Here is a 72,089-nt window from a genome sequence, read left to right on the forward strand (position 1 = left end):
ATGCAGCTCTCTGAGTGTTCAAGTTTCAGATGGCTTCAGTGTCGAATGGAAGAGGTGAAAGGTCAAAGACGACTGCAGAGAGAAGAAGAAGAGTGGGTGAGGGGTGTTCAGCTCCCCTTCTGAAGATGACCACTTTCTGGCATGGAGAAAGACTGATTTAATGCTGGAAAAGGTGAAACGTTCACTATTTCACTGGAGACTTTTTCCTGAGGACAAGAGGAAAATCCTGAGATGCAAAGCTGTGGCAAAATCTATCAAAAGCCCAAACTGAGAAGGGGCAGAGAAACAACAGAGCCTATATTCCTGTTTACACCAAGCCTTGAGTGACAGCTAGGCTGACGACATATGCAGAGCGACAGCCAAGAAGCTTTAACAGACTGATAATCTAAAAACAGAAGAACTGACCGAAACCCTTCCCTTACGGGGACCACAGGTGTGGCAACTTCAATGATCCCTCTAGAGACTGCTTCAAATTTAGTTATTATATTAACTTTATTCATTCTGATTATTCACTGGTCTCATAAGCAATTCTTTATATTCTCTGCTAAACTAACCCTCTTTGCTTTTCCAGTAGGTTCAAGTCCAGCCATATAAAAAAGAAAGAGAATACACTGAAAAAGACAAGTTGGTGCTCAACTCACTAAATAGTTCAATCTGAGGCTGGATTTGTTATAGTGAGGGCTATTAGAAACAACTATAGGGCTTAAAAGCTTGAGAAAAATTATTCTGTAGCAAAGAAAAAGATAGACGCAAAATGTCAAAGAATTATTATTATTGTTTGCAAAACAATGATACTGGTCACTCCATTTTGTTTTGATAATTTTTTAGAGATAGATTGGAGAAAAAATTACTCCAAAAGTTCAAAATTATGAAATCGCAAAAAATTCTGTCAGAACTGGGATAATGAGATGGAAATGTTGTTGGCCATGGATCCAAGATTATGCAGAGATCTCCAATTTATTTCTTAAAGCAGCTCATGAGCAAAAAACAAAAAAAGAATAGGAAAAATCAGAAAAACAAATGACAAAATGTATTTGAAAAATTACAATGGCAGGCCTATTATTCTAAAATACTTAGTCTATTAGAATTTGTAAAAAGAAAAAAAGGATTATAACAACGGTGTTAAACTAAACCTTATGATCATTGACACTTCTCAATAGTGTTTCACATAGCTGTGTTGACCTGATCAACCCTTGGCTAAAATTATAGGATGCCACATTTAGAGCACAACCTGCAAGAGTGTATGCTGGCCAGCGTGTGTGTGAGAGAGACTGAGTGTGAATGGAGTGAGAGATGATGTTTGAAGAAACATTAAGGCAAATCAATTATTTTGCCAATACAGCTGTATTTAAAATTTAATATGTGGGGCCACAGGGCAAATTCTGCCCAGTAAAATAATGACCATGGATGGATTTGGTTAAATATCCTGGTCAGGAACTGAAGTAACAATATGAAAAAACAAAGAATGAAAAGAGAAAAATAAAAAATATAAAAACAGTGCCACATTTGCGCAGCGCATAACATATCTGACTTCCTTTGCAGCTTAACATATCTGACTTTCTTTTCAGAATATCATGTTGGAGCTGATCTTTGTCAAAAGTATGAAATATTGTCTTGTAACTTTTGTCAAAGTGGGTTGAGTATTGTCCAAGATGCCTAATAAATAGTGGGTTGATAGTGGAACTCAAGACAAAGAGATAACTGAGTTGAATTGACTAATTATAAGAGTACATTGGAAATTTATTGTGAGAAAAATGCAAAAAGTTGCAAATAAGGATGAAAAGTCAAATTTATGAAAAACAAATGAGAATATATGGATTAAAGTCCTGCTGTTAATGAAGGCAGAAAGGACACCACTCAGCCCACATGACCTTTCTACAGGTAACATCGAGAAGGACAATGGGACAGATGAGCAGATGATTGAAATCACATGATGTTTTCACTAACAAAAATAATTAAGCTTTAATTTACAGATAGCAGCAGCTCAATTCCAGGAAGGATTCTGGGACAAGTCTGACAAAAAGAACCAGTAACTATGCTTTGTAATTTCAGAAGAAGTGATCAACAGTGTGACATTTGAGTCCATGCCTCTCAACTTAAAATAAACCAACTGACTTCAGCAACCCCCCACAACTGAACTGAGGGATCAAGGACATGCTGACACTGAGAGAAAGAGTCCATTGCAACGAACGACTCACTGGAGACACCCTGGTGAAAGATGTAATGATTGATGACAAGGTTAACAGAATGATCAAATCATGAATGGAAGAAAAGACAAACTTGACCAGAAACACAGTAATGAGAGGAACTGTGCAAAGAAAAGAGAATCAACAGAGATGAGTACAAGCTCAAACAATAGTCAACATCAACCAACTTTCCTATGATTGGATGTTCAGCCCTTGAATAGATTCAGTAGCAACTTAATAATAACCCCATCAAAACAAAAAATTATTGCGGAGAAAAATATATTACGCAACATAGAAAACAATGATAATGACTAATTAAGAAAACAAACTAAAATAATGTTAACAATTAATATAGCATAATGGGAATTAAGACAATTAATGAAGGAAAAAATTAGAACTAAAAATAACTTTAAAATACATTTTAAGGGGTACTCAGATGTAACTTGTCAATACAAGGGTATACTTAATTAGTTTAAGGCTACAGTTGAAATTAAAGCAAGTATTAACAAATATTAAATTTTAATTTTAATTGATAAGAATACAATTTGATTCAAAATGCAATTGATTAATTAAAATGATATCAAGTAGTGCTTGATAGAAAGGATAGAAAGTTTATAGACTTACAAGAACTTATTGAAATCCAATAACTAACAGGCCCTTGTGAACAATCTAAATGGCACCAGAGGGGGGTCAAGAATAGATATTTGGCATTTCACATGAAGGACAGATTGTTGAACCAATGAATACTTTTGAATATTCTCAGTCCAGATGCGCAATGGTTTTAAACCAGTGCGCAAAGGGGGGAGTAAGGAAAGGAATAGTAAGGAAAGGAATTAAAAATTAAAATGAATATAAAATTATAGGCATTTTAAATTAAAAGGCATTTTCGCAAAGTTTTGTGAAATTTGTGGCAAAAAGCAAAGTTAAGAAAAGAACAGCGACAAAAATAGGCCATATGTCAGTATACCATGTGGACATGATATAGATGGGTAAAAGCAATGAAATCAACAGAGGAGGGCAGGAACAGAAATTATATTTCTAACAGAAGTAATCCTTAGATTGGAAAACTATCAGAAATAAGGTCAGATTATATGTCAACTAAACAGAAGTATTGAAGATTAAAAATAAGTTGCATACGAACACAAGGAAGTTTTAATAATGATTAAGTTATAATGCTAATGGTTTAAAAGGTTGATAGAAAAACTTTTGGATTGTTAGATATAAAGAAAAAGAAATGTACATATAAGGAATATGTAAGATAGTGCAAAACGTTATTTGCTAGAGTTATTTTTCTAATTGTCTAATGAGTTTATTGAATGACTATTATGAGATAAATGTAACATTGCTCTGAAGCTTTCTTAGTTAGAGTGATTACATGAGACATAATTGGTTTATTCATGATAGTTTATTTAGAAATTAGTAGAAACGAAGAAAATGTATTCAGTTTAGTCTTGAACTGAGGAGCTACAGTGAGAATAGGAAGCAACACGCAAGATTAAAAAGGTCAAAATGGAATTTATTGTTTAAATTTGGTAATAAAATAGAAAGTAAGTGAAATGTATTGCAATTTATTAGATGGGTGTAAAGTGTTCTGTTCACTAAAATTGACTGACTAAAAGATGGATTCTTCGAATTTAAGAAATGATATTCTCTCATAAGAAGTGATAAAAATGAGAGAGTTATGTTTACCCAGCCATATTTTGAATTAATAGTCATATGGATCAAGTAGAACAAAAATGCATAATAAATCAATTAGACTACTATAATAAGCAGATATTTATTATAATGCTTTGTCTGCATTAGGAGAAAAACAATTATATGAAAAAAGTAGAATGACTCATGTTTGGTGATCAGTGTTGCACTTTCACTAAATAATATTGCGCAGGGGAAAAATTTAGCGATTACGATTGAGACAAGAAAAACTTAAGAGCAGAAGTTAAGGAAAACTTAATGAAAAGTTTTGAAAATTAAGGTTTGCTCAATTAGGGACATTAAAAGTGGGTTATTATTCTGTTGGGTACTTTGTATATTAAGATCACTAGTTGGAAAACCACGGTTAAACGAATGGAAATGCGGAAAAAAGATAATGAAAACTAATTTGAGAGGGAAACCAAATTGATATTTACAAACCCTGGATGTTGATTCCAGTAAATGAGGAATTGAGGACGAAGAAGATGATTGATGACCCAGACCCTAGAGGATATCTACACCGCAAGAAAACTTTCAATAGTATAAGAGTCTTTTATGTTTGACATACTCTACATAACTGTGTCAATAACAGGCAATGCTGAACCAAATGTATACACACACTTATAACACTGTCTTATTCTTTGGTTTAATTTTGATTAGGGAGAATTCGAGTTTTTTACTTTTTCCATTAAACAAAAAAGAAAGAACAACTAAAAGAAATAAAATGTATGGAAGAAGATGTTTGGCTCGAGTGCTCCTCCGGAGTGTGGTGGCTTGATCTAGTAATTGGAAAGGAGAATGGGTGACTCAGTTGGGTCACTAGGTAGCATAACTGAGGGAGCTGGATTTTGAAACTACACTCTGGAAAAAAGATAGTGAATGTGAGGCTTAATAAGCCTCAGAGGAGGGAATGTTGAAGATTTTATTATTTAGAAAACAAGTAATTTTGCTATATATTTGGACACAATTATTTCTTCTGTCTGTGACTTTGGATTTCCTCTGTGTATGTGAAAGACCTTGAATGGAATGTTGTTTGCTGCAGAAAATTCTATTCTGAGAAGTCACATGGTAAAAGACCTTTACCCAAAACTATCTATAGGGTGTGTTACCTTCTTTGGAAGAAGAAGTATGTATATAACTCTGAACCAAAATGTACTTGGGAGCGCGGACTGGAAGGCCAGACGGCCAGAGAGCGTTAGAGCGCCGTTCTATGGAACGGGACGGCGTTCGAAAAAATTAAGTCTAATTATTTCTGGCATCAAAGATCTCTGCGAAGTTATTTTTCAGAAAGATTGAAAACCACAACATGAGCAGGACCCACTGAGATATATTTTGAAGTCCCTTCCAGGTGTCTAAATATTCTGACAGGGGGATCAGCCTCTCGGGGCTGACCTCTGATGTTATAGTAGAGATATCGGTGACCTGAAGCATTTGATTGGCAGGAACTAACCGATTTAATTTTACTGCAGAACTCGTGAGAGGGAACACAATTCGCGGAGCCGCCATTTTTACGGGCGGACACTGCACCTTGCATTCGCTGGAAACCGATGCGTCCCGAAGCGCACGTAGCGGCGGGAAGCACACATCGATTTCCTGAGGGCTCCGTGAAGGAGCGAGCTGTTGTTGCTCGATCACGGAGGGGACCACCCTCAGAGGCCTGCGCAATGCATCAGGACCTCTTCGACGAAGCCTTCCTCGCCTGAATGACAGTCCTCAGATCTGCCTTCGGTTTGGAGGACTTCGATTGAGAGTGCTGCCCCTGGCCCCAGGCCTTTTTCGGGGGGGCACGAGAAGCAACACTCTCCTTCTGCTGCTGCAGGTGTGAGGAGCTGGCGGCTGGCTCATGGGACTGCCCCCTGGCAGCAGACCCATGAGACTTGGGACGACGGCGGGGGATAAGGTGTTTAAATGCAGCTGACTGTCGTTTCGATTCCTGGAACCTCTCGACGACATTATTGACTGCGTCGCCGAAGAGGCCAGTGGGCGAAATCGGGGCATCCAGGAGAAAAGCCCTGTCCTTATCACCGATACCCGACAGATTCAGCCACAGGTGTCTCTCCGTAGCTACCAATGCTGCCATAGAGCGGCCGAAGGCACGGGCCGTCTCTTTGGTAGCACGGAGAGACAAGTCAACCGCCCGACGCATTTCGCGAATGTCGTCGAAGGAGACCTCCCCGCTGTCGTCCACCTCTTTGAGGAGGTCGGCCTGGTATGCTTGCAAAAGCCCCATCGTATGCAAGCATGACCCAGCCCGACCCGCCGCCATATATACTTTCCAAACCAAAGCCGAAGTGGTATGGCAGGGCTTGGAGGGAAGCGCCGGAGCTCTGAGAGATGATGCAGCATCGGGCGAGAGATGATTCGCAAAACTCTCTTCGACCCGTGGCATCATCCCGTAGCCCCTCTCTCTCGACCCCATGATGGAAGAATATATGTGTACATCGGGGCTGGAAAGTCGAGAGGAGAAGGGCTTATTCCACGATCTCGACACCTCGGTGTGGAGATCGGAAAAAAACGGGAGACTCCGGCGCGAAGGCTGTGACCGGGCTTGCAGGAAGCGCTCATCGAGCTTACTTTTTTTAGTCGCTTCCTGCTTCTCAGGGGGCCAATCGATATTTAATTTGGCCACAGCCCGAGTCACAACCTCCAGCAACTCCTCAAAGGCAGGCGAATGTGGTGATGGAGTTTCACATCCCCCTGCCTCGATGTTAATAACATCTAAATCCTCAGATTCAGATAGTTCTAACATCAGGTCCTCTCTGCGGTCGGGAGAAGCCGCAGGGCGGGCTCCCGAACCGTGAGCGGGACCATGATAACTGGCTGATGAGTGTTGGGAAAGGGCCGAAGCCGTCTCAACACTATCCACCAGATCTCTCTGCGATCCCCATGAATGCAAGCGCCGCGATGCTTCGACAAACGCGGGACCTGATCCATGGGGAGCGCGAGCCTGGCCTGATTCATCGAACAGGCTCAGGCGGGAGCGGAGCGTTCTAAGGGGCAATGTTTCACAGTTTGCACAGGCAGCACCCTCGAGCGCTGCCCGTGCATGCTCCACTCCCAAACAAACAACACAGAGTGAGTGTGTGTCACCCTCGGTTAAATAGCGTGGGCAAGGGGGCGCACACTGTATAAACTGCTTTGCACTCTTCTCCATCACAAAATACCTTGTTTTTACCGAACAAACAACACCAAATAAGACAAACAGTTTCACATGTAACGCTTGCTGAAGGACAGAAAGCTACTGCTGCCGGGTTCCGGTGCCCTTTTTATAGTTCCGGTCACCGTCGCATACGACGTCACGGCTGACGTCATCACGCAGCACCAATCAGGATTGGACTAGTTCTATTCAGGCTTCAGACGCGTCATGCTAAGGGCATTCCCCGTAGTGTCGATTCTCGACGCAGCGGGAGTTCCCTCGGAAGGGAACTTGCTTTTCTATTGCATGTCCATATAGTCTTATGAGAGAAAGTGTTACATAATGTGTCAGGGCTTCCTATTTTGTTGGGCAGAACAGAACATTATATCTGTTTTTCAATCATTGCTGTTGTCAGAGCACAAGGTGCTTCATTTCACTGAGTGCATCACCTCAAATTGGAAGGGTTTTTTGACACGCAGAACTGAACAAGAGGGTAAACTGAATGTGAATCACTTGTATTGAAATTCAAAAAATGTGTTATAGACAAACTTAGGAAGGAATACAAAATATGAAAAATACTTAATTTTTCTACCCATTCACTCTTTTTCAGTACATATTGAAACTTTTTGACATCAACAAAGAATTCAGGCAATTCTCAATGTGAGGTACTCAATCTTAAAGTAATTAAAAGTTTTAGCCTCGCTGCATGTCTTCATTATGATGTCTTAGTTAAAGGATTAAAATAGCCTGTTTTCCAAGCTGTAAACTGGTTGATTTGGCATGGCTCTACTGTGTTCTCCCAAGATGACAAACACTATGGTCCCTCGTCCATCTCATAAGATATACACGCTTTGATAATGACAGATATGAAAACATCACGCTCATGTCTATTCCCTTTGTACATGACAGGAAGAACATGTGTTCTTTTAGGCGTTAAAAACATGTTTTATATTTGATCAGTATTCATAAAGAATTTTAAGGCTAAAAGTAGCTCCTAACTGGCGAATTTAGGAGCAACTCCTAAAAATAATGGGCGTGTCACTCCTAACTTTAAGACTCCTGATTTTTTTCACTAAGAGTAATTCACGAAGCATTTTAGCCCTAAAAGTAGCACCTAAGTCTGGGACAGCTTAAAAGAAGTTGACAGGACTCCTAACTAATTAAGACCTATTCACAAAGGATTGTAGCGCACACCACCGCCTCTCGCAGTCGTCCGGGGTCCGTGACACAAGCGGGAATGCTGCATTGATCTACAAACAAATCCTCTCCCATGTCTAAAGCTTAGTTTAACTTGATATCCCAGTGTCGAATTTCCCTTTTATTTTTTTATTTTATTTTTATTTTCAGCACCAACTGGGCCAGCAGCAGTAACTGATCCTGCGTCCAGTGGGCTTTCTTTTCCGTTTTGGCGAGTTCATAATCCACCGCCATTCAACTATTACATTACTTCAATAGGAGCAACATTTCCTTGCTTTAAGTAGTTTATTTAGGCTATGGAAGCTTGTTTCCGCCACATAATGAAAAATCAAAAAGGTAATTGCGACTTTTTATCTCACAATTGCGACTTTATTTCTCACAATTCTGACTTCACATCTCGCAGTTGTGAGATAAAAAGTCACAAATATTTGTATTTATTTTTATTCAGTGGCGGAAACAAGCTTCCATACTAATAGGATGTAAATTAACCAAGCAAGTGTTAATGCAAGTGTCGATTTTCATTATTAGGCAAGTGGCGAATTCATTAGGGTATTAGGCTACCTTAATTTAATTTAATTGACTTCACCACTTTTCTCTCTCTCGCCTTTTTAGAATTACACTTCACTGGGGCCTGCACAAACATGTCATTATATATGCATTTCAATGACATTACTATTATTATTTTGTGTAGGACACAGACAGATGTCGCAATTCCATGATTTGTTGCGTCTGTGTTATGTTCTGCATGATGGTCCTGTCATCTAACAACCAATCACCGTGATCATTGCGAGGAAACTCGTGCATGAGAATTGACGTCATCCATAGCAACGAAGACTCACTCTTAGTTTAGGAGTTGTAATTTTTCCTTACTAAGAGTAGGTCTGAAAGGCGTTGTGAATAACTTTTAAGAGAAAACTCCTAGCTAAAATATTTTAGTGTGATTTAGGAGTACTCCTAGTGGTAAAATAAAATCCTTTGTGAATATGGCCCCAGAGCATCAATTCTGTATGGCCTTCTTATTTTTTTTTATATTTACATATACAAATCTATATACAGACCCTTTTAACACAGCCTTAAATGTTATCGCAATGGTGAGGATATTCCATGTCTTCAGACAGTATAGTCACATAGACGATGCTTTTAGTTACAAGGTTTTGACTCATCAAAGACATCAGTAAGACCCTTGAAGACAGCTGCTGTGGCTTCAGTGTGAGGTTTCAACAAGGGATCCATCATCATTTTCCACCACCATTACCAGTATTAGAGGACAAAGCTATATGCAGCATTAAAAAGCTTCAATAGTGTTTAATGTAACCCCTAAAATACATGAGAAATGACAAGCAAGGCTCAGTGGTTTTGATTAAGATTCATTTTGTGGGGACTTTTATCTGCAATGTATCATTCAGTTAGAGGTTTAAATGATTTTGGCAGTGATAGAAGGTACATTTGGATGTAATTTAAATAGGAAATCAGACCTGAGACTTCTGCTTGGCCGGGTTTGTAGTCAACCGACTGTGAATGAAAATTTACACTGCGTCTAGTTTTTTATATACTGTTCAAAAGTTTTAGTGTTTTGAAAGAATTATCTTATGCTTACCTGCCTTTGAACTAAAATACAGCACAAACAATGATATAGTGAAATTTTATTTTAAACAAATGACCGTCTATAGTGTCACATGCATGATCCTTCAGAAATCAGTCAAATATGCTGATTTTCTGCTCAAGAAAGATTTCAGTGTTGAAAACTTTTGTGTTGCTTAAAAAAAGATTTTTTAATAAATTGAAAGTTCAAAATAAAAGCATTTATATGAAATAGAAAGCAGGCAACAAAACAATGTCATAGCAAACAACGCAACAGTAAACAGAAAGGAAACTCATACAGGTGCATTCAAGTGAATGCATTCTAGAACGGAACTGGTTGGAATAGAAAAAGTAAAATAGAGGTCTTTATTTAGATGTTGTCAACTTTTGTTTGCATTGTTAATGCCTTAATATTGCTCCCTTTGGAGCCGCCGGAGTTCAAAAAGATCACATTTCATAATATATCTACATTTGACGGCAGGTGATTAGTGAGGTTGGTTGCCTTATTGGTGCTTTTGAAACCAACGGAGCATAAAAGCCAAAAGGCTTGACATTTGATATGATGTTCATAAGTGCTCCTCCGCAATTAACTTGTATCATAGCTGCAGGTGGTTCGGAAATGTGCCTCTTAACATCCGTAACAATGATATCAGTTGACTTGTAATCAGTAATCAGGCCAAATTGTTCTACTAATCAATGCAATATGGAAGCATGAAGGAGTGTGATTGCGCATAAGGGTTTAAGCAGACTGGTTGGTGAGCTTGAAGTGCCTCCTGTTATCCTGCTCATTCACCCTGAGACAGCTGTTAACCCAACACTACTGTAGTGGGCGTGCGTTGTCTCATGTTGAATAGCGTTACATATCTTGACTGTGCTTTTCAGGACAGGAAAGTACATAAGAAACCTTGATTATGATGAATCATAGTATGCCACTTTGGTAAAAAAAAAGAATGAGTAAGATAGTGACATTGACAGGCAAAGAGAATGAGTGAAAGGATTCAATTACCGTTTATGCCACGACACTGCTGAATGTTTGATTCTGGTTGGTTGGTTGACAGTCACTGCTTCATAATGATTTAATAGTAATACATATATTCTTTTACATAGATTTTTATTTTTTTACCTAGCAATTAAGGATTGGGCTGTCATTAAGTAGGAATTTTTAATCCGTGACGCACGAAATTACTTCAACACACAAGTGCTTTTTAAGGTCAATAATCTGAAAAATGTCTTGAGATAAACATGTTTGTGTTGTTAATGGATTGTGCATCCATTACAATCCATTGATGAATCCTCAATTAATCTTTACAGGTCACACGCATGACTTGATTCTGATCAACCATGGCCAAATTTAGTTTTGTATATTGGCCACTAAGCTGTGTGTAGGGCACCAAGTGCTGAGGGTGCACCAAAAATCATAAAGGAATTATGCTTAGGGCACCAAAATGGCTAGCAGCGGCACTGATTGCGATCAAATTTTACCTCAGATGAAATTCTGGCAGTATCAGAAGATTTGACGCACAGTCCTGTAGTGTGACTTCTCCCACGATAACCATCAAATCAAATGATGTTTTATTAACAAAGTTCAGGAGTAGCACGCTAAGATAATTAACCTAATTAACACAGGACGAGCACATTCAGTTAATCAACTCAATTAAAAGCAGACTTACCTCTTTTCTATGACAGTTTTCCAGCATCCCTCCACTTCTAAATATTCCTATCCCAACCTGGGATGGGGGACGGTACTCTGAGTTCGGGCCAAATTCTGAGCTCGGAGCCCTCCCCTCGGTTAGCACGCCAAATATGTATAACCTTTACTCTATTTAATGAAATGAAAGTGTGAACTAGCAATACAAGCACAGAACGCAATTAGTGAGACAATAACCACTTTCCCCCCACACACATGTGCTTGAGCCACACACCTGGCTTAAAATGGTCTTGAAGTACTTTAGTATTCATTTAATGGTGAGCATAATATTTTGCTTTGTAAAACCCCAGTTAAATCAAGTTATATACTGTTGCTTTGTTCTTAGACTGGTTGGATTCTTCGCTGTAATGGACAGTTTCGGTAAGTACCATGCAAAAATCCAGATAATATACAGTGATCTGGTCACAGTGATCACAAAATAAACCCCTTCAGGGTGATACAAGACCTCTGCTTCACTTCAGCCCTGATCTCACTGAAGGGGTTTATTTTGCGATAATCACTAGCTGCCTGCACTTTATCTCTTAATTATAGAACATTATGAGATTTTCTTTCTTTGACTTCTGTTTAATATGCACTGCAGTTGACGGGCTGTACTGCGTTTCCAAGGCCACCACTTCCTGTTGTTCTCACCTTTGACAGTTACTGTGATCAGCGTGTCTGAACGCTGCCCTCAGGTCAGCTCCTCATCTGGGTATATTAATGGTCCTCTTGATGAGACGAGATGCTGAAGGAAAAAAGTGCCATTCGTCCTTGTGATTCTGCCAGGCCGCCATGCAATCACAGCATCTAGCCAAGCCGCACTGGCATTCGTCTGATGCCGCCAGGCTGGCGTTTTCACATGTGTCAGAGATTCAGTGATGAGCACAGAGGGCTGCGTCCCGAGCTTAGCCTTGGAACGTGGCCATATGCTGGTGACGCACAGCCAATTCATTAAAGACTGGCTGTGTGCCCTGCACTCAGTGCGCCGGGCGCACCTGTGTCACTCTGAAGAGGCCTGTGCCTTACTCAGTTGGACAGTCCGAACAAGAGGGATGGAGCCACACTCACAGTCACTTTACATTTGCTTTGCAGTTCACTTACACTGATTATCTGATAGGATTGCTTTGACTCTTCATGCCACTAGAGTTCCTTATAATGGAACCACTATTCTGCTGCATAAGCAATTCTCAAATGAGGATATGTTACCACTGACAATATGCTGGTAAAACCATGTCAGAAAACGTCAAATATTTGGGAATCCTTTAGAAGTTTATTACTAGTGGTGGTGGTGCTTCCTAAGGGTTAGCCATATCTACTGTAGTAACCAGAATATCATAGTGGTTTAGGGAACGCTCTTTTCACTTGGGTCAGTAAGCAACCAAGACCATAGAAAACACTAAGCAATGACTCACTCCTTAATGGATGAGGGCGAAAGATTTTCCCTGCAGATTTTTTAAAGTTGGTCACGGTAAACGTGATTTCACCAAGTACAACACGTTCCTGTATCAACCTCTTTCTTGATCCTGGAAAGCATTCCAATCAAACCAATCAGATTTGAGGGACTAGTTTACAGTTTATGTAAAGTTTAGGCTTACAGTACAACCAAGGTTAGGTGCTACTACATCAGTGTTATACACTTATAATTCCCCTCTGAGTTAGGGATAGGTTATAGGGTTAAGTTTAGGGGTAGGGATAGGGTTAGGACTATGTTATCGGATAGGAATGCTGTTCCAGGATCAACAAAATATGTTGGTCCAGGAACATGTCTTACTTGGCAAAATCATATTCACCAGTTGGTTACACCCATTCACTCTGTTAGACAACAGAAAGCTGCTTGGTTTAAAATGACTTCTGTGTGAGCAGTGCTTCATACATATCTACACTATTGACAAAAGACAGTTCAACAGTTCATTTATGATTCTCTGACCTAAGGCAGTGAATGCAGTCAAGCACCACTCACATTCCTTCAGAAAATGTACATCTATTTATTTTATTTTGTTGTGACGTTAAAGGAGCATTTTTCTAAGATATCACACATAGGAGTTCTGCTTACTCAGAAGTGTTCATCGAGCAGAAATAACATTCATTTTCCTGCCTACCTGAAAAACATTTTACAGGTAGCACAGCCGTGTGCTAAGAAATGGCCCAACATTATATGTTTGGTACTGCTGAGATTGCAACAATTCACTGGTCTGTAAATTGAGACCCAGGGCTGTTTCCACTCATAGGGCCAAATGTAATGTGCAGTTGTCAGGTTCATCTGCAGAATGGATGTGACCAGCACTGGTTCCTGTAGCCAGTAATTGCATTTCACTCTTAAGTGATATTTACAGCGATTGTCCATAAGTACTCCACACCCAACGCATTCTCATCCTTTGGCGTCATATGTGACGCCATATGACAAAACGGCGAAATACTACGCACATGGCACCCTTTATCGTCAATATAACACGCACTGTGATGGGTAGGTTTAGGTGTGGGGTAGGGTCTGCGTCTCATATTCACGCTAAAGGATGCCAGTCAACTTTATGACGCCTTGGGTTCGCGTGTTATATTCACGCTAAAGGGTGCCATGTGCGTAGTATTTCACCGTTTTGTCATATGGCGTCACATATGCCGCCAAAGGATGAGAACGGGCTCCCACACCACAGCAACAATTGTAAGAGGAAACCGTGATAGATATGACCACAAGGGTGTACTTTATTTACCAAATCAATTATGAATCAATTATGGGGAAATACATTTCTTCCAGAGCCAAACAGACCTGTCTGCTGCCCTAATATATGTTTAAACAGTTGCTGACTGAACTAAAGTACCATGACTAATATTTACAAAGTTCTTTTCATTAGCTCAGCATTTTTCACTTTTACTTTTTGTGAAAAAGGCGTAATTTAAAACAATAGTTTGCCCCATAATTTATTGACATAAGTTACAGGCATAGGCACAGTAAAATAAAAACCTATTTTTTGAAAATCTTCACATAGACCTTTTTCACATAAGGGTAGCTAATAAGTTACTGTGAACTGTCAAGCTCCAAAATGGGTAAAATGATCACAAAATCGTCTGTATGACTATTATTAATAATAACCATGCAAGACTGCAACTCTAAAATCACAGATTCCACCTATGTTGTTACAGTATGTTCTGCCACATAAGAAAAATGCAATCATCATTTTGTGCACTTTTGCATGAAAAGCTCAAAGTGGAGATTCAAAAGTTCTCCTTTCGTGTTCCACTGAAAAAAAATCAAACAAAAATAAACAGCATACACCTTTGGAATGACATTAGTAAACAGTGACAGAATTTTCAGATTTGAGAGAATTTTCAAACTAAGTAACGTTACAAACATGACTTATATCCCAATTTGTATGTAAATCCCACACACCTCATAAGAGCTACAAAAAAGCCTAAGTGAAAGTATTTATAGATTTTCATACTTTTCTATTGCTTTCTCTCTCCTACTGAGGGGAATTTGTCTTTATCTTCAGTTCTGTTGTACATTTAATAGCTTAATCTGTAATTTTTTCTACCACAGCATTGTCTGTGGCCTCAGATTACCTCTTGCTCTGGTGCCAGGCAGGGATTGTATAGTTGTGGTGAGCTGTTAAACTTTTCAGCCCATCCGTTCTTATTGAGACTTTTTTTTTGAGACTTTTGCTTTTTTTGCCCTCTTACTATCTAATTGACGTGTAGGCGAGCGATGACTTACAGTAGAGACTTTCGACAGACAGTCCGCCAAAGGGAATACCAAGGAAGGCTAATCAATATCGATGTAGCAACTGACTCAAATTAGAGGAGCTGACAGTAACTGCTAAACAGTCTGGGCATGGTGCTGCTGGATTGGTATCACTGAGATTTTTAATAGTGGAGAGTCAATATGTGCTGCATGAAAACCATGTAGTGTTTTCGATATTGCATGAATATAATCAAAGCCGAAAGTTCCAGTGCTGGGGGACACATTTTTCTTTGCTTCGGGGATCCATATAACCCCAAACGGAAAACTATTTGCAATGCAGTACAGATGTCAAATGTTTATCCAGTCTTCTCTCTGTCAACAAGAATAGAGCAACTGCAGCTAATGGCCTTGTATTGGGCAGAGTCATCATCAAAAAATACAAACCATTTCGACATTGCTTTCAATGTTAGTTTAAAAGTGTTCACACTACACTTAACTCTGGGTTACCGTCTTTGTAAACATGGGGTTACAGTCTATTTCTTAAAATAATTTTAGGGCACTTTTAAAGAAACATTTAATGCTAATGCTAAGTAAACAGTGTGAAATTCTGTGGTACATATTGTTTATTTACTCACCGTCATGTCATCCAAAACCTGAATGACATTCCAATTTAGGGGTCCAATGTGTATATGGATGGATAGATCTTCTTTTGAGTTCCACTGAATTAAGAAATTAGTTCAAGTTCGGAACAACATTGGGGACATGAGTAATTTTAATTAACTATCCTGAACTATGTAGCTACAGTTGCAGAAACGTTCAGATGCTGTGTTAGGTCTTATCAGATTCTATTTTACTCTACCCTTTTTTTTTTTTTTACTTTGTCCATTAATAGCCTACCAACTGTGGTGAAAACTTTTTTAATGGTATAATATGGACTGCAAGTGTTTTTTTGGCTACTTAATGCATCCATATTTGTGCATTTTGTTGGTTTTGGATGAATTGGGCTTTATTTATTTATTTGTATATAATTTAAGTTTATCATATAAGATCTGTGTCTGACACAAACTTTGAAATAGGTATTCGATTTTTGATTTTTGATTCGATTTTACACTTGTTGTTAGCCTAAAAGAACATGATTTTAGGTCTTTAAAAATAGGCTTTTCAGAGATACTCCCTAGAACAGGCTTAATCTTCCATCCATGAATTTCTAGTGACATCGATGCATGTTACTACTGAATGCAAATAGTGATAGATTATTTTTATAGTGTAAACAAGCTGCTTTTTGTTGCTATTTAGATTCAAACATAATCTACTCGTTGTAAATAGCTTCTACCTTTTTTTTATTTGGTGTAAACTCTGCCAGAATTAAAATGTTGAACGGTAAACATGGCAGCTTAAGTGAGAAGAGTATTCACTCATTTTATGTCAGTTTATGCATTTGTTGAACACTTTTATCCAAAGTGACTGGATTTCCAGTATACATTTTTGTCAATTCATGCATTCCCCAAGGCTTCATCATGCTGTTTGAGATACAATATTGACTTACTGCACAAGAGCTAAAGCAGATCTACATGAAACATTTTATAGATACAGTTATAGATAAGTTAAGTATGACGTCACGTGCTGTTTTTGTCCAATCAAAGTTTTTTAATATGTATATTTTCAATATAAATATGAAAATGTGAAGTTATTTCAGGGTTAAGGAGAGACGATTTAGGATAAAAATTCCAAATTTAATAAAAATTCTGGGATAATGGATGAACTAGTATAGTAGGATGTAATACCAAGAGCTAATGAAATGTATTTGTCAAATACAGTCAACTCTTTGTGTCTCAAACACTGTAAGTTACCTCAGATCAGTATTTCAGTGCAGTGAAAGTGAAAAGTTGTCTTTTTGTGATACTTGACAAATGGATCCAGATGCTGATGAACTTTCCATCTCTGACGCATACATGCTCTACACTTCATCATGCCAGGTAGTGTGTTTCGGATCCTCTAAACTCCAAACATCCAACCTTCCTTCCAGAAGGAAAGATAGCCTGCGTCTGTTAACACCGTGCTGGGCCTGTCAGTGTTGATAAAGGGTCTGTTTAACAGTTAAACAGCAATGTCTGAGAGGAGAATGATGGATGGGGATTTGTTTGTGTCCCAGTGGGCATCCTAACAGGGACATGGAGGCACTGCATACTTCATCTCGACATGGAAATATTATGTGTAGCACAAGCCTGCAAGGCACATCTGATGCTGAATTTGTTTAAGGACTAATACCGCTGGTCTATCTCATGGCAATTACAGGCTTACTTGAGGTGCGGTGCTCATTATATAAAGACTTGGATTTTCTTTGGTTTTCCTTGTTAGCCAGCTCTATAGTTTATTTTTGATGAGTCTTGGAGTTTCATTTAAAACACTGGCTGCAAAAAAGCCCTTCCCATATCCATTGAGTTGAAAGTGTGCAACAACACAAGATTTCCCAAAGGAATAAACACGCCCCATTTCATAGTAGGCCGTGCAAATGAATCCACATGGATTTTGCTGGAGCACATAACGCATGGACCTGTTTATATGTGCTGTGCTGCCCTGTTTTGTTTCTTTCTCTTGGGCAAGATTCATCCTAGGTAGTGGCCCATTAATCTTCTAGAGTGTAGTAATAATTATAGTCTAGCCCCCAACATGTCTCTGGCACTCAATACTTCTTGTTTGATGTGGAAATAATTAGTAGGGGCCTAACGTTCACGAGTCTCTTCAGCACCTTTCTATCATGAGAGGAGCAGTTACTGTAATCACTAATCAGACACCAAAACTTGGTTAGCAGTGGTCAAAACGTCTCAGGTTACGACTGTAACCTATGTTCCCTGAGAACAGGGAACGAGACAATACGTCAACGACGCTATGGGGAACGCCTCAGGCGTGACAGGTGTCTGAAATCACTATCAAATCACGTCAATCATATTGACCGGCGACAGCCCGTGAATCATTAGCGTGAATGATTAACGTGCGACCTGGAAGTATAAAGGGGCGCCTTGCAAACATGACAAATCACCTTATCGTCTGAAGGGACTGTACGGTAGGCAAGCCCCGCGGCATGGCAGGGAGACGTATTGTCTCGTTCCCTGTTCTCAGGGAACATAGGTTACAGTCGTAACCTGAGACGTTCCCTTTCGAAGGGAACTCAACAATACGTCAACGACGCTATGGGGAACGATATACCAACGCCGCCATGCTAAGGGGAGTGCATGCCAAGTGGCAGTGACAACTGTCAGAACCAGCAACTTCAAATGAAACGCTAGAACCACTCACCCTCAGGTCACACTGGGCTGTCAGTGACAGCATTCCCTACGGTCATAGCCCAAGCTACAGCCTCACAGAAAAACCTTCATAAACATGGTTAAATGAAAGGTCTACCTGGGCCGGCTCCGGGCCTGGAACCTCAGCTTCCAATTAGAAGGGGTCCCTTCTAGGGAATGTGGCTAGGGAACCCAAGGGAACCCCAGCCAGTCACTATTCAGGGAAATACTCACCCCGAAATGCCACCAGGACGGCCTGACCTGGCGCCAGTACATAGACACTTAGTCTGGCCAAATCCTGTCTGTCTGAAGACAGAGCCTCTGGACAAATGCCTTAGGTAAGGCATCCAACCCGAGGGACTGCGAAGCTGGCAGTGAACCACTCGGCCCGGATCTCAGAGACGGGATATCCCGGAGAGTATGACTCAGCATAGTGCTTTCCGACCCTTGCTAGCGAGGGGAGTTTCTCTACTCGATCCACGGATCAACCCAGTGTCTGTGTTTCAAAACACTGAGGAGGCCTGTGAAGGCCTAAGGGCTGATCTAACTGGGAGGCCTCACGAGAGGCCTACGACCGTCTGACCAAACTCAGGAAGCCGCATGCTCAAAGAGACCCTCGTGAGGGGAGCACAAGGTCTGCCTGGTAGGCAAACCAGGCTGTAGGCAGAAAAGGTTCCGGGAGGGAACCTTTAGCAGAGAATGAACACTTTAGCGAGCCAGGGCGCAAGCTCGCCTTCAGCAGCTGCCTATTAAGGCTAGCTGAAACTGATAGCAAGAGACCACTAGCTTCATAAACCCAGCACCACTAGGGAGCGTTACAGGGAGGCCCGGAGAGGCCTACTACCTGATCCTTTAGGGAGGCACGTGAGGCCTACTACCTGATAACCACAGTACGTGGGAACTCACCTTCAGGGAGGCCCGGTGAGGCCTGCTACCCTACGACCACAGTATGTGGGGAGCTCACCTTCAGGGAGGCCTGGAGAGGCCTACTACCTGGTAACCACAAACTGTGGGAACTCACCTTCAGGGAGGCCTGGTGAGGCCTACTACCTGACCGTTCTCAATCAAGGAGGCCTGGAGGAGCCTACTACCTGATAACCCCAGTATGTGAGACGCTCACCTTCAGAGAGGCCAAGAGAGGCCTACTACCTGATAACCACAGTACGTGGGAACTCCTCCTTCAGGGAGGCCCGGTGAGGCCTGCTACCTTACAACCACAGTATGTGGGGAGCTCACCTTCAGGGAGGCCTGGTGAGGCCTACTACCTGGTCACCACTATCTGTGGGAACTCACCTTCAGGGAGGCCTGGTGAGGCCTACTACCTGACCGTTCTCATTCAAGGAGGCCTGGAGGAGCCTACTACCTGATAATCACAGCATGTGGGAACTCACCTTCAGGGAGGCCTGGTGAGGCCTACTACCTGACAGCCAAAATATTTGGGAGCCCACATCCAGGGAGGCCCAGAGCGGCCTACTACCTGACAGCCACAATATTTGGGAGCTCACATTCAGGGAGGCCCAGAGAGGCCTACTACCTGATAGCCAACGTAAGTGGGAATTCGCCTTCAGGGCGGCCGGGTGAGGCCTACTACCTGATAACCATCTTAAGTGGGAATTCACCTTCAGGGAGGCCTGAGTGGCCTACTACCTGATAACCACTGGTAGCTTTGAGCCCTGAGTCCGGGTGAAAGTATAAGGTGGCCTGCTAAGGCCAGCCAGCTGGGGACTCGCCTATCAGGGAGGCCTGGTCGGGCCTACTAGCTAATAGCAAGTCATATTCTGCCATAAAGTACACTGTTGGAAACCATACTACACAGCATAATTCACTAATGGGCTTCCAGTAGCGCTATAAGGTATGTCCCACAATGTTGGGACTCACCTCCGAGGAGGCCTGTTTAAGGCCTACTACCCATCAGTGAGTCAACTGCCCGAACCACCAAGGCCAACCACGTAAAGTGAGCTGGCCTACAGTGCCCTCTGGGGGGCTGTCCAATCAAGGAGGCCTGCTGAGGCCTACTACCTAATGGCGCAGCCTTCGTTGGCAGAAAAACTGTTTACACAGCGCCTACAGCATCCTGGTGCCTAATCACATTGCCCATGGCAGTGTACTCCGCAAGAAAGCTAGCACCCTTAAAACAAGGGGAGTACAACATACGCCACTCTGCCTCAACGGAGGCCCCAGTTAGTCAGGGGCCTACCATCTATGCATGGGCGTCAGCTCAGGGCAATGCTCTGGCTTCAGGGGAGCGTACTTCGACCAAAGAAGAAGTGAAGCTTACTTCATACTCGACCCGAGCCATAGTGGTGCGAGGTGGGATAAACAGAACTGGGAGTGAAGTGCTCAGACCTACCCTGTATCACAGGGGAATACTCACACCTCACCCTGAGGTTACCAGGGTGCGGGCCTGCCAGCGGCTCTAGGGGTGACAGAAATGTATCTGTGCCCAACCTAGGGGAGTGGGGCTTGAATGAAAGCCAACCACCTACAACCTAGCGCTCGAGCAGTAGCTCAGCGAGGTGAGTGAAGCCTAAACTGGCGGCCTAAATCCGTAGGCCAGTTCTGCATGGCAGAGTCGGGCAGGAAACCCAGTCTTCTTCGTGAAGCGAAAGACGGCCTAACCCTGCTCAATAAAGACATATATACCACGGAGGCCTGTTTGAGGCCTACCATGTCCTTACAAACCATCCTCAGCACCACGCTGCATTACTCTAGGCACCCCAGAATGCAGAGAAGGGGGCGGGCCTTGGCCTAACGACTCCCACGGGAGGAGGCTGTTTATACAGGGATGCTAGAAACCAACATTCACACAGTGAAGGGTCAGAGGAAGAAATGCTAAAATTTTTAGCAGAGCGCCTCTATTATCCCTGGCACAGCCTAGGCCAGCTACAGAGGCGGCCCTGGTGAGGGCCAGCCTGCAAGCATAGATCAATCTGAGGGCTCGGAGGAGCCACAGCCTTACTAAAGAAAATAGTCTGTATTATTCCATACAAAGGGCTGCAGAATCGCTCAGCCTAATGAAACCCAAACAGAGCTCAAGGGGCGAAATACTCAGGAAGAAGTCAACGGACCCGTGGGCCGGACATAAGATCTATCTGAAGCTCTAGCGTCAGTCAACACTCTAAGTAAAAAATTCTAAGAGAGAGACCAACTACTCTACCCTGAGGTGGCTAACAGCCCGAAGGCTAACATAGTTATCGTTCTGGCCACCTAACGGGGAACTTCAGGGCCCTAATGATCCAGGAAACTTCTCTTACCTTATTACCTTGACATGACCCCATAGCTCTATACAGGGAACGAGGTCTGTAGAGAGATACATCTCGGAATTTTAATTCACAAAAAATTACTCTTAAAAGACCAGTCAGCTCACCTGCGGCGTGCGGAGTGAAGACTCGCCAGATAGTTCTTTATGACCCTGGGGTCCACCACTTTACATGCCTGAAAGAGGCGTTTCTACTAGCCAAGCCTAGGCGGGCCATTGGAACATCGTTCTTATCATAGGCCCAGCCCCAGGCCTGATGTAATGAACGTCTGGGGAGTCAGAAGAGAGGAGAGGGCTGGATTTCTTTTTAATGAAGCCCTCCGGGGAGATTATCCATCAGCGACACTGTGTGCGCTTGTGCTGGATAACCTCCCTCAGATCCCTCTTCTTGCGGGAGTCACGCCTCTTCTGCGCCCTGTTCCTCCACGGAGGGGGCGCACGAGAGGCGACCCTGGCTCTCTGGCCCTGTCTACGGTCCTCGGACCGTGAAGGGCCAGGCCCTCCCGCCTGCCTGGGTGTGGAACCGGATCTCAGCGGTATGCAGGATCCTGCAGCAGGTCGGCCTGATATGCCTGCAGCACCGCCATAGTGTGCAGGGAAGCACCAGCCTGAACCGCTGTCGTGTATGCTCTGCCATTCAAACGTGCTGTTGACTTTAGCGGTTTGGATGGCAGGGTTGGAGCTCTCAGTGTCGACGCCTGCCCAGACACGAGATAGTTCGCAAACGACTCGTCAAATGGGCGGCATCGACACATACCCATGCTCTGCGATCCCCTCAACATCAGCGAAATTAACCCGCTGATGTCGGTGAATACTGGCAGAGTATGGGCTCTTCCATGCCCTCTCGATCTCCGTGTGAAGATCAGGAAGGAAAGGAAGGCTCACCTGAGCTGGTGTGTATGGCAGGGGAGAAACCGATCGCCAAGCCTACCGCGAGCGGTCTCTCCTCTAGCGCGTCGCCATGGCAGCTACAGCCTGTTGGCGGCGCGCTCCACAACATCCACCAGGTCTGCATACACGGGGCAGGGTGGCTGAGAGGGTTCAGGATCTACCTGATTATAAACCTCCTCAGCCATCTCCTGCTCGTCCTGAAGAGCAGCAACTGCAGGAAACCATTGGTGCCTGCAGTTCGCCCTCGTCAGCCGTCGAATCATTTGAGAGGTTTACAGGACTCTCAAGATGATCGATGAGCTCTATCTGGAAGCCCATGATGCAAGTCGCCGCTCTGCCTCGGCACGAGCGGGACCACGCGGACCAGACGTTGAACCCCCTTCACTCGAGAAGAGGGCCAGACGAGAGCGGAGCGTTTTAAGAGAAAAACGCTCACAGTTCACACAGAGGATTCCCTCTACAACCTCTCGTGCGCGCTCTTCTCCCAGGCAGGAAAAAACACACTCGTGTGCTGTACATTTCATTTTCTTACCGTTTCATTGAGTAGCGTTTTCAAACAGACAGTCCCTGAAGACGATGAGATGATTTGTCATGTTTGCAAGGCGCCCCTTTATACTTCCAGGTCGCACGTTAATCATTCACGCTAATGATTCACGGGCTGTCGCCGGTCAATATGATTGACGTGATTTGATAGTGATTTCAGACACCTGTCACGCCTGAGGCGTTCCCCATAGCGTCGTTGACGTATTGTTGAGTTCCCTTCGAAAGGGAACAACAAAGCAGGTTTTCTTTCAATCTTCAAATTGAAGATGCATTTGATTGAGCACAGATTAATTAAATGGAGGCATGAATTGCTTAACCTGTATTCCTTGATGACTAATAGTAACAATAATTAGCTGTCTATTTTCACTAATTTTTAAACGGACACCTAATGCCACAAAACACATGGAGGACTCTGACTTAAAAAAAAAAAAACATAATAAAGAAATAAAGAAAATAAACCACTGTTTAAATGTTTGGGGTTGGTAAGATTTTCTTTTTATTGATGTGTTATGTTTCACCAAGGCTGAATTTATTTGATTGAAAAAAAAGTAGGAATGTGAAATATTAATACAATTTAAAACAATTGTTTCCTATTTTAGTCATGTGATGTTGGAGCTGAATTTTCAGCATCATTACTCCAGTCTTCAGTGTCAGATGATCCTTCAGAAATTATTATAATATGATGATTTAATGCTCAAGAAACATTTCTAATTATCAATATTGAAAACAACTTAAAAGTGCTGTGTGGCGTTTCTTTGGTTTCTGGAGAGCCAAAGGTGGCAAACCCAACGTAATTTGTAAGTTGTGTAAGAAACCGCTGCTATTTCACTCCACATCATCTAAGTTGAGAACGCACATGCAGTCTTGTCATCCCGAGGAGTTTTCTCGAGAGTGTCCTGACGAGGGGCCAGCATTAAAGCAGTCCAGGTTACTTTGTTTCACACCACGAATACCACACAGCTGGGTTTTGAAGCATGCTTTGTCTGGCCCAGAGATTAAAGCATGCCAACCAAAGTTCGAACCTTCAGTGAAAAGCTACTAAATGCTCTTCTGTCACCTTGTCTCACCTTGGGAAGAGCTAGAATGGCTTTGATTTTTCACAAAGCTGGTTGGTGAGGTTGCCCATATTCCTGTTGTAGTGCAAAAAGATCCATACTGTAAGGCCTAGGATCGTTAGCATAAGCTAAAGCTAGATCACGAGCAGGAGAACATTTTAAAGGGTCCAACAAGATATGTCATGAGGTGACAACAAATTTGTCAAGGCTAACTGCAACATTGCAAATTCATGGGGGTCATGATTTACCAAGAAAGGAAAGGGAGGTCCCTGAACACGAGAAGTAGGATATGTAGGAGCAGGGTATGAAACATAATATGGCTGGGAATATGGATAAAGATGAATAAATGGAATTGTAGTTAACTGGGTAGTGGGAATAATTGGTTGAATATACGGAGAAGGATGGTGTACAAATGGATTTCCTGACTGGTCTACAGACTGTGGTTGAATATGAGGACCTACATTAGCTGAAAATACATGAGGAATCGCCAAGCTTGAAGATAGTCCTAATGGCTGTGAATATTGAGAAACAGCATACTGAGGCTGAGGAGGTAACTGTGCTGATGTTACTTGTAAGGATAATGGAATATGAACCATAGAATGAAAAAAGAGCTACATGGTAAACCTGGTTGTGGTGAACCAGCTGGTTGAACCAACACCAGGGATGTTTGCACATTGTTGAATAACAATTAGAGGTCTCAGGAACCAATGGAACAATAGAAGGCTGTAACATACTCAATTGTAGTTGTGATGTTGCATCATGTATGTACATATTGTTGAGGTGGACTACGTAACAATGAGGGAGGAGGAAGAGGCAGAAAACTAGGCATACTCAATGGAAGCGGTGAAGGAACAGTTGAGGAGTTACAGTTCCTTTCTTACATGTAGGTTTCTGTTCGGCGTCCTTAATACATGCACACAATTCTAGAAAATAGATGTATCAGCAAAGGCATTATCATCATCATCATCATCATCATCATCATCAAAAGACTTGAAAGAAATTTTAGAAGAAACTACTAACTGTGACATTCTAGACATCATCGAGCCCGTTCTCATCCTTTGGCGGCATATGTGACGCCATATGACAAAACGGCGAAATACTACGCACATGGCACCCTTTAGCGTGAATATAACACGCAAACCCAAGGCGTCATAAAGTTGACTGGCATCCTTTAGCGTGAATATGAGACGCAGACCCTACCCCACACCTAAACCTACCCATCACAGTGCGTGTTATATTGACGATAAAGGGTGCCATGTGCGTAGTATTTCGCCGTTTTGTCATATGGCGTCACATATGACGCCAAAGGATGAGAATGCGTTACATCATCTCACTAAGCATACCCTTAAGTCCAAGTATTTCTTGTTTAACATCCATATCAAGTAAATCATGTTGAAACTGTTCACATTGTGCAGATGAGCATGGAGCAGGTCTTAAAGAAGATGGATTTCCATACTGTGTTTGGTGATCATCACTTACAACTAGTGTTGGTGAGGAAGGGGAAGGAGGAGGAGTGCGTTCTCACCATACAGTCCGCAAAACGGGCAGGAAGTCTTCTCATTCTTAGGCTGCGGTTAAGCGATGCATGGTAATCAATTCCACCAAATTTCTACCTCCGGCTCGAAGGACGATTTGTTGGATATCAGATGTTAAATATATCCAAAGTTCATTGGAGTTGTAGAAACTTAGCTTAGGAAAACTTAGGAAAACACAGGACAAATACCAGTCCGTTGCTCTCTTTTATTTAATTTCAGGATGCTTAAGTCTTGAGCAGTGTTGTGCAAGTTACTTCCAAACTGTAATACATTATAGATTACTTGTTATTGTTATTTAAAAGTAATTCTTTACCTTCTGTGTTACTCAGAATTGAGTAACATTGAGTAACACTTCTGTCTCAGAACAGTACGTTACTCCTGCATTACTTTTGAGTTACTTTCACCAAAATAACTACAGAAGTAGAACTTAACGTTCTAAAATTACAAAATGTACTACAGAGCATTTTACATCCAGTAGAAGGCGATATGACGTAGCATAATGACTGTGGGCTATCCAGGCTACTAACAATATAGCATATAATTGGCAAAGTGAAGGCTCAAGACAATGCAAGAAAGGATGACAGACATAATCACAAATGATCCAAGTCTGTTAAAAGTATGGTAGAGGTAAAGTGATTATCTGGCAATATCTGGGAATAGCTTGGGTCTATTCATATTACACACAACAGAACTGTATGTAAACTGTAATTTCACGACACCGATATTTCTTTCGGTTTTAGACAAAGATTTCATTTGACTATTATGTTCTTCTTGTCCTTATCTCTGACAAACTCGAAGTAATGCGCATACGTTCATCTCAAGAATTTACAGTCTTCTTCTGCCATCTTAACCCATTAGCTGCTTATCCACTGGCCAGCGCAATCACAGGGGCCAACATCATGCCTCGCAGCACTCCTGTAAAACCCGCCCTAAACATTCCTTCACTGTCACACAATACAAAGGTACACCAGCAAGAGGGAGATGAATGAAAAAAATCATATCAGAAGCTGTCATTTAGTCTTTATTTACAAATACCACACGCGGCTATTGAGGATTGACTGACCACGAAAAGGTAATAACTTACTTGCATTTTACATTTGTTAATGTCTTGCGGTCTTGCTGTTTTTTTTTTTTAACAATTAAATTTTGGGCTAAAAGTGTGCTGTAACGCAAACGTTACAGAACATGTACCGAGTAAAATATTACTGAAAATTGATTAGTAATGCCTTACACTACTGCGTTACAGCAAAAAGTAATACGTTACTGTGATGCATTACTTTTGTAACACGTTAATCCCAACACTGGTCTTGAGTAATTCACATGACAAGAAGTTCATGGATTCACATGGAGCAGATTCACAAGATGTAAATGGCCAGGTGTCAACAGATGGACAAGATGAACAGAATGTACAGGATGGCTTAAGTCACTACAAACGATACAATAAAGGAAATCAAACTTATGTAATTCATCAATGAACATAACATATACATACTCAATCCAAATAATGATTAAATATCCAATCCAAACAATTCAAATAAGCAAATTTAAACAACACAATTGGCAAAACAAACTCAGTTAACGCATCCTAAGGAAAGGACTCAAAGGACATGGTTGGGTGTCCATTCAAACATTCACACTTCACCAATGCAAAAGAACAAGGTCTACTCATAGACCTTGACCAGGGGGTGTATGGGTAATGTAGTGCACTAGATTTGGTAGTGTAGTTTGCTTGGGATTGTGGGATATGTAGTACAAAAAATATATAAATATGGGGAAAAAAGGTAAGACAACTGAAAAAAGGCCAGATTCTCAACATTATTTGCATAGCCTATAATGCATATATTTTTTACTGTAATTATTAATTTACTGTACATAATTTACTACTACTATAGTTACTACATGTAACATGTTTAACAAAGAGACTGTATAATACAGTACTTAAGGAATATGAGTATTGGTATTTTCTCTTTTAATAAATTTACATTTTCACAATACTTTGAAGACTAATTTACTGTTTAATGTTTTTTTTTTTTAGTATTATTTTTCTTTATTCATTTTGATAATAATTTCATAATGTATTGAGCGGCCGGATCGCATTAAAGAATTTTCTGTTAGAACAGTGTCGTGTCGGCCCCTAAGTTATTAACTAGTGATTGTTGCGACGGAATTGAATCAATCAAAACTAACTTTAGCTGGACAATAACTGTATTCTAGAGCAGCTGTAAAGCCAAAAACAATCTCTGTTACTTTAATTTACTATTATCACTGTAAAGCTGCTTTGAAACAGTCCATATTGTTAAAAGCGCTATATACTGTAAATGAAGGTGACTTGACTTGACTTGACTTGTATTTTGTGAAGTCACAGTATGTTGTACATGTGTGCTGGTGAGAGCTGGGAGAGTTAAAATGTTGCTTAGAGGTATGTGTGCAATGTAACGTTCACTGAGCAGAGATGTTCCACTGATGATGATGCTTCAGTTAGCATGTTCTTTACAAGGAAAGGAATGTTTCAACTGATGCAAATGTACCTCAATCTATACACTGAGGAATAGTTTCTTCATGTGGAAAGTGGATTGTACCATGTGTAAGCATGAGGTATACATTCCATTTTTAAACATAAGCAACATGTTTTTCTACCTTACAAGGAAGATGTATGTCCCAAAGTGGTGTATATAAGCTCAATCCTTACTATACTGACCCAGAGAAACATAAAGGCATGACGAGGTGAGAGGAAGAAGAAACATAAAGGCATGATAAGGTGAGAGGAAGAAGAAACATAATGGCATGATGGGGTGAGAGGAAGGAGAAACATAAAGGCATGATGGGGTGAGAGGAAGGAGAAACATAAAGGCATGATGGGGTGAGAGGAAGGAGAAACTGAGGTATGATGGGGTGAGAGTATAGAGAAATGGGGAACAGAGAAATCTGGAATAAAGACTTCATTGTAGCCATATTCTTCTATGCCTGTTTCTCTCTGTCTGGTAAATGTATAAAAATAATAAATAATAAATATCTTGCCAAAATATCTGGTGTAGCTTCCGTCATTCAACAATTATGGGGCAAAGTATGATTTTTAAGTCTACAACTTATATAAAATGTTCAGTAGTATTAGTTTCATTAATTATTATTAATATTGCTATAAATACGATTTTTCTTAAAAAAGTTAATACAGATAGGACTTTTTATTGTATGGATGATTCAATATTTTGTTTAATTTGTAATTATAAAATGATAGTATGCAGTTTCATTACCATGTGTATATCATTAATTTAGTATCGCCTTTTAATGTTGCTCGGCAGACCTGTTTGCTCACCAGGCCACATAGCTTGACTCGCGCCTCATAGATCAATTGCATTTGCAGCTCATGAACAGTGGAATTCATACCATATGGAATAAAAAGAGCTTGTCCATTCCATGACCCTAGGCCTCCTGGTGGCTTTCGTGGTACCGCAAAGGTTTACGAGTAGATTTCTGATGTTGGCCATCGAGCTGTGGTTGGTTTAAAACACAATGCAGTTGGGGTTTACGGTTGATACCTAGTGGAAATTGATGGTGGTGAGCTGGGCAGTGTATGATGTAATGTGGTTTTTAAGGTGGCACAGAAGCTGAAGATGCTGGTTTTAGAATGGGAGGACAACCTCAGGGGGTAATTTACAGAAAGACAGATGGCACCCCAGCTGCTCAGTCACTTGCTTTGAGGAAAAATCGGCAGGTTTGACAGGTTTCCGAACACAGCAGGTGCTCCTGGAGGGTCACAGTATGTTTGCAGGTCCTATATGATGCACGCCTTTTTTATCATCCTATGATCACGGGCATTGCAAAAACAACGGTTCCAATTTATTGCGATAGTCCACTTTGGACATTCTACTAACTATAAGTAACTTTTCAACTGCATGTCAACTAACTCTCATTAGAGTATTAGTAGACTGCAGTAGACGGTTAGGTTATGGTTAGATGTTAGGGTTCGGGTAGGGCTGGACGATTTTGGCTAAAATCATAATCGCGATTAATCGAACAAGTTTCCTCGATTACGATTATTGAAGGATTATTTAAAAAAAAAATCTTTCTCATGTGTCACTGGCAAGGCTTATACTGTAAATATGTTCACGGTTATTTTTTTTAATGAAAGAATGCATAATCCTATCTTTGTGATTCTAAAATAAAGAAACACACAGATAGCTTTTAATGCTTACTATTAAATATTTTAAACAATTGAATCAAACAAAGCATACAATGCTTGAAATAAAAACGTCTTATAAAAAAGTAATTAAGTTTTAATGTAAAAAGAAAGTTTCCTAAAAATGTAGAAAATAGTTCTTTTTGTAAACAAAATAAATTATTGTAAATATTGCCATCTTAAAAGTAAAATATAACTTGTATAAAACTAAAAAAACTAATCCTTTTCATATTGTGTAGCATTTGTAAATGCTTGTGTTATCGAAACCTGCTTTGTGGAGTGGAGGCACGTGTTGCTGGGCGTTTGTCAGTCTCTCTCTTTGTTTCTTTGGTACAAGCGGCTCCTGTCGCTGAGTTGACTCAGTGTTTGGGTTCCCTTTCACACAGAGATTCCAGAAAATACACGGATAAAGTGGCCCGGGATTTGACCCGGGTTCGTTTGACTTTGGTTCATTCACACTGCCAGTGATTTTCCGGAATCAACAGAGTGCGTTCACACAGACACACACAACCCGCAAAGACACGTGACATGTCCCAGCGGCGTCTATAGTTTGCTTATGAGCTGCGATTTCTCTCGAGAAACCACTCTTCTGCATTTTATTTCTCTGATTCGATCATAAACTAGCGCATTACGAACCATTTCACGCTAGCAAACGATCCCGGCTTAGCGCCATCATTACGACACGGCATTGATTATGGCTTTTGTTCACACAGCGCGAGTTCCGGGACTGAACACGGCAATGTTACTATGTCCCCAACCTGGCATCAATCCCGGGTCATGTTTACGTTCACACAGAAGGTGTTTGTTCTGGCAATTTCCCGGGATCAACGCGGTGTGTGAAAGGGGCTCATGTTGCTTCAATGTCGCAGACTGGACGGGGCGGAGTTACGTGACTACACACGCGCTAATATGTTTTAAGGGGAAAGTACATTAACACACAGTGGGCGGACATATTAATAGGATTAAAAAACCGAAATAACCGACATGGTAAAATTACGTCGGTTATAGGCTCTGAATTTCGGTTTCGATTATTTTTTGATTAATCATCCAGCCCTAGGTTCGGGTTAGTAGAATAAGTTGACTTGTAGTTGCCAAGTTACTTATAGTCAGTAGAATATATTTTAGGGGACCAACAAAATAAAGTGTTAGCAAATATTAAGCAGACAGTCTATTAATACTCTAATGACAGTTAGTTGACATGTAGTTGCACCATTACTTATAGTTAGTAGAATGTCTAAAGTGGACTATCAAAATAAAGTGTTACCAAAACAACTTATGTTACAACACTGGAAAGGCCAGATGCAAAAAAGATGACACGACAACACAATGGATGCACAAGCACTCAATCACTGGTCACCCTATATGATGTAGCATTTTATATAAACGTTTGGCACAATGTAATTTGCTTTAGTGGAATTGAATGTCAAGCAGTTGACTTGGCTTGACAGATCCATTAAAGATTTGTTTCATTGGTATCTCACTTTGACTTTGTATGCCTCTATTACATTTTGAAGTCAAACGAGTTCTTGAGGTTTGTTGTTGTTGTTGTAGTTTGTGTAATCTGTAAATGCTGGGGTTTCAAGCATAGTTTTTTTTGTGTGTATTTTCTTATTTCAGTCAGTTTAAAATGTTTTAAAAACTTTTATGCTTGTATGTATTGGACATATTCCCTGTTTAATGTTAATAATGTCTATTTGCATTTTGATTTATTCATTTAGGAAAAAGCATCTGAAATTGATTATCAAATGTTGGTGTTGTTTAATGTTCAGATTTTTTTATGTTCAAAATCTCTTTTAGAAGTTCTTTAAAACCATAAGATGCCACCGTGGGACTCAAGATCAGAAAGAAGTGCTAAACAAACCCATCAGGATGCAAAACTCTGATTCCTTTACACTGAGGTGGTACTGAATATATTTAAGTCTTTGAAAATCTAAAATGAATCGAGTCCTGCACACCTGTGTCTGTAGTAAGTTTTCAGGGACTTGTTAGTTGTCTTGTCTAGGGATGTGCCTGAGAGTAGACTTGCTAAATGAGATAATTAAACCTGAGGGTGTAACTGATGATACCAGGGGTGTAGGAACAATCTAAAAAGTTAGGAAGATGCATTATTAGTCTGCCTCATGAATATTTATTAGATGATGTAACATTCACCAAGTAGTCCTAATAGATTCGCTGCGGGTCAGGTAAATGAGCGCAAACCTATTACCATTAACCGCTTGCACATTTCTAAAGGATTTCTGAAAGGAGGACACATCCCCTCAAGTTATAATGGTTGATATACCCTTGTGTAAAATCCTTGTGATCCTGCAGCTTTCTGTGGAAATAGAGTGAATCAGACAGGCTCAGGATACAAAATTTGCTCTACATGAGGTGTGCTTTGTATTTTAACACAACACAAACCCAAGGAAAGCGAGGAGTCCCTAAAGATACAACAAAGCATATATTTCATTGCTGTCTTGCTCAGGCCAGCTTTTCTACAGACTGAAAGGTCATTTAAAATAATTTCGGTGCGTGCACACTTTAGGAGTTTCCCCTATTTTTGTTGTTGTTGTATTTCAAAATTGTATGAACAATCAGTACATTGGTTAATAAAGTGAGATTAAATATATAAAGTATATTTGCATTATTTAATATTTAATTTGTAATTATTGCAGGTTTGTGTAATATTCTGAGTTTTGATTTCACTATTTTTGTTAATTTTGAGGAATACTGAATTTGTTTTTGTGCAAGTGAGATGAGTAAATACCTGCTCACATTTAGTCTAGAACTACAGTAAGCATCATGTTCATAGAGCGCACACAACGCCTCGTAACTTACTCACGATTTCTATTGGGGACAGAAGAGCTGTCAGTAATACATGGGGATACAAAGTTACTTAAGTTACTTATTTGACAAAGTAACTCTGATATTTTGTTGAAAACATAAAAGTAAATTATGATGTAAATTACCAATTACTTGATGAAGTCATCTGATTACGTACTGTAACTTGCGTTACTTGGATTATGTTACCCCCAACACTGCTAACAAATTGAAAACATGTTCTGCTTACTTATTTATTGTATTGAGTTGTATTGCAGTTAAGGAAAACCAATTTGAGCTATACACTGAGATAGTCAGCTTTTGCACTGATTCGTATACCTTTAAATTCATCAAAACCATCTACCATGAATAATAACCCTCCAGGATAATTTTTGCAATAACAATAATTTTCCTTAGCTGCAGCCTACGTTTTTACTGTTGTCAGAAAGAAAAACACTAAACACAGAACTGAAATAGTGATAGATAGATGAGTAATTTTGCATGCATAATTAGAGGAAATGTTTTTTTCCCCATTAATGTGGTGAGCAAGGCAGAGTCCTGCGGTGTGGTATTGATTGTGTGGGATTCTTATTAGCTGGCTGAATTAATGTGCATTGCTGTCTTGCTGACTTTTGATCTTGTTTTATCTTTTTAATTACCCATCAAGGGAGAGTTGACAGTTAGAGACATCAGGGAAACTGAAATCCATTTCTCTTGTGCTTGCACAAATTGTTTACAAGGACACAGCAGCAGCTTGTGTCAAGAATCATGTGTCGTGGTTTTTCTCACAGCTGATGTTTGGGATGTGTAAGTGGGGTGTGTGAGGTGTTAATGTGAGGTATGAATTAATAATCGAATAATTGTCAGCAGCCTGCACTATATTTAGCAACAGGAAGCCATGTTTCTTCTCTTTGTGTCTGTGGCTTTAGAACGGGGAGTTTCTGACACATCAGCAGCCATTTACTTTCATAATGCATGTATATGCTGGATGAAAAACTGGAGAAAATTGTCCATCAGCCCAGTAGCTGCTGACATGACCCCTTTTTTTTTACATCAAACAACATGAAAACACAGAGCATAAAACAACTGTATTTCCCCGCGTATTCAGATTTTTTTCTGAATACTGATTCAATTAATGCATGATGAATATTTTTCAAGTCATCTCTCAGGGAATTCACATGCTTCTATGACAGTTCTTGAGAGTTCAGCTGAAGCGCATATGACATCTGTTAGACCCGCCCACAAGTGGTCACTGTGTTTTGGACAATTTAATTTCATTGTGGCTTTAAAGTGCTTTTCATCTTTTTGGATATGGATCAATGTCAAATAGGACCATCTATCTAGAAAATAGTTTAAAATCAGCATGAAACAGAAGTTGTGATAGTCTTGTCTTCCCTATTGTGTCGTATCTCTGAGTGAAATGGCTTCTCAAGGAAGAAAAAAAGGTTGGGCTGGACTTTATTTTGTCCATCATGAATTGATTTAATTGTTGGATATTAAATCATTTATAATAAATACAGCAATATTCTATACAAAAAGACGAATGTTTTTGTGGTGACTTTATGAAAGAAATCTAATATTTGGATTCATGTTGGTTTCATATGGTTTTGAAAAACGTACTATTTTTAAGAGTTTCAATTTAATTAATCAAATAATATTACTTGGTAATTATAGTAAAACTTAATTATCCCTTACACCTCGAATACAGTAGGTGCGTTACATTTGACAGGGTCCCTACGCAGTGTTCACTGCTCCCTACTCCCTGAACACGGTACATCAGTTGAAGTGGACTTCGCTGACAATAATCACGCATTTGGAATGCCCTGCAACGTCATCAAAGAAAGGCAACAACAGGGTCAAGCAGATTATGATATAACTGAATACATTTTTTTAATTTACTTTCCTTTCTAATTTAAAATCATATAATAGGCCTAAAGATACATTAATCACCCCAACCGTTCATAAATACTCTAGTTTGTATAATAATAACAATATTTATGAATACTCAATGCATATGTAAACTATGAGCCGTTAGAAATTTAAATTTAAAATCTCTTCCAACGGCTCTGCTCTATGGTTAGTTCAGACTGGTGACGCGATGCACAATGACAGTTGGTTGATTTTCGCTCTCCACTTCCTGTGAAGTGATGTATCGATGTTCCCTTATTCCCTACGCCGGTGGCAGTGCCCATCGAACAGAACATGTTCATTCCCTTCGGATTGGAATCTCACTTAAGATGGCTAAATACCCTGTGAAGTCCACTTCGCAGTCCACTTACGGTCGAATGGAACGCACCTAGTGTGATGGTTGGTTGAGTTGTGAGGCCGGATCTAATCGCAGCAGTCAATATATTTAACAATAAAAATAAAAAACACGCAGGAGAACAGGACAAACACAGAAGTAACACAACCAACTTAAAACATAGACGTGAATAAAGAAAGATCAACTGAAACTGAGGGCTGCTTATACACATACTACGTGAAGGGAGAAAACAAGGAACAGGTGCGGTGAAACAATTAACCAATTAGTAACCATGGCAACAAATGGGAACATACCTAGAAACGTACTTGGTTACATACGTAACCTCAGTTCTCTCTAGAAGAGGGAACGAGTATTCCGTAAATTGCTTACGCTACAGGTAAAGTCATCTTTCTTCAAGATATTGAAGCCAAAAATTATCCTTAATTTTGCATTTATTGTCAACGCAGTGCAGCAGACATAGAGCAGGCCATCTTGCGTGCTCATTTGCTGCCGTGCGGCAACTGCTGCAGCCTACCACTGAGCCTTGCGCGTGACGTCGCGCCCTCTACGCATCATAGCCCGCCAGAATGGGGGTGGCTTAGCGTGTAAAAGACAGGCTCAGTAGCTGCATCACTGGTTTCATCAGCTGAAGTGAAAATCGCTCGTGGCGCCTGCATGGTCGGGTTACACAATACTCGTTCCCTCTTCTAGAGAGAACCGAGGTTACGTATGGAACCGAGTACGTTCTCTTACGAGAGGTTCTCTCGTTTTGCGTAAGTTGCTTACGCTACGGGAACCCATTGTCAACACCGTTTGCGCCCAGCCTCCACCTCATAAGTCCCAGGGATTCCCGGGGAACATGGATAAGTGGGAAACAGGTGGCCAGCAATGCGGGCCAGCACATGTTATAAGCACATACAGGGTATACAGAGCGGCATCGCAGGTCCATATAACTATTCACCATATAGTGCAGCTCAACCAGGAGAGCTAACGTCGCGTGAGAGTAGTCTGCGCATGATAATCTGGGCAGGATATACACACCGCTCACACTGACAGAAGTCTAGCCTGCAAGGCGGGAACTTCCAGGTTATAAAACCTAACAAATGTGGACGGAGAGGCCCAACCTGTCACCTCACAAATGTCTTGAATGGAAATTCCACTGGACCAAGCCCACGACGAGGCCACGCTTCTGATGGAATGCGTCCTGATGCCCAAGGGGCATTGCAGACCCTTAGACTTATAAGCGGATGCGATAGCTTCCACTATCCATCTGGCAGGCTCTGTTTCGAGGCGGTGAGACCCTTGGTACGCCCACCAAACGAGAAAAAGAGCTGTTCCGAATGCCTTAAAGAGGCGGAACGCGTAATGCAAGCCCTCAGCGCCCTGACGGGGCATAGGAGATTAACATCACCCTCAATATCGGATGCTGGCAGAGCCGAAAGAGAAATGACCTGCACTCTGAAGGGGGTGCCCAACACTTTAGGGACATAACCATGTCTTGGCTTAAGGATGACTTTAGAGTCATTTGGCCCGGACTCAAGACACGCAGCGCTAACAGATAGCGCGTGTAAATCCCCCACACGTTTGACTGACAACAGAGCTGTCAGGAAAATAGTTTTGAGCCAGACGTACTTTAGGTCCACGGAGTCTATCAGTTCAAAGGGGAAAGCTTTCAGGATCCTCCAAGACCAATGAAATATCCCATATGGGAACCGACGGGGGTCACGGGGGATTCATCCGTCTGGCTCCTCTAAGGCAGCGGATGACGAGCTCGTTTCTTCCTACTGACTGACCACGCGTCGACTCAGCGAATGCTGCAACGGCCGCCACATCAACTTTAAGCGTTGATGGGGACCTGCCCTTATCCAGCAACTCTTGAAGTGAGCCAAGCAACCCCTGGACCCCACACGTTCGTGGGACTAGATCTCTGTCAGCACACCATTTGGAGAACACTGACCATTTAGACGCGTAAAACCGCCTCGTAGAGGGAGCTCTGGATTGCGTAATCGTGTTCATCACTCCTTCTGGCAGGACAACGGGTACCTGTTGATTAACCATACGTGCAGAGACCAGCGCTCTGGATGGGGATGCCAGATTGAGCCGCGGGCTTGAGAGAGGAGATCTCTCCTCACCGGAATCGGCCAAGGTGCTGTGTGAGACAGCCGCATCAGCTCCAGGTTTGGAGCACCAAGGAGCACCGAGTGGCGCATTTCCCTGATCCTCTTGATTACCTGTGGTAACGGAGTGACTGGAGAGAAAGCATAAAGTCGGAGGCTGGGACAGTTTTGGGCCAGCGCATCCTCGATCTATGAAAGAACCTCAGGCAATGAGCGTTGTCTTTTGACGCAACCAGATCGACTTTCGCTTTGCTGAAAAGGCGCCACAGTAACTGGACTGTCTGGGGGTGCAGGGACCATTCCCCCGGGGGAACGTAGTTCCAGGATAGTTTTTCTGGACCGTCGTTCAAGTGGCCTGGCACATGTGCAGCTCTCAGCGAGCGCAGGAGGTACTGAGACCATACAATAAGGCGTTCTGTCAGATGGCAGAGGCTTCTGGATCTGACACCGCCCTGACGGTTTATGTAGGACACCACAGACATGTTGTCCGAGCGGACTAGCACATGGTGCTCCTGTATGAATGTGAGGAAGTGCTTGAGCGCATTCTCGACCGCTATCATTTTCAGACAGTTTATGTGGAAGCGTCTCTCCAAGTCTGACCACAGGCCAAAGACCGGTCTGCCCTGGAAGATGGCGCCCCAACCTAAGTTGGAGGCGTCCGTCTAGGTGACCTTTCGGTGTGAGACAGCCCCCATTGTCACTCACCGCTGGTACCAGTCTTTCCAGATGACTGAGAAGCACTGTTCTGTGAGATAACAGTTCTATCTCTGAGACTGTGCTAAAATCAGCCAATCGTCCAAATAGTTCAGAATTCACAGCTCTTTCACTCTCAAGGGGGCGAGAGCCGCATCCATGCACTTCGTAAATGTACGGGGTGCCAAAGACAGACCGAACGGGAGGACGGTGTATTGATGTCCCCGACCGTCGAATGCGAATCTCAAGAATGGCCTGTGACGGGGGACAATCGGAATCTGAAAGTATGCATCTTTCAGATAAAGAGAGATAAACCAGTCCCTCGGGCGAATTTGCGCGAGGATTTGACTGGTCGTGAGCATTTTGAACGGCCGTCTCATGAGAGCTTTGTTCAAATATCTCAGATCTAAGATAGGTCTTAGAGCACCGTCCTTCTTGGATAGGGCGGGTAAAGGTGCGCTGGACCGCCTCTTCCACTGGGGGGATATCTCTGTACCCCTTTTTGGTGGAGCCGTCCACTTGGGAGAGCGCCGAGGAGACATGTGAGTGGAGCCTCGCGGATAATGGTACGTTCCACGACTTAGAAAGCTCGGCATGAAGCTCTGTCAGAAATGCCGCAGATCTGGAAACGGGAGGGGGGCGGCGCCTGTGAAGGAAACAGTGGTTTGGCAGATCCACCAGCAGTGGATCAGTGGTTCATGTAGGTTGTCTATAAATCGAAAGTGGTTTGGTCAGCGTCCACACCAGCCTGAGTCCTGCTGGATTCCTGGATCGAGGAGGAGGAGTGATGAGAATTCGACCACTCCTCGCTGTCCAATGCCAGGATGGAACAGCTGTCACCTGGGTACGCTCCTTCAGCTTCGTCCCCTGAGTCGGCGGCAGTGAGGGCCGAAGCCGGCAGCTGCGCATCCGGGAGGGGCGGAGAAGGAGAGAATTAGGCTGGGGGATGCAATCCGGCGAGCACTTCACTGTGGCCTCAGGCCCCGGCATCCTCTGCGCACGGCGCTTCTTCTTGCGCGGTCCAGAGGGTGGAGTGACAGCGTCCGAGGTGAAGGCTTCAAGTCGAGCCTGCAGGGTCGACAGCGGAAGCGCTTCACAGTGCACTTCCAGGGCGAGGGCTGCGTGGTCTGGGCCCAGGCAGAGAGCACAAATCAAATGGCGGTCTCCAGCGCTGAGCGGGGCCCTGCACGAGCCGCAGGAAAGGCGCGACAAATTTAAAAAACACTCGAGCTCTTACAGTTAGAGAGAGAGAGTGTCGCGACGGCGAACACTCACGGAAGGTAAAAGCACTTAAAGGATACTCGACGCCAGATGGCGTAGCAGGCACGGAAGGCTGAAGGTGACGAAGACGGCCGGCTTCTTTAGGTGCTTTCCTCTGCGTGCTGGTCGCTAGTTTCGACGGCAGATGGCTTCTCTCTGAGTCCAGCGATGCGGAGTGCTTCGCTGAAGATGATGAAATCAGTGATGCAGCTACCGAGCCTGTCTTTTATACGCTAAGCCACCCCCATTCTGGCGGGCTATGATGCGTAGAGGGCGCAAAGTCACGCGCGAGGCTCAGTGGTAGGCTGAAGCAGTTGCCGCACGGCAGCCAATGAGCACGCAAGTTGAGCTGCTCTAGGTCTGCTGGCTGCTGCACTGCGTTGACAATAAATGCAGAATTAAGGATAGTTTTTGGCTTCAATATCTCGAGAAAAGATGACTTTACCCATAGCGTAAGCAACTTTTACGAGAACCTCTCGTAAGAGAACCATGACAACTTATGTACAGGGACAAAAGAAACAAGGAGTTTGTTCGACTTGAAGTGGTGCTGGTCAGATTAATCAGTTTATGACATCAAAGTACCACGAGAGTAGTTCGAAACTATACGGAGCCGTCAGTTTTACGTTGCTTTGATGTCATACACCAATCGGTCTGCACAGTGCTGCTTTAAGTCAAACACATTTAACTAAATAAAGGGATACAGAAACCACATGTGACAGTGAGTCTGCACCTTAAAGGTGCTGTATGCAATTTTGACTGTACTAAAACATAAACATACTACAGTATGTTTGCAAAGATTTAGGAAACATGCTAAGTTCAAATACTTGTGTTTTTTTTTTTACGATAAACAAAGCTACAGCCAATTATTCTACTTTGAAATGTGTGTTTCATGGGTTTGTTCTTCATACGTCGCTAAATCAGTTAGCTGGATTTGATTGTTTACGATTTGGCATGATCTTGGATTGTTTGGTTCTTCGACGCTCATCCTGGACTTGCTGTCATTGCAACAGTTATGTAAGCTTAAACCTGCTCGGGAGCTTATTTCATGTAAACAAGATTAGATCACGGCTTTATATGATACGGGAAGTCCTTTAGCGCAGCACGATAGTGTACTTTTTGAGAGATATATGCAAAATATAAAGCGATATATTACATAACCCATTTCAATAAATGGGAAACTACTGCATATATTATTTCAATAAACTGCAAAATATGCACTGACAATGTATGTCTATATATTAATATACAAACAATATTTTTTAATGAAGAAAAAAATAGCATTACATGTAATATTCAAAACGTGTTATCCTTTAAGTACACATATTGCACATCCATTTTCCCAGATGAATGTGAATGTATGTTCACACACAATGAGTTACAACAGATTTCTAATTCCCAGCATGCTTTATGACTGTTAAAGGAGAGCAAATGTTAAAATGAAGAGTTATTTAATATGTTTTGCTCAATACTAATATTGGGGGGATCTGTTAGTGTTTAATGTTCTATTGTTCTATTGTTTTTGGAATTTAAAATGTTTTCTGATATGTGTGAGTTTTGGGGTCATTGCGCTGAAGAGTAGAGCCTGTGGTCCAGTTGATGATTGGACAAACACCATTAAGACTATAATTACTATATTGTATAAGTAATGACTGTGCACTACTCAGCACAGTGAAAGTCTCTTGGCTAAATAGCCCCCCCCCCCCCCCCCCCCCCACACACACACACACACACTTGAGGCACAGATAATTTAATTTGAATATTATCATAGTTGCTAATTTTGTGTTGCATTAATGTTGCATTCTTTATCATTAAAATATTAAAAATATAAAGAAACAATGGTGTGATTTAGTTTGATTGATGGGAATCTACACTGCAACAGCCTATCACGGCCATACAAAAGAACGTTAGGCTACGTACGTGACGTACAACTTAAGCCACTCAACAGTTACCGCGCATTTTTGAAAGCCGTTTCAAAACGAGTTTTCGCCGGCTTACTCGCTTCAGTTCCTTTCAGGTGAAATGATACTTTGATGAGGAGGTTCTGCTCGGAGAAACGCTTCATCCCGCTGTACTGGGACTGGAGAGGGGACAGCACTGCCTCCCTCCACTCAAAGTATCTGTGTGAGACGACTGTATTTGCGTGCGTGTATATGTGTGTGTGAGTGTGTCATGGCAAGGCATATCCCTCTGTTGACAGCTTTAAAATGCAATGTTTGAGAGATGTTTCTGGTGTTACATCTAATATTTTGTATAGTCAAGTGTTTTATGGATATTCATAACATTGCTTCTGTGTAATGTGGTGTAGGCTATAGGCTGCCTGGTTATATTGCTGTTGGTTAACGTTATATGTTTAACGTAATGATTACGTGCTGCGCGACTAGAGTTGATTATTATAAATATACATACTGTAGGCTAATAATAATTGTGCCCCCCCCATACATTTCATATGCCCCCCTTAAGACTGATGTAAGACTGCTACACTGCTCACCTCTGTATCACTTCTTTGTGCAATCTCTTCTGCAGGCCTTTCTGTAGATGTGGACTCCTGCAACTCATATGGAGTCAGAAATAATAGTCACACAAGTATAAATTAAGTAAAGTTATTCATGCACATACAGGTACTTCCCCCAAAGGACAGTCATCTAAGAGGGTTTCTTCACTGTCCTGTGCAATGGAAACAAATGGGTATTACAAAGTGTTGTACTTTCTTCCCTTTTGATGTAAAAAGAAAAAGTCCACTTACTGCACGTTTCAGCCACCACTTTCTTGGGAACAGATACAAATGTTGGTGTATTATGTAAAACTGCACAACAGAGGAAAACACAATTACATTGTAATTACATTACAATGAACTACACTGGGAAAAAATGTGATCAATAAGACATAAGTTTATCAGTTTTCACTTTTACAAGTCAAAGCATTTCATCTCTACTGAAGATTTAACAGTTGAAATGACTGTACCAGCCATTTGGATTATAGTCCTACTTAATTTAAGTCGCGCTATCAACAGCTAATCGTCACGTGCGCACTGTTGACATTGACAGCAGCGCGGATTGATAGAAACGGAAGGAAAATAGTGCCGCATTTAAACTGAGGTATGAATTTTGCCCGGCGTGTTTTTTTTGTGTTAAATTAATCAAGCTTTGAAACGCAAATCTTTTTTTCACGTAAAAACGCACAGTTTTGTGGCCCCGGAAAGTAGCCGGGATTACTTCATTCAAAAACTTCCAGCGGTCAGAACTCGGACCAGGGGGGTGACAACAGAGTGGGTCAGTGTGTATACACTATAGTGCTGGTAAGGATTGCATACAACTTCATGTCTTAAATGGGCGAACTAACCCTTTAATTTAATGCAGCAACAAATTATTTTACAGTTTAGTAAGATAATTTAAATCTCATTTACCAGTAATGAAGGTGTTGCTGCTACTGGTCCCTAAGGGTCTAAGGAAGAGCTGAACCCAGGGATGCTCTTCACAATAGGTTTTTTGCTCAGCCTTTTTCTTGGTTGCTATTATAAACAGACAAACACATAATTTAACAGTGCTTTTTAAAAAAGAGACTAGGAATAGTAAGTAGTAAAGATTACCATTTTGTAGAATATTCTTGTACTTCACTTTTACTTGTTCCCATGTTCTATTGGAGGGTGGCTCTGACATTAAAAATCAACAAAGTAATTATGAAATTATTAAAATACAAAAATATATATACTGTAATAAGTGTAGCTCTTGCTCTGCTGCGGAGATAAACTGTGAACGCTCTTTGGCCATGGTGAGCAGCCAATAGCAGCGTTGCTGATCAATGTTTCTACTATCGATACATACATATACAACTCAATCCAGCGATACTAATCATAAACTACAGGTGTGTTCGAAGAACCTGATTAGCCAGATCATGTTCAGCACAATGATATCATCTTTGATGTGTCATTTGATCTTGGATGTATTAAGCGACGTACGAAGAACGGACCCCAGGTCGGAATGTCTGTTTTTAATTTTGTCTGCGTGATCACGTCCACTGGCAATTTACCCAATATTATTTCATCACCCCGGGTTGCCAGTTGGTGGAAAACACAGTGTATTATAGCCATTGGAGCCAGCAAACGAACTGGGTCAGAGATCGTAGATTCTACCCTATGTTCTCTATGCCCAGAGACATATTAAAACGCGGATAAATATACAGTGTAGTTGCTTTCCACATTAGAATGATTTCTAAAGGATCATGTGACACTGAAGACTGGAGTAATGATGCTGAAAAGTCAGCTTTGTTATCACAGAAATAAATTACATATATACATATATATAATACCGACCTCAAACTTTTTTTAAGCCACTATATTAATGAATTGCTTTAATCATAATGTCATTGCTATCTGTCATTGTCAATTTGGTAGGCTGCAGTTGACTAAGGCCTTAAAGCTGGAGATTTAAGTTTCGGATGAATCACTACACATTTGACATATTTGCTTTACATCAGGAAAGCAGTTAACCTTGCAAATCTAACCACTTGATCATAACATTGTTTTCCCCTCTGTTCTTTTTAGGCGTATATCCCAGAGTAAAGACAGAATCAATACATGCAATTGTCTGGGAACTGATAAGATTTTAACACTGTTTCACTTGGGCGATCCTTTTAAATACATTATCGCATGCTGAATCCAGTTCTCCTTAGCTGTAGTTGTAGTTGACTGATGAGCCTTGACAGGTTTGGACAAACAGCCGTCCCTAGCGTCATATAGTCAGAGATCAGATGCTGTTCAACAAATAGAGGCAAGACTTCAAAGGCTTGTGACAGTTTTAGCGTTACCTGTCATCTTGCCCCCAGCAGCCATCAATTTGATTCTAAGAGAGGCTGCTGGAAAGCATTGCACACCAGAAGCGCTCAGACAGGTGCTAAGGTGATGCGATTATATTATTGTGCCACTAATTATGTTCACAAAACACGTTAAAGAGATTACATATGCTTTCAGACTGTGGAGAAGCATGTGCAATGCATCTCGGTGAGCCACGCAAAGTGGACCTGACTAATAAATAAACATAATATTTTATTAAACCAATAAGTAGGATATTGGCGTCCAGTAAAGCACAAGGGAGTTCAGCCCTTTGCCACTCTTTAGCTAACCCATTGTTTGCTCTCTTTAATCTTGAGCAAATGGCATCTATTATTTATTAAATAGACTCCAGGGTAGATGGACTACATTGTAATGTGTGCTCATCTTATTAAAACTGGCCACCTTGAGTCAAAGATTTACAGGTTTAATTTCACATGAGCATAAGGACGTCAAGCAGTGCAGACCAAATGGAATAGATTACTCGTTCTGGGTGTTTCTATGGTGCCTTTATAGCTCCGACCATGTGATCAGAGATCTGTGAACATGAAGTGGCAGCTGATACTGTATATCTGTACCAGTCTGAAAAATGTCTCAAGGCTTCATCAGTTCACAGTGAGGGAAGATTGCTGGAATAATAGATTGGATTGAATTAACTGTACTGACTCATTTAATAAGATATTTGCTTATTCACCCCCTGTTTTTCCACTGGTCATATTGTTTTATTTTTTGTTGAGTCTTGCTTGGAATTTTGTATTCATCATGTGATATATTAAACTTCATGTGTGTTAAAGGTGTGTTTCTTAATATAAAAATAAGCTCATGCTTATTTTGTTTGCCAGCATACCACATAACCTTCACCGCAGGACCGTAACCGCCACAGGCATTGTAATGACAGGCCAAAGTATCCCCCTAATATTTGATATTTCCTAATGCTGCTCTCCATTACGCACCACTCTGTTTGTTGTTAGGATAGCAGACATTTTTACATTTACATTTTTAGGCTGGTCTTATGCCATTCATAACTGAATGTGACAAGAAAAGAAAGTTATTTGTTTTTTTTTGTTTACAAGTTTGACATATTAGACATACTAACTTTATTAACATACTAGACATACTAACTTAGATTGAATGTGTGCATATTTTTAAGTTAAACAATATTTCCGAAGAGTTTAAATGGACTGCTTCACAACTATGTAGGCTGTATTTAGACATATAACTAAAAAACAAAACCATTGCCTCCCCCGCCACATGGTTACGGCCTTGCACCATACGTCAGTTGGGTCAGTTATTTACAGCCCACAATAATCTTTCCTCAAGGTTGTAGTGTTGCCCTCTCTGATTCATGGTCACTTTGAATCCTCAGCTGCCTTGACTGTCATCTTTCTGTATTATCTAGTTTACTGTACTTTATTGACTGATCTCTAACCTCTATCCTATTGCAGAAGTGATACAATTATGGGATATATTTGCTAAACCATTGTGCACAAAAACTTTATTCACAGGGACATGATTTTAGAGCCTCCTTTCCTTTCAATGTGATCTATAATAATTTCACTCCTCAAGTCCTCATTTGATCCTCGGTCACCGTTGCAGTAAACAAACGATGACGGCGAAAGCTCAGTACCTTAAAAATAACAACATCTAGCCAGTTTATGTGTGACCTCTGTGGCCGACCATGTGCTTCGAGGATCGACCTCTATTCACATTTAAGGATGCACCAACAAGAACTTTGACAAGATCATGTCGTGTTGACAGCTCAGACTATGATAGCACAATATTGTCTTTTTCTCTGAATATATTCTCGTAACAACAGGGAATTCATTGTAAATCCTTGCTGAAATTGTATATTGATGTATATTTATATATGTTACGGCTATTATACTAATATCAATGTACTAGTAGTAAACTTCTAAGTGTACAATTTCAGTACTGCTTGGGACTATATTGGCCCACTTTTTAGTATATGAATGTATATGTTTAAAGGGGAACTATGCAGTTTCTTTTTTAGCTTAACTGAACAGCTTTGGAGTTATTGGAATGGATATATGACTTTCGGGTTGAATGGTGGCCGTCTCGATCCCCTGAAAAACACAGAATTCCTGCATTGTGTGCCTTTAAGTGCACAACTAGTTCACAACTACGTTTCTCACTACAGTACTGCATTTGTACTACAAGTGAACTTATAAGTATGCTAGTAGTTTACTATTTTAATAGTTGTAGTATGTTTTGTTAGTTTATGAAAGTGCACTTTGAAGTGTACTCTCAGTAAATTACTAGTAGTTTATACTGCAAAGATACTTGTAAGTTTTCTTTAAGTGAATAAATAGTTAACTATTTATATATTATTTTTTGCAATATACATTTAATTGTACTTTAACTCTTTCCATTTAAAAAAAACATATTATTATAGCTTCATGCAACTTTTTTTAACAACACTTGAATGTGGGTAAGTTTCATTAAATAAGCAACATTTTAAACAGTGGTGGAAAGAGTACTAACAAATCGTACTTAAGTAAAAGCATTGTCCTGACTCTTCCAAGCTTTACAATGGCAGTGAATGGCTGGAGAACATTTGAAGCCCAAAAAAGTGCATCCATCCGGGATAAAAGCGCTCCACTTTTACTCCTGTGGCGCAAGTCGAATTGCGTAGTATGCGTACGGTTGTCTGGCGGAAGCAAGTTATTTTAGATTATAAAGTAATAAATATGGGTATGTTTCTTAAAAAAACCCAGGGCTTCGCTTCCGAATGCCTTTAGTAACCAACTGGAGCCGTGCAATTTGTAATTAGTAATTAGTTTTTTTTCCAAATTTCTTCCAGCCATTTACTCCCATTATAAAGCTTGGAAGAGCCAGGACATTTATGAATATAACTGTGATTGTATTCGTCTGAAACAAGAATGTCATGTACACCTAGAAGGACTTGAGGCGAGTAAATCATGGGGTAAATTAAATTTTTGGGTGAACTAACCCTTTATAGCAATGTTAATCAACAATGCGTGTATCATAGAATGTAATAAAATAATACATACTCATACAATGTTAAGAAGCAACATGAAACAAATTTCATTGTATTTCATGTATTGTGATTTTGAAAAGTCAGTCCAGGTAAGATCATTTGGATGTTTCAGTTAAATTTCATAATTGAAAGCAAAGAAGAATAAGTGAGAGGTCCCATAAAAAAAGAGAGATTTACAACAGTATGAATAAAAAAGTGCCAGTAAAAAATAAATAAATAAGTGGGGTACGGGTTAACATGTTAAATTAAATTCTCCTTTTTTTTCGTTCTACCGAAATTGTGCTGGGAGCCCACTGTTTCTATAGTAACGAACTACACTTTTACGTTCATCTATATCAGGGGTTCTCAAACTTTTTGTGTGTGTGGACCACTATTTGAAATCAAGAATTTTCGCGGACAACCTCATAATACACATAATAAAATATGCCTACACACAGTTCTACCTGAATTAATCCACACCTCTAAATAGGCTTACGAGCACTAAAACTATAACTGGTCATCACAAAAGGCTTGTTAAAAGAAAGTTTACTAAAGCCAACGGCTGCCACACATTTAATGTATTTATTTACTCAAGCGCTCGAGGGCATAATCAGGATGGGGGTAGATGGGGTAGATCTCCGTGGCCAGAGAAATTTTGGGAGCTGCGGCATATTAAATATATTATAAATAGTTTTTCTGCTTGAGAAATACAATGTGTGGCGGGAGTGCGTGACAAAAGACCGAAATAAGTGACTGTTACGCTCAATGTGTGACACTTGAGAGCCCTGATGAAGAACCTGTTGCTATCCACCGATCCATGTTGTGGTTCTAACGGCACTGAACTTGAACGTCACAGCCGAGCGTCAGCCTATTCATAGATGCCACCTACGTCACTAGAAATAGAACGCCGCCATATTGACGACCGATCTCGCCCGGCGCCGCCCAAACTGCCCGTTTGAATGAGAGACAAAGACAGAGATAGATGGATAAAATTTTAGGCTCAGATCCTTATTTGTTACCCCCAGTTCCCTTTCAAGGGAACTCGAGCTGCGTTTGAGACGCGATGGGAACGCTCTGCGTGATTACGTCGTGAAGCACGTGTAAAATCAGTCCAATGGAAGCCCGCTACGACATAGGTGACGTCATAGACCAGGAAACTATAAAGCAACCCTGAAATCAGACCGCGATAGCTTCTGCACCTTCAGCAAGCGCTCTCTGTATATCTGTCCTTGTCTATTTATTGTTGTCTGTCAAGCCCCTTATATATATATATATATATATATATATATATATATATATATATCACTATGGCGAGCAAGCAAAGTTATAAACCTTGTGTTGTGCCCTGCCCTCGTTATATCACGGGTGGGGACACACATCCTATGTGTATTGCTTGTTTGGGAGTGGAGCATGCCCAGTCAGTCCTCGAGGGGGCTGACTGTGAGCATTGCTTGAGTTTGTCTATGAAAACTCTCCGCTCTCGCCGAGCGTTCTTTGAGGAGGACGGTTCGGTTCGCGCTCCCCGAGGTGCGGGTCCCGCTGCTGCCGAGGCACAGCGTCGAATTTCATCTTGGGGTTCGCAGATGGATCTAGTAGCGGGGTTTGAGACGGGCCCCGCCCTTTCTCAGCCCTTACCTACTGGATTCGGTGTCTTTGCCCAGGAAGGAGCCCGCTCTGCGGCTTCTCCTTCCCAGGCTGAGGCACCAATATTACGGCTATCCAGTTCTGAGGATCTGGATGTCGGTAGTATGGGGGATATTGAGTGTTCGCCAGCTCATACCCCTCCTGATGAGGAGCTTATGGAGGTTTTATCTCGTGCTGTTACTAAATTAAATATTGAGTGGCCAGCCGATGATTTCGATGTTGAATCTAGAAAGAATCTTTTAGATGAACGTTATTTACCATCTAGATCACGACCTCCTCGTCGGGAACTCCCGTTTTTTCCCGATCTCCACGCCGAGGTTTCGAGATCGTGGATTAAACCGGCGTCTTTCAGAGTGCATAACCCACAAACTAAGAATTATAGTAAAGTTCAAGGGATTGATCATTATGGTTATTTGACTATGCCTCGTGCTAAAGACACACTAGCGAGCTATCTCTCCCCTGAGTCTTCTTCCTCTCTGAAAGCCCCGACGTTACCCACCAAACCATTAAAAAATACATCTTTGTTGGTGGGTAAAGCGTATTCGGCAGCAGGTCAGGCCGCAGCATGTTTGCACACTATGTCGATTCTCCAAGCGTACCAGGCTGACCTGCTGAAGGACATAGACGATAGTGAGGAAGTTAGTGCTGACGCAATACGAGAATTGCGTCGCACGACAGATTTATCTCTCCGAGCCACCAAGGAGACGGCCAAGTCTGTATGGCAGCCTTGGTGGCCACGGAACGCCATTTATGGTTAAATTTATCAGAAATAAAAGATAAAGATAGATCTGTTCTTCTGGACGCACCGCTGTCACCTACAAGTCTGTTCGGCGATGCTATAAATTGTGTCGTCGATAGGTTTCAAGAAAATAAGAAACAAGCGGCTGCGTTTCAGAGGTTTCTTCCTCGCCGGTCTATTGTCCCCGAGGCTGCTCGTAGTATAAAGTCTGAGCAGCCTCATCCGTCTACGAGCTCCGCTCACAGAGTTCAACAAAAACAGAGCGTCGCCGCTCGGGCACCTCCTCAATCTACGGTTCCTGAGTGGCGCTCGCAGCCCAGACCTGTTAGGGGTAGACAAGATCTGAGGACTGTTATCTCTAGGAGAGCTTGGGCTAAGAAGAAGTCCTGACGCCAAGGCTATCAGGCTTCTGAGGGTGGTCCCCTCCAGGGAGGAACGGTTCCGAGGAACCGTCCCTCCTTGGCACCCTCCGGGGGGCGACTCTCCGAGGAGAGCCGCAGCGCTGCCACTTCGGTTGTTCCCTGCCGGTTCGCCGCTTCAGGGCACCGAGGTGTCAGCGTCCCCGTGCAATCCTCTGAGGAGGGTTGTAGAACGGTCAGTTCGGTTGTTCCCTGCCGGTTCGCCGCTTCAGGGCGCCGAAACGATTGTTCAATCAAATCCAGAGGCCAGTCTCGAGAGACTGGTTCCCTTATCGGAATTTCTGGCAGCGTGGAAACTTCTGCCAAATATTTCTCTATGGGTCCTGCACATAATAGAAAAGGGTTACAGAATTCAGTTCGGTTCTCGTCCGCCCAGATTTCAAGGAGTCCTCCCCACGGTGGTGGACTCACAGCAGGCTCTGGTAATGGAGCAAGAAGTACTGACACTTCTTCGAAAGGGAGCTATAGAAAGGGTTTCTCCTCCCAGCAGAGAGTCAGGGTTTTACAGCCGTTACTTCATTGTTCCAAAGAAGGATGGAGGGCTGCGTCCTATTCTAGACCTGCGCCAGTTAAACAGCAGGGTTCAGAAACTCAAGTTCAGAATGCTTACACTCAAACAGATTGTATCACAAGTTCAGTCCGAGGACTGGTTTGTCACAATAGACTTGAAGGACGCGTAATTCCATGTATCTATCCATCCTCATCACAGGAGGTTCCTGAGGTTCGCTTTCGGACCGAAGCATACCAATATCGGGTTCTTCCATTTGGCCTAGGTTTATCTCCCCGCACTTTTACAAAATGCGTGGATGCAGCTCTGGCTCCGTTGAGACTCCAGGGCATCCGCGTATTAAATTACATCGACGATTGGTTGATTTTAGCTCAGTCAGAGCAGGTGGCGGTTCAGCATCGAGATGCTGTTCTGTCCCACATAGTTTGGGGTTGCGGCTAAACACCAAAAAGAGTGTGCTCCTCCCTGCTCAGAGGACCACTTTTCTAGGTGTAATTTGGGATTCGACCACAATGCAGGCACGCCTGTCTCCTGCTCGTATTTCTGCGATTCTCACAGCCGCAAAGAATGTGAAACTAGGCCAGTCACTCACTGTGAAACAGTTTCAGAGACTGTTGGGTCTCATGGCAGCTGCGTCCAACGTTATTACTTTTGGCCTTCTGTACATGAGACCCCTGCAGTGGTGGCTCAGGACCAAGGGGTTTTCTCCGAGGGGAAATCCGTTCCGCAAGATCAAGGTCACGCGTCTATGCCTTCGTGCCTTGGCCTTGTGGAAGAAACCTTGGTTCCTCGCCCAGGGCCCAGTGTTGGGGGCTCCTTGTCGACGCGTCACGCTTTCGACGGATGCTTCCCTCACGGGATGGGGGGCGGTCATGAGTGGCCGCTCGGCGCAAGGTCTGTGGCAGGACCATCAATGTTCCTGGCACATAAATCGTTTAGAGTTGATGGCGGTATTTCGAGCACTCAAATATTTCCTGCTAGACCCGAGAGGCCATCACGTGTTGGTCCGCACAGACAACACTTCGGTGGTCTCCTATATCAACCATCAGGGGGGTCTGAGGTCATGTCACCTTTGCAAATTGGCCCATCAGATCCTCCTATGGGCCCAGGGGAAGTTACTGTCGCTCAAGGCGGTATATATTCCGGGGCGTCAGAATGTGGGAGCAGATATTCTGTCGAGACAGGGGCTGAGGCCCGGGGAGTGGAGACTTCACCCAGAAGTGGTGGAGTTCCTGTGGGAAAAGTTCGGTCGTGCTCAGGTAGACCTTTTCGCATCATCAGATTCAACCCATTGTCCCATGTGGTTCTCTCTAACGCACCCAGCTCCTCTCGGTATGGATGCTATGGTGCAGGTGTGGCCGAGGCTGCACCTGTACGCCTTCTCCCCCGATATCTTTGCTTCCGGGGGTTCTGGAGAGGGTTCGCCGAGAAGGGGCTCGTCTGCTACTAGTAGCCCCTTATTGGCCGACCCGAGTTTGGTTCTCGGACTTGGTGTCTCTTCTGGACGGCTCCCCCTTGGAGATCCCAATCAGGGTGGACCTCCTGTCTCAGGCCGGGGGCACGATATTTCACCCTCGGCCGGAGTTGTGGAAACTGTGGGCCTGGCCTCTGAGGGGGCCAGGCTCAGGGAGACCGGTCTTTCGACCGATGTTGTAGAAACCATTCTTCAATCCAGAGCTCCTTCCACGAGAAGGCTGTATGCGCTAAAATGGAAACTTTTCACCACGTGGTGTGTTGAACGTCAGTTAGATCCTGTTAACTGCCCTGTTGGTTCAGTTCTTGATTTTCTGCAAGACCGTTTCTCGGCCAGGTTATCTCCTTCCACCCTAAAGGTTTACGTGGCGGCTATATCTGCCTACCACACCCCTCTGGGGGGTACTTCTATTGGGAGAAACCCTCTAATTACTCGCTTTCTCTGTGGTACATTGAGGTTGAGACCTGCACTGCACTCTAGAGCACCGGCTTGGGACTTGGCCATTGTACTCGAGGCTCTGGCTTTAGCTCCCTTTGAGCCCATCGAGGAGGTTTCTGAAAAGTTCCTCACTCTAAAGGCTTTATTTCTCCTTGCTATCTCATCTATCAAGAGAATTGGTGATTTACATGCTTTGTCGGTTGCTCCTTCATGTCTGGAATTTGCACCTGGTATGGTGAAGGCATTTCTCTACCCCAGGCCGGGTTATATTCCTAAGGTCCCACTGAATGTTGGATGCCCAATAGTGCTGCAGGCCTTTTATCCTCCACCCTTTAATACCCCTGACCAGGAACAGCTTAACCTGTTATGTCCAGTCCGGGCTTTAGATGCCTACGTTCACAGAGCTGCCCTGTGGCGTAAATCTGAGCAACTATTTGTTTGTTTTGGGTCACTCAAGAGAGGATGCCCTGCATCTAAGCAGGTTATGAGTAAATGGATAGTCGAGGCTATTTCATTGGCTTGTGAAGCGGCCGGACAGCCTTCACCTATGGCTGTGCGGGCCCATTCTACTCGGAGTATGGCGGCCTCTATGGCCTTAATTTCGGGAGTTTCCCTTCTTGACGTATGTAATGCGGCAGGATGGTCCTCTCCGCATACATTTGTCAGGTTTTATGACCTTGACCTCTCCACTCCTGGGGCGAGGTTGCTTGCTTCTTAGTGTGCGCAGGACCTCACACAGAACGGGCATTTGTCATTATGGCGTAGTGGGTATAGGGTTCCCACCGCGTCTCAAACGCAGCTCGAGTTCCCTTGAAAGGGAACGTCTCAGGTTACGTATGTAACCCTGGTTCCCTGATAGGGAACGAGACGCTGCGTTTGCCTGCCATACTTCCTGCATGCCCTGATCGACTTGCTTCAGGTTTTTCAGAAGCTATCGCGGTCTGATTTCAGGGTTGCTTTATAGTTTCCTGGTCTATGACGTCACCTATGTCGTAGCGGGCTTCCATTGGACTGATTTTACACGTGTTTCACGACGTAATCACGCAGAGCGTTCCCACCGCGTCTCAAACGCAGCGTCTCGTTCCCTATCAGGGAACCAGGGTTACATACGTAACCTGAGACGTTTTCTTTTGTCCTTTTTCATCTGCCCCAGACTTGCCCCAATTTGACTTCCATGATATATATATATATATATATATATATATATATATATATATATATATATATATATATATATATATTACCTTGTGCATAACCCCTCCCAATACAGTGGGGATCATTTGAAGGCTTTCACAGACGCATTTCAATATGCTGTGGCTGGTTGGGTTACAAACGTAAAAGTGCGGCAACTGGCCACCAAGGATTTATATTTAATCATGGGAAATGTTGTTATTATATAAAAAATCAAATGTATGATTTTGGTGGTAGTTTGCTCTGACTAGGTAGCGAGTTGTTAGCTAGCTAAGTGGCTCAGCTGGTAGCTTGCCAGCTGTTAGCCACGGCTCACGGCTAGCTGTCATTAATCTGGATTAGGCCTGTCGCGATAGTCAATAAATCAATTAAACGCACGATAAAAAAATTAGCTCGATAATTTTTCCAGCCGCGATAATTTCCATTTGCATGCTTTGTTTTCCTCGTCTCTCTCTCTCTCTCTCTCTCTCTCTCTCTCTCTCTCTCTCTCTCTCTCTCTCTCTCTCTCTCTCTCTCTCTCTCTCTCTCTCTCTCTCTCCTCTCTCTCTCTATCAACCAAAGAGACTGAATGACAACCCTGTTTAAGACATAACCGACATATTTTACGTGAATCCTCTCCAAAACGGACATTTAAACATAATGCTGTGTGTATTTGTCCATTCAGACACGAAACAGAGCTCAATTCATTACTCGCGCGCTGTATAGGAGTCTATGGCTGCACGCTTCGGCTCGGGTGTGTGCGCACAGAAAGATGAGACATGATACAATATTAGACATTCATACAATATGAGACATTTCTATCATTTTCTTTTGGTATAGAATAAAATACCAGTTCGGGGTTCCTCTTTCGGCTGTTGTTGGAGCCAACTGCACAACATATTGCAGGCATTACTGAGACCGCCGGTCGTCAAGATGGCGGCGCAAAGCTACAGTGACGTCATGTGAACCGAACGAATTTTAGTAATCACACAATAACTTGACAATTTAATTTAAATTTTATATCAATATAGGCCTACATATTCTTTTTACTTTTTATTTTTTATGGGAATTTCCTGGTAAAATGAAGGTAAAAAAATATTATTTAATATTTTATTTTGCCTTTCCACGGACCACCTGCAGTACCCTGACGGACCACTATTGGTCCGCTGATCTATATTGACAGATAAATATTGTGATCTTATTTCACTGTTGTTGAGGTTTTTTCAGCTTTGTACAAAGCTTGCTTCGTACATTTCGTTTAACTATGTTGTTAAAGAGGGCGAGATTTACCATTTAATTGAACTTTGTGTGGATGTATTTTAGACACTTACATTGTTCTTGCTCCGTCAGTGCAATAAATGCGTCCATATGTTATGGGCCGAGTTTTTAATTTACTTCAACTGCTCAGTGCTCAGGTATTAGCTATGGGAGGACCCATTTCAGGAGTTGCCATAATTAAATTTAAAATCAGAATATGAGCATATTCACTGAATTGAAACGTAAGCGATACTGGTTTAAAACACGAGTGCCCCCGCCCCGCCCCGCCCCACCGAACTTTTGATTGGTTTTGCACCTGAGTCAGACCTGTCTGTTTTTGGCCGAAGCGCTCCAGATCTGTCTGTTATTGGCTGAAGTGCAGGGCTCCATCGCAGTAGTTTGAAAAGTGTCTGTCAAATGTCAGCTTGCCCTGTTGCTCCGTCGGCACCTTTGTCAAAGTACTTTGTACTTTTGGTGAAAAATAAATGTAGCGAAGTTGAATACTTTCTTTTTATTCTACTCAAGTAAGAGTAAAAGTACCACAATTTAATTATACTCAAGAAAGTAAAAAAACCCGAAAAATCTACTCAAGTACTGTAACGAAATTATTTGTAATTAGTTACTTTGCACCACTGATTTTAAACAAAAAGCTGAGAAAATCGCACTTTTGTCAAAGACTAGGTCTGGATCGGATTCAGAATGATGATCAAAAAACAGATGGAGTAGATCGAGTCCATTAACACCTCCAAAGCTTCAAAGTCATTTCCTCTTCATGGTTCGACATTTCATTTGGTAACGTTAGACAGTTTTGATATATGCTGTTTAATGTTTGATGATCACATTGTTTTACATTTACGTAAGCAATCTGCTGTCATTTATTTCTGCTTCTTCTTCACCTGTGTTTTGATATGGAGATTTCGTACTAGAAGATGCGCAATATAACCCCTACCGCATAAGAGTGAAAGCACGGATAGCGAAAAATTCAGTCAGTGGCCGGGAAAGAGTAAAATAGATTTGAAGTAAATTCCCATGTACTCTACCAGTTGACTAGCCTACACAAAAATGTAGATACTCAGAATTAGGAACATTTCTGTTTTCTTTATAAAACATTATTTTAAACAATGTAAGTTTAAAAGACTGTATGTAAAACAATGTGAAAAAAGTATTTAATATGCTACTTAATTAAAAGAGTAAACACAACTACATGCCAATTATTCTTAGAATACTTAATTATATGTTTAAGTACATCTCGATAAAAAGAATTGCGTACGAGTATAGTCCAAATATACTTAGACATTTCTGTCAGTATAAGTATATTTAAGTGCAATTTTAAGTATTTTTCTGAAAAGTACATAACTTATATTTCCGAGAAGACCATAAAAAGTAGACTGAAAGTATATATTCTTATTTTTAGTTTAAAAGAAGTATACTAAAAGCACACTTGAATAATCTATTTTTCGTAAGGGATTATTACAATTGTGCACATGCGTGATTTTTTTGAACTTCACTCTCAACACTGCTCACATACTCTGATCCAGGTGCTAAATGTTCTAAAACAGCACTGCTCCTTTAGTCTTTTTGTCACTGTTAGTCTTTTCAGCACAAACATCTTGTTTCTGCTGTATGATGCGCTCACCACAGATTTTGTGGCTGGTGACAATATTGTTCAACGCGTTCTCATCCCAATGCTTCATATACGACGCTTTTGCCAAAGCGTACATATCCTACACACATGGCACCCTTTAGCGTAAATATAACACGCACAGAGTATGGGTAGGTTTAGGTCTGGGGTAGGGTTAGGGTTAGACCACTACGAGGCGCCTTCTGCCCCATATATATCTGCGTCTCATATTTACGCTAAAGGGTGCCATGTGCGTAGGATATGTACGCTTTGGCAAAAAAGTTTTATATGACGCATTGGGATGAGGACGGGCTGTATTGTTAGTCTTCTACTTAAAAAAAATAAATAAATAAAAAGAAGAAAAAGAGAAGAAAAAAGATCACTGGAGTGATGCATTCATGTATTTATCAAGAGACTTACATATTCAAGGCCTGGGGGACTCTTTCGAGATAAGAAACACGAGTCATGACTCTGTGAAGTTATATGAAAGTGTTTAAGTGAGACTTTAATTTTAAATATGCGTATGATTCTGTCAATTGAGTTGCGCAGTGATAAGCAATAGGAGTAAAGTTTAAAAGCAGATGCGGATTGAGGCTGGGCAGTGTTCAGAAGTGGTGCGTAGGAGCCTCTTGAATTGGTTAATGGATTGCATTTTTCAGTCAAAAGAAAAGTCTTTTCACAGATAAGGCATTTTAAATTATTTGAACCCCCGAACCCTTATTAGCATATTACATACAACTTATGAAATCCAATTATCAATGTAGAAGTATATAATTTGCACATTTTCTCTATAATTAGAGTATTCTGAAATAGGCTCTAAGTGATGGGCTCTGTCTCTGGAGTGAGAAGGTTAAAGACCTTTCAGCACTATTGCAGATGTCAATCTATATATGTGATTTTCATCTCAGCCAAAGTGGATTTAGCACCTTCTTTCTCATTGCGGGACTTCACGCCGTCTTCCCTCATGTCTTCTAGGACACAGTCATCAAAAACTCTTCACCTAAATCGATTCATTTGAAATTATTACCCTGGGCATTTTTGATGAGGTTCAGTCAATTATTAATTCATAGTGGTGGTCTCTGTCTCCATTTCAAGGTCATGAATGTTTGCTGGACAAATGAACCTCGACACAATAGGTTCCAGCTCTGGGGATTGTCATACACTCAAGCATTTCCATTTCACAGCTGATTTCCTCAGTCTTCTTGGAGCGATTGCCAGCTTGTTCACCCCCAAATATCCTCTGCGTTTTCAAAACCGTGGCCAGCTCGGATGGTGAATCTGTACTGCTCAATATTGTCTTCTCATTAGGACCAGCAATTTGGCTGCACACACTCTCCAGCGCTCCAGTACTTACTTCCACACTCACGTTTCCCGCTCGGAGGCCTTTCACTCTCAAGCAATTGTATCATAATTTTCCAATGATCAACATAGTAATCACACAAACAGGCCTGATCTATGAGGAGATCTATATGCCCGCCGAGGCTGCGGTTCTGTGCCACCCGTGTAGACCAAGGAGCTTGTTTTCACTCAGCAGGGGTGATGGCTCCTTGCAGCGGATGGGAATTTTTCAACAGTCAGTGGGGGTTTTGTTGAAGTGCAATTACTGGCTAACAGAAGCTTTGTCTACCTGCTCCCCAGGTAGCTGCTCAAAAGCCGAGAGATAGGAGCTTTGCCTGGCTCTAATCAAACTCTATACAGTTGTACGGTAGTTGAGAAACGAGGAAATTGTTCTTCACTTCTATTTCTGACATACGTAAAAAAAATAACAAATGCTTTTTTGTGGCTTTAGCTGCTGCTTTTGTTGAGGATGTCAAGCAAAAGACTCATCCGTTGAACTGAATGGGAAGAGCGGTGATTCGTGTAGAGCATCTGAAAAGACACTCAAGTCTCTGAAGACTTGTCTCCTGATGGCGCATAAATGACTCGCATATCTCACGCACCTGGTAAAAGGAGCGTTCCAACAGAGAGGGCGACGTGGCATGTGTGAAGTTGTATTAAGAATGGCAGCCGGCAGTTGCTGGTGACATGAGAGGCTTATTCAGCGCAAAATAAACAGCTGGTTGTGTGAAGGGAGAAAAAATAGAGAGGGAAAAGTGTCTCAATTGAAGTCTATCTGTAGGAAAACACCGGAATTATGAAACCGAGGATGGACTTGTGGCATGACCGGTGTCTGAATCTTGCATGATGTTGTTATGTCTGTCCACCATGACTGTCAGGGGACAACAGATATGCTTTGAGTCTAACGCATTCTGACAATTTTGCTACATCTCTTCACTTGCTCTGGTGCTGAGCATATGTCAGCTATCCCACAGCACCACTGGACTAAAACACTTGTCTGGAGCATTTTTCATTTAGAACCATGAAAAATTAAAGATTAAAGAGATTAAGAGATGAACTCCTCACAAGGTTCTACAGGTTAGGGAAGAACTAGATTGATAGATAAGTGGATGGATAGATAATTGAAGCTAACTGCTTTTTGAGTTATTGTATTGGGTTGATATCAACAATCACACTAAATGCTAAACTGTCCTATTTCGTGTATGGAAGTCCAATACATTTTAGCAAATTATTTCATTCAGATTGGATGGTTCAATAGATCAGTTAGAAGTCTCTGATATATGTCTTTTTTTTCTCAGCATGTTTTTATAGTGTTTTTTTTTATAATGGATTTGAATAGTTTAAGGAACGTTGGGGTGGGACCAGGCTAAAACAATAAAATATATACCTAAACATATTTTATATTATGATTATTATTATTATTATTATTATAGAATGGTAAAAGTTTCTAAGACATTTTCAATGTGACCTTCATTTAACAAAACGTTTTTTAATAAGTTTGAATAAAAAAACGAACCCTGGGACATACAGTAAAATTTCTTGAATATGAAGAATCCGCCACATCTTATCTGACAGTTTAAAACGATTATTGCCCCTTCAACATAGTTAGCTACTTTTGGTTGACTTAAATTAAGAGTATAGCTTGTAGCTGTTCGAAGTTTCTTCAACTAGACGGATAGATTTTTTTACTTTGTACAAAGCTCAAATTAAGCCTATTTACTCTATGTTCTTCTTTGATACTTGCATGGTAGGATTTCCGAAATAATAAATAAGAACCTATGGAAGAGTGAGTCATGTAAAGTGAGTAGGGTTGACTGAACAAGTTAGATTAGCCACAGGGGAAAACTCACAACATACCTCCAGCCGAAGGAGGTCATTGACGAATTTGCAAACCATGGTGTAAGACTGATGATCCTCTGTCCTGGGGGCAGCCACTGTGAAGGGACCTGACAGTGCATTAATATCTACATGGCTCGGATCTGTTCTTGTGAAAGGCTGAGAGCACAGGCGTGGGTGGAGCGGAGACTGGGCGGACTGCTGGGTATGACTGAGCAATGTAGGGACAGGAGTGGGCAAAAACTTCAGAAACTCCAGAAGTAATGATTTTTTACTTCATCATCTTGTGAGGGCTGCTCTGGTCTGGGTTTCGTTTTTTCAGAATAAAGGAGAGAAAACAATCTTGAGCAGAATTGAAGGTTTGACAGGTTTTACACAAATAACACAAGTTTAGAGATCATTATTAATCACCTTGATTTACTATATTCTTATACAAAACTTTAAGACTACAAATAAAATTGTAATATTATATATATATATATATAAAAAAAGATTATTCATTAATAATAATAATAATATATATATATATATATATATATATATATATATATATATATAATTTTTTTTTTCAATTATGGCATTCATGATAATTTTATACTTTTCATTCAAGTTGTTATGCTAAAAATATTATTTGTAATGAAAATGTGTACTCCATATGAAACCAGAAGCTCTGTGAAATATGAAAATGTTTATTTTAGTCACAAAGCATGAAAACTCACCCTCGGGGTTTTCAAGTTCATTTTGCTCCACCATTGTACATGTCGTAGGAGGTGAGGAGATGAGCTGCTGTACGACACCGTGTACACCTTATCCATGGAGGAAAGCCAAACCCCCCACACTATGAATTAGGTTTGGTGATACATGAAGGCTCTGTATACAGTATGTTTCACAAATACTATTTATTTGTGGTCCCTTTCTAAGAGTTTTTTAATGGGGCTGCATGGGGGGAAAGCACCACTTTGAGTAAGTTTTGCCTCATCTGGGTAAACAGCACAGCAATTAACTAATGCACCTCTGGATGAGGTGAGACACTGATGTGCAAAAGCCTGATTAATTGTGATTCACAGCAGCCCGATGCTGCTTAAATCTTTAAATCTGAAGGGTTTAAAGCCAGTAAATGGAGTAGATGCACCCTGAGGCTGTAGATCACAGGTGGTTGATTTGGAGGGTTGATAAGGCACCTCATCACACTTGATGGCAAAGCAAGCGTAAAATGAACTGTGCACCTAGTGTCACAAAGGCATTACAAAGAGGCAGTCATGCGCATTGGCGTTTCTCTCTGTTTTATCTGTAAACTCTTAAGGTTTTACTGCCTGGGCTCTAAGAAGAATTGTGATGGAGAGGATGGGAAAGTCTGATTTAAAATGATCAATACCTACAATACTGATGCTGTGAGAGGGGCACATAAAAATGCAGACCACGCAACTAGTTATTAAACTAGAGATTTGTATTATTTATATAGCATGAAAAATAATGTGTCATGAGTTTGCTTTCATGAAAAAAAAAGAAAGAAAAAAAAAAGAACAGTGTTAGAAAATACTATGGTAGATCATAGCCCTAATGTTCTGTAATAGTTAATAAATATCTGCTGAATGTCTACAATTACATTTTTTATTATCTTAAGTTAAAAAAAACTTTAATAGAAATACCAGCATTGGTATCAATATATACAATCTTGTCTTTGATAGTAGTTGGTCTCTGATAGAAATGAAAATTTGTGGTAATTTGTGATGGAACAGTGATCAGCTTGAACACATTTTTTTAATATAACATTTAAAACACACATACCCTCATGTAGGGACAAAGTGATCCTGCAAAGATCTAATATACCACTGATTTTCCTTAGTCGAGGAGGTTACTGTTTAGTTAAATGCCTTCTGGATGTGTTACCTTAAACATAGTCTTGAGGGCTAGAGATGGGGCTGATTGAAATGCACAACACTCTCAGCAAGGGGATTTATCCTCCTCTCTTTCTATCTCCCTTCACACCTCTCTTATATTCTCCATCTGAATCTCAAGGAAGACAGTGAAACTTTTAGCTATCTGATGACAATTTTATCAGCTCACTTTTTGACCCCTTAAGGTTTATTTTGGAGAGGATTAACAGGCACGCTGCCTACCATTTCACGGACAGCCGCTAGAAATTGCTCATGTACAATCACATCTCAGAGACGGAGATTTCTTGATTGCCCAAACCAAGTGGCTCATTCCAAGAACATGGGATTGTTTCATCATGGAGAAAAAAGTGGCAAATTCAATTCTAAAGTTAATAATCTTCCCTTTTCACAGCTCAGATCCGGGAGAGAAAACATTTGGCTCTATTTACCTGTCAGGAATATCAGAAAGTACAATTGTCACATCTGAACAGAAACAAGCAAACAGTGAAAGTGATCCGGTAAATGCAGAGGCTCTTATAGAGCTGTTCAATCACACAGATCCTGGCCATGTGTCGGAATTTCTTTTTTGAAATTTATAGTCAAAATTAGTTGGTGGCTAACAGTCTTAGGTGTGGGTTTTATGTTTTAACAAATTACAGTCATGCTTCTAAAGATGTAGTCTCGCATAGCCAGACCTTCAGACTGACGGCAAAAGGTCTGGACTCCATCACAGATTTCATTGGACGAGGACCGCCCATGAGGACATTTGACTGACATGTAAAGCAACAAATCACAGTTCTTTTTGTTTAGCGTCATATTTAGGGGCATGAAAATGTCTACGTCCAAATGATAACAGACCGATGTGCATCTAATAAATGATTCATTCAAGAACGTTGTGCAAGTTTACTGCAACAATGGAGCCTCAAACTTCACATACTTATGAAAATCCAATGTTTAGTTGATCCTGATAAGCGCTCATTGTCACAGTTGTAAACACAACAGGTTGCTTCTTCCACGAGGGGGACACACGTCTCCCGGAAACCCTGTAGAATTCAACCAATCAGATGACGACTTCGAATTTATGAAGTGTTTCCATTTAAGTGTGCCATATGCATCAGACGTTCAGCCAACGGCCCGTGGGCGGACCAACTAAATATGAGACTACTAAATACGTAGGCCTAATAAAAAAACTAATAAAAAAAAACATACATGACTATCAAGTTGCTTACTTATTTGTGAAATGTATAAATTTCTAAGAGAAAATTGTTTCTACACCTATTTTTTGGCCAATAGTTAGCCATTTATATTTTTCAAAAATGCAACAACTTTTAAATTAATTCACATTTGAGTTATGACTGTGTATAATTTGTGTTGTAGGACAAAACCTGAAAGTTTATTCAAGTTAGGTTAACCACAGCCCTTAATTTACACATAAATTGAAATCAATATTATAAAAAATAAAAATAAAAACATAGCATTTTCGAGCCAAGGGTATCTTTTCCCCTAATTTTGCCAGAAAGACTGAAAGGGAATATGAATATTAATGAACTTTTTTTTTTTCTCTTGATTGGAATAATATCCTTTGGCATACATATTCTTGCCAAAATAGTCAGATCCTGCCAGAGAACGTTAGCAGGGGGCGAGGAACCCACACCTGGTCAGCAGGATGGGGCCAAAACTGGTAGCAATGGGCGAAGCAAACATGAAGCGACAAATGATAGATGTTAAAGACCTATAAAGCAGAAGCTTCAATAAGAATAAATTAATAAATGAACAAATAATTACGCAACACTTGCTAATTTGAGACTTCCTGACAGAATGACCTCTTACACTACCATTTCCCTTTATTTTAAAGTGGCCCTATTATGGATTTTTGAAAATGACCTTTCATGTAGTATGTAACATAGCAAGTGAATGAAAACCTCTTGCAAAGTTTTACATCTGGAAGTGCACCGTATATAAAGTTATTGTCTTTCAAAATTAAGAGTCAGCTCTGAGTCAATGAAATAAATCGTTTTTCAAACGAGTCATAAGCCGTTTCGTTGTGACGTCAAGATGAAACATTAGCATATTGCCCGCCCACCTATTGCACGCGCAAACACCAGGGAAAACTTGAACGCCCTCAAACACAGCAGCTGATTCCTGTGGATGCCGGATAGCATCATGTCGAGGAGACGCTGTGCTCTACAATGTGAAGGTAAAGCTAGTTTTTCCCACTGCCCAAGGATGAGCATGTGAAGAATCAGTGGTTAAACTTCATCTTTACCACGATACCACAGCAGTATAATCCTAAACTTTTGCTGTGTTCCCTTTATTTTACGGAGACTTCTTCTCAAATCTCGGAGTTCAATGCAGGATCCGCAAACTGCTTGCTCTTTAAAGATACTGTTCAAAATACTTATATTTGAGATTTATATTGTGTAGGTCGCCTGCTAACTGGTTAAGTCACATCAATGACTGTCTTACTGGCATACTTCTGCTTATCAGTTGTGGGCCACTATTACCAAAAACTGTCTATTAATGCATATTGTCTGCTGTTCTCACTTACACTTTGAAGAAAGATTAAGCATGGAGCAAGATTTGTTTTTACCAACGTTTATGTTACATCAGTCATTCGAGCCCGTTCTCATCCTTTGGCGGCATATGTGACGCCATATGACAAAACGGCGAAATACTACGCACATGGCACCCTTTAGCGTGAATATAACACGCGAACCCAAGGCGTCATAAAGTTGACTGGCATCCTTTAGCGTGAATATGAGACGCAGACCCTACCCCACACCTAAACCTGCCCATCACAGTGCGTGTTATATTGACGATAAAGGGTGCCATGTGCGTAGTATTTCGCCGTTTTGTCATATGGCGTCACATATGACGCCAAAGGATGAGAATGCGTTAGTCATTCATACTATAGCTCGGCTAATGTATGCACTGTTATTGATACAGTTTCCACATGTTCACCGCAATAAATTAGAAAAGAACTTGGTAAATAAATAAGTACAAGTAAAATAAGCGGTTTGTTGATGGAGATGCACTTGTTAATGCTGATGGTGAGAAATTAGAGTTGCAACATCTCATAATTTAACTGAGTAGTGTATCACTGAGAAACGTCCTGCTCGAGTCGTCATTGCGATGGAGGTTCGGGTTGAATGAATAGTTCTTCCAGTGTTTCATCTTCGGACTCGTGCTCGGATTGATATTGCAAAATCAACGTCATCGTTCGTTACTGTGTTTAGTTTACGCTGTAGGAAGCCTCAGGACAGAGTTGACGTTGTTATGGCAATGGGCGTTTTTGTTTTCAACACGTGATTGGTAGACCAATCACAACAGACTGAGCTGTCTGGCCAATCAGAGCAGAGTAGCTCGCGGAAATGAGGGGTTTAGAAAGATTAATTCTTCTGACGAGTCATTTGAGAATCACTGAAAATGTGGTGATGTGCAAATGTACATTATAAGAAAATGAAACCGTTTTTTGACATTTGTTGTATGTAAACCTGTTGTAGGAGACTCCAAAACAACATTAGGAAACTTTAAAATAGCATAATAGGGGCACTTTAACACTACAAACTGAACAAACACTTTAACACTACAAACGCTTCTTCACTTTTATAGTTCAAGCCAGTAGGTCATGAATATCAATATTAAGATAAGAGAACATAAGGAGTGATTGCAAGTCGCAAAAGAGTTCTCACTCACTCTCTCTCTCTCTCTCTCTCTCTCTCTCTCTCTCTCTCTCTCTCTCTCTCTCTCTCTCTCTCTCTCTCTCTCTCTCTCTCTGTCTCTGTGTCTCTCTCTCTCACTCTCTCTCTCTCACTTCCTGTGCATGCTGGGAGCGTTTGGGGTGGTGGTGAGGGGTTGTTACGGAGAGGTGTTTGAAAGTTTTTCTTTTTCATTTTGTCTTTAATCTGGATCTAAAAAAGGTAATTAAGACAACATTTTCTGTAATTAATTAAAACCACGTATTGGTGGTGTTTGTCGAGGCGCCGGCATGGCGTCGCCTATGGCGGGTGGAGAAGCACCGGTCTCGCGGCGTCACAGAGTCAGATGTGTACCTGCGCAGGGTGTGTCATTGGAGGATGTGTTGCTGGCGGTCGGAGAGGAGGTTGGTTATGACAATATTTCTTCGGCCTCCAGGATGAATAAAGCTGTGGTGGTTTTTGTTAAAGAGGAGAAGCTAGTGAACCGCCTGATAGCCAACGGGATTGTGGTAGGTGGCGATTTTGTTATTGTTTCACCGCTTGTTACACCAACGACAAAAGTCTATATCTCGAATGTTCCACCTTTTATTGGAAATGTGGATATTGAGCGTGCATTAGTTCAGTATGGTAAATGTGCTAGTGCGATTAAAACGATCCCATTGGGATGTAAAAGTGAAGCGCTAAAACATGTGATGTCTTTTATGAGGCAAGTGTTTATGTTTCTGAATGTGCCGGAGTTAGACGTGTCTTTCAGAGTGGTGCATGAAGGAAAATCGTATATGCTTTATGTTAATACCGGTAGCTTGAAGGGTTTTGAGTGTGGTGAACTTGGGCACAAAAAGTTGACATGCCCACATAGACCGCAGTCTAATGAGGAGGTCGCTGGGCCTAGTGGCGTAACAGCCGCTAATGTTAAAGATACAACTAACGTTACACAATCTCAGCTTAATAAGGAGAGTATCGCTCAGAGCGATGAATTACGCGTTAGTGTAGACAATAATCAGGAGGAAGGAGAAAAAGTGGAGAATGTGGTGACACAAGAGCTTGAGGTCTTGGAACACAGTACAGACACAGTGCTAGAGAAAGTAAGTGAAAGTGTTGCTTGCGAAGAAACTGAACGCTTAAATGATGTTGATATAGGTGAGGATTATGGAATGAGGGAGGATGATGCTTTGTCTGAGGTGTCAGATGTTTCTGAGGTTGGGTTGCAGACAGATGAAACATATTCGGTGCAGGAGATTAATGATTTTTTGGACTTGACATTTGGAAAAACGGTTGAGTTGAAGGATTTTTTCCCGGATATAGATAAATTCATATGGTCAGTGGTGTCAATGCTGAAAGTGGTTAGTTATGAAGCTCTATGCAAGAAGAAGAGGTTTAGGCTGAAGAAGTTTATAGTTAAATTACGGAAAGAAAAAGAGCTTTGCAAAAATAGAATGCTCAAATGCACAGGGTGAATTTCATACTTTATTTCTTGCTTCTATTCACGGTTGTTCTTCTCTATTTTCACTTTTCTATGGAACTTCTAAAATTTAGTTCCTTAAATATAAATGGGGGTAGAGATCGGAGTAAATTAGGCATGATTTCAGAGTTTGTTAAACAAGTTGATATAGTCTTTTTGCAGGAAACACATACAAGTGATGATAATGAGACTCAGTGGGGTATGTGGTGGGAAGGGAAGTATGCTCTTAGCCATGGAACAAACTCAAGTGCTGGGGTAGCTATTCTTTTTTCAAACATCTAAATGTAAATATTCTATCAACAGTGGAAATTGTAAAAGGAAGAGCACTTTTGACTGAAGTAGAGTCTGAAGGAACTATATTTGTTTTAATTAATGTATATGCTCCTAATAATGGACATGAGCGTCTGGTTTTTTTAATGGAATTAAAAACAGCTTTCATAGAATTGATGATACGGTGTGCATGATAATTGGGGGTGATTGGAATTGCACTACAAATTTTATAATTGATAGGAATGGAGAGGAGCCACACAATCATTCAAGTATTCAATTGTTAAAAAATTATAAATGAGTTTGATTTAATAGACTTGTGGAGAAGTAGGAACATAGGAGTTAGAAAATATACATGGTTAAAGGCATCAAATAATCAGGTTAGTGGTGCTCGGTTAGATAGATTTTACTTGGGGAAGACTTGGAATAATAAGGTAATGAATGTATCCATATTGCCTAATGGATTTTCAGATCACCATATGATTACCTTTGATTTTAATGTAAAGAAAGTGATGAAACCTTGCTATTTTTGGCATTTTAATGTCAAATTATTACAGGATGTCAGTTTCTGTGAAAAGTTTAAGTTTTTCTGGGATAAGTGGAAACTTAAGAAAGACAGTTTTGAAGATCTTGGTCAATGGTGGGATGTAGGTAAAGCTAACATCAGAATTTTTTGCCAAAACTATACTTCACATAATACTGCAATGATGAAAATAACAGTGGACAGTTTACAAAGAGACATTGCATCTCTGGAAAAAGACATGTTCAATAATATGGGAACTGTAAATAATGAAAGGTTAAATGAGAAAAGAGAAGAACTTGGGTCTTTATTACAAGAAAAGGTAAAGGGAGCACTCATTAGATCAAGAATTTGCTCCATCAAAGATATGGATGCTCCTAGTGCATATTTTTTTTAATTTGGAAAAGAAAAGGTTTTTACAAAAACAGTTGCGTCATTTGAGACGTCCGAATGGAACTACAACTTCTGACCCTCTGGAAATGAGGAAAATGACAAAAGACTTTTATTCTAAATTATTTACTGCTCAGAGTTGTGACTCTGGATGTATGGAAGATTTGCTCGGTGATCTGCCTCAGTTGAGAGATGAACAAAGACAATCGCTGGATGAACCAATAACTTTGCAAGAGCTCACTGATGCAATGGGACAGTTATCTCCTGGAAGATCTCCAGGAGTGGACGGTATACCTGTGGAGTTCTATCAGGCTTTTTGGGGCTTACTTGGAAGTGATTTAAATGAACTGCTGATGGATTGTATTGAAAGAAAGACATTACCCACAAGTTGCTGCAGAGCTGTTTTATCCTTAATTCCTAAAAAAGGAGATTTGGGTCTATTGAAAAACTGGAGACCAGTGTCGTTGCTATGTTTAGATTATAAAATATTCTCAAAGGTATTAGCAAATAGACTTAAAAAATATTTACATGTAATAGTTCATAGAGACCAGTCCTATTGTATACCAGATAGGTCAATTATGGATAATTTATTTTTATTGCGTGATGTGATGTGATTGATTTTAGTCAAAGTAATAGTCTTAATTTGGGGATTCTTTCGCTTGACCAAGAAAAAGCTTTTGACCAAGTTGATCATAATTATCTTTTTAATGTATTAAAAGAATTTGGGTTTGGTGATATTTTTATATCTTATATAAGATTGTTGTATCATAATGCATTTGTTATGGTTAAAGCTGGAGGTGGATTGAGTGCACCTATCATGATGTCCAGGGGTATCAGACAGGGCTGTCCACTTTCTGGACAGTTATATAGTCTAGTGATCGAACCTTTTTTATGCAGATTAAGAAAATATTTATCTGGTATTTCAATTCCAGATTTAAAGAGTACTTTTAAAGTATCCCTGTCAGCGTATGCTGATGATGTTACAGTGTTTATAAATAGTCAAAATGATGTGGAACATGCCGGGAACGGTGCCCCTGATATGGCCATCCTGTCGCTCGATGCCGAAAAGGCATTCGACAGACTTGAATGGCCATATCTGTTGGAGGTTCTTGCGCGGTTTGGTTTTGGTGATAATTTCCGCAGATGGATGGAAATTTTATTAGTTGATTCTACGGCGGAGGTACTCACTAACAATCTTATCTCACAACCATTTAAATTAAGTCGTGGTTCCAGACAAGGCTCGCCCCTTTCGCCTCTACTCTTTGTATTATCCATGGAACCGCTTGCAAAAGCAATTAGATCACACCCTATAATACGCGGTATTCATTCAGCAGTTTTAGAACACCGTATTGCCTTATATGCTGATGATACTATAGTGTTTCTATCAGAGCTTGGAAAATCGATACCTTCCCTTTTAAAGCCCATGGGCATGTTCGGTGTTTTTTCTGGGTTTAAAGTAAATAAAGACAAGTCATCAATCATGTTTCTAAATGAGCAAGAGAGAATTAATCCAAAAATAGTACATCCTTTTGTTAACGCGGTTAATGGTTTTGATTACCTAGGAATTAAAATAACCCCCAAAATAGGCTCACTTAGTTCAGCCAACTATGAACCTTTAATGGCGAAGGTGTCTGAGGAGACGACTAGGTGGATGACCCTGCCCCTGTCTTTAATGGGAAGAATAAATGTGATTAAGATGAACGTATTACCGAGATTTTTATATGTCTTTCAATCGGTACCACTTGCCCCTCCTCCTACTTTTTTCCAAAAAGTGAGTAAGCTTCTTTCCAATTTTGTTTGGAGCAACAGGAAGCCTAGACTTCGATTGTCCCTTCTATACATGCCCTATGACAGGGGGGGGCTACAATTACCAAATTTATTGTGGTATTATTGGACTGCTCAAATGAGGGCTGCAATGTTCTGGTTCTCTAGAGATACGAATTTGCCTTGGTTACAGGTTGAAATGTTGGCTGCAAAAGGCTTGACACTTGACAGCTTTTTACATTCAGCACCCCTTAAAGAACTAAAAAGAAAAACAGACAATCCATTTGTGAAGAATACCATTATGGTCTGGTACGAAGTTCATAAATTTCTTGGAGAGGCCCCATTGTTGTCTTGCTTCTCCCCGATTTGGGGGAATGAATATTTCACTCCAGCTAAAAATGATATGGGGTTTAAACTGGTTGAATAAGGGAATAGTTAGATTGATGGATTTATATGAAGACAATATTTTAATGTCATTTGACAATCTGGTATCAAAGTTTCATATACCCCGGAAACATTTTTTTAAATACCTGCAGCTCAGAAGTTTTATTTTTTCAAAACTAAAGAATTCTGTGCAACTCCCTTCATTATCCACACTGGAAACCTTTTCCACACAAGACTGTTTCAGTAAAGGGCGAATTACCCAATTATATAATATACTGATACAGAATCATAAAGAAAATTCTGAAAATAAAAGACGAGCATGGATGCAGGATTTAAATAAAGACATTTCATCAGATGAGTGGGGTACAATATGTTTAAAAGCACAAACTCAAACTATAAATACTCGTTTGAGACTGTTACAATATAATTGGATAATGAGAACTTATATCACACCTGTGAGATTAAATAAATGTAACCCTAGTATTCCTGACTTATGTTTTAAATGCAATAATTTCCAAGGCACATTTTTTCATTGTGTGTGGGAATGTGGTGAGGTACAAAAGTTTTGGAGCAAAGTGACTCAGTATGTATCTCAATTTACTACTACTCCTATCTCTTTGAGTCCGGTAATATGTGTATTGGGTGTCTATGGGGACAATTGCTCTCTGCCAGTCAAAGAGAAAAAACTGGTGGATTTGTGCCTACTACAAGCCAGGCGTTCAATTGCTAAATATTTTAAAATAAACTTGTCAACTAGTCTGAATGATTATTTGCTCTTGCTTCACCCGGAAAAAAAAAAAGAGAAGGCCCTTGAGAAGCTTACATATGTGATCAAGGGGAAGTCTTCTGAATTTTATGAAATTTGGGAGATGTTCTTGAGATTTGTTAAAGAAGGAGATATTGAAAATGCTATAGATGTGTGAAGTTGTAGTATATAATGCTGAATGGGAGTGTGTGTGATATATAGCACTGTATGTTTAAGGAATTTTATTATTATTATTTTCTTTTATTTATTTATTTATTTTTATTTTTACTTTTTATGACTGCCAGGGTTATTGTGGAGGGGGGGGGGATTTGAGTAAGTTATGTTTGTATTAAGTGTATGTTATGTTCTTATGTTAAATGTGTTGTAAAATTCAATAAAAATATGTCAGCAAAATGATGTGGAAGTTTTAACGGAAATTATTGGTAAATATGAAAAAGCATCCTCAGCCAAAGTGAATTGGGGGAAAAGTGAGGGGTTCATTATTGGTAAGTGGGAAGAAGTAGGACCTCCAAAACTATCATGTGGTTTAATTTGGGGTAGAGAGGGGATAAAATCATTAGGTGTATTTTTAGGTAATGAAAATTTTCAGATGAGGAACTGGGAGGGTTTGCTGGAGAAAGTGGTAGCCCGATTATCTAAATGGACCTGACTATTACCACAGTTGTCGTACAGAGGGCGAGTCCTGGTCATTAACAACCTGGCGGCTTCGACATTGTGGCATAAAATGACTGTTCTGGAGCCTCCAGTGGAGTTGGTCAGTAAAATACAAAGGACAATTGTGAACTTTTTTTGGAGTGGGGCTCACTGGATCCATGCTTCAGCACTTTACCACCCGTCCATGAAGGAGGGCAGGGGCTCGTGGACGTGAGGAGTCGTTTGATTTCCTATAGGATACAAGCAGCACAAAGACTTTTATATCACAAAGACTTGACTTGGGCCCATACTGCAAGATTAATTTTGAAGAACGCAGGCGGGCTCGGGTTGGATAAACATTTGTTCATTATGGACTTGGGGAAGGTGAGTCTGTCAGAAATTACTCCCTTCTATAAGTCAATGCTTCTTTCCTGGAAAACTGTTTTTAAAGTGGATCGGAGTAGTGATGACACAGGGCATTGGATTCTGGAAGAGCCATTATTTTTCAATCCAATGATTCAAACCAGGCTGTTGTCTTCAGTAAGCATATCTGCAGTTCTGAGGCGTAATGGGGTTGTAAAGATCAGACATCTCTTGGACGATGATGGGTGGAAGCCGGCTGGAACTCTTAAAGAAGTGACAGGATTGAAATCTGAACGTCTTGTCTTAAAACTGACTGAGGAGATCTGGAATGTATTGCCAAGTGGGCACAGAGAGTACATTGGAGGAGGTCGGTCAATGGACTTAAGAGATCTAGAAGAGGAGTTTCCGAACATCAGAGTGTCTCCAGCCATACGTGAGGAAATAGTGGATGTAAATATGGACTCAATTCTGTCTTTTGATACTCCACAGCTGAACTGTTTTAAATCTACGTCGAAGAAAGCAATTTACTATTCTTCAGTTAAAGTCACACAACAAGGTTTTCTCAAGAGAATAAAAGCTTCAAAGTGGCCAGGTTTGTTGGGACCGGACTTCCTCGTGAGGGACAGGTGGAGAGCCCTGTATAAGCCTCCTATAGAGAAGCGCACTGCTGATCTACAGTGGAGGCTTATCC

The sequence above is a fragment of the Siphateles boraxobius genome, unplaced genomic scaffold (assembly GCF_051911475.1).
Source record: "Siphateles boraxobius isolate OS27281-9 unplaced genomic scaffold, OSU_SipBor_1 66, whole genome shotgun sequence".
NCBI lineage: Eukaryota > Metazoa > Chordata > Actinopteri > Cypriniformes > Leuciscidae > Siphateles > Siphateles boraxobius.